The following is a 72,089-nucleotide window of genomic DNA, read 5'->3' on the forward strand; positions in this document are numbered from 1 at the left end:
CTTCATCAAGTGTAATAACCTTCACATTATAAGGATCTTTAAAAAAGAGGGAGAAAATGGGGCAGAAAAGTTGTTTGAAGAAATAATAGTTTTAAACTTTCTGATCTGGGGAAAGAAAGAGATATCCAGATCCAGGAGGCACAGAGTTCTCTCCCCACCCCCAAACTCAACCCAAGAATGTCTACACCAATACACATAGTAATTAGAAAGGCAAAACGTAGTGATAGAATTTTAAAAGCAAGAAAAGAAAAGAAGACAGTTATATATAAAGGAAACCCCCTAAGACTATCAGCAGATTTTTCAGCAGAAACATTGCAGGTCTGAAGAGAGTGGCATGATATATTTAAAGTGCTGAAAGGAAAAAAATAATCTGCAGCCAAGAATACTCTATCTAGCAAGGTTGTCATTCAAAATAGAAGGAAAGAGAGTTTCCCAGACAAACAAAAGCTGAAGGAGTTCATGACCACTAAACCAGCCCTACAAGAAATGTTAAAGGGGATTCTTTGAGTGGGAAGGAAAGACCATAAGTAAGAGTTTAAAAAAAAGGGGATGCCTGGGTGACTCAGTTAGTTAAGCGGCTGCCTTCGGCTCAGGTCATGATCCCAGTGTCGTGGGATCGAGTCCCACATCAGACTCCTTGCTCAGCAGGGAACCTGCTTCTCCCTCTGCCTCTGCCTGCCTCTTGGCCTACTTGTGATCTCTCTCTCTCTCTGACAAATAAATAAATAAAATCTTTAAAAAAAAAAAGAAGAGTTTTTTTAAAAAAAGGTAAGAAGCACAAAAGCAATAAAAATAAGTATATGTATAAAAATCAGTCAAGAACTTCACAAATAAAAAGATGTAAAGTATGACACCATATACCAAAAGCACAGGTAGGGGAGCAAGGAGTGAAGAATGTACTCAAACTTAAGCAACCATCAACATAGACTACTATATGCAGAAGATGTTATATATAAACATAATGGTAACCACAAATAAAAAAACGTAATAATATCCAAAAAAAAATAAAAAGAAAGGAATTTAAGTATATCACTAAAGAAATCCAACTTATGGTAAGAGAAGAGGGCAAAGGAAGAAAGGAACAGAGAAAGTCCACAAAAACAAAAATAACAAAATGACAATAAATATGTACCTGTCAATAATTACTTTGAATGTAAATGAATTAAATACTCTAATAAAAAGACATAGGGTGACAGAGTGGGTAAAACAAAAACAAACAAACAAAAAAACCAAGACCTATCTATATGTTGTTTACCAGAGATTCATTTCAGATCTAAAGTTACATGCAGATTAAAAGTAAGAGGATGAGGGAACATTTATCATGAAGGATGTGAAAAGAAAGCCAGGGTAGCAATACTTCTATCAGGACAAAATAGACTTTAAAACAAAAACTGTTAACAAGAGACAAAGAGGGACTCTATATAATAATAAGGGACACAATCCAAAAAGAAGACATAATAATTGTAAATATCTATGCATCCAGCATGGGAGCACCCAAATACATGACACAGTTAATAACAAATATAAAGGAACAAATCAACAGTAATAAAGGAGACTTTAACACCCCACTTACATTAGTGGACAGATCATCTAAACAAAAAACCAACAAGGAAACCATGGCTTTAAATGACATACTGGACCAGATGGATTTAATAAATATATTCAAAATATTCCATCCTAAAACAGAATACACATTCTTTTCAAGTGTACCTAAAACAGAATACACATTCTTTTCAAGTGTACGTGGAACATTTTCCAGAAGCAATCAATAATAAGGCAAAAAACAAGTCTCAACAAACTCAAAAAGATTGAAGTTATGCCATGCATCTTTTCTGACCACAATGCAATGAAACTAGAAATGAACCACAAGGAAAAATACGGGAAGAGCACAAATACATGGAAGCAATACAACATGCTACAAAACAATGAATGGGTCAAGCAAGAAATCAAAGAGATCAAAACATACACGGAGACAAATTAAAATGAAAATACAACAGTCTAGAATCTTTTGGATACAGCAAGAATGGTTGTAACAGGGAGGTTTATACAAATACAGCCCTACCTGGAGAAGCAAGACAAATCTCCAATTAACAGCTTAAAGTTACACCTAAAGGAGCTAGAAAAAGAACAAACAAAACCCCAAACCAGCAGAAGGAAGGAAACAATAAAGATTAGAGTAGAAACAAATGATATAGAAACATTTTCCTAGGTATGTCTCCTGAGGCAAGGGAAATAAAAGCAAACATAAACATAAAGTATTAGGACTACATCAAAATAAAAGTCTTCTGCACAGGGAAGGAAACAATCAATGAAACTGAAAGGCAGCCTACTGAATGGGAGAAGATATTTGTATATGACTTATCTGATAAAGTGTTAGTATCTAAAATGTATAAAGAACTCATATGCCTCAACACCTACAAAAGAAATAACCCAATTTAAAAAAGGGTAGAAGATTTGAACAGACATTTCTCTGAAGACATACAGATGGCCAACAGATATATGAAAAGATGCTCAACATCACTCATCCTCAGGGAAATGCAAATCAAAACTACAGTGAGATATCACTTCACACCTATCAGAATGGTTAAAATCAAAACATAAGAGATAAGTGTTGTGGAGAAAGAGGAATCTTTTCTCTGTTGATGGGAATGTAAATTGGTGCAGCCACTGTGGAACCATAAACAGTTTCCTTAAAAAATTAAAAATAGCACTATTCTTGATCCAGTAATCACAATACTGGGTACTAATCCAAGAATACAAAAATACTAATTTGAAGAGATATAGGCACCCTCTGTTTTTAGCAGCGTAAGTTATGATAGCCAATTTATGGAAGCGACATAAATAAACATAAATGACATCCATCTATCAATGAATGGATAAAGAAGATGTGGTATGTATATATACAATGTAATATTATTCAGCCATAAGAAAGAATGAAATCTTGCTGTTTGTAATGACATGGATGGACCTGGAAGGTGTGATGCTAAGCGAAATAAGCCAGTGAGAGAAAGACAGATACCATATAATTTCACTCATATTGGAATTAAGAAACCAAACAAATGAACAAAGGCAGAAAAAAAGAAAACAAAAAACAAACTCTTTAGTTACCAGAGGTGAGGTGGATATAGGGAATGGGGGAGAGGGGAAGAGGGTTGAGAGTACATTTATCTTGATGAGCACTGACTAATGTATGGAATTGCTGAATTGCTATATTATACCCCTGAAACTAATATTACACTGTATGTTAACACTGGAATTAAAATAAAATTAAATTTAAAAAGAAATATGTTTCTCTGTTTAATAGCTGTTTAACCTATTGGTAATGCTACTTCTATCTCATTTTCTTTATTTGCTTGATCTATCACATTCTGAGAGAGGTGTGTTAAACCTGAATTTCTAGATCCTTAATTAATTAATTTCCATGGTTCTGTCTCTTAAATACATACATATGTGCTATCTTTTATATTTTATAACTATATTTTATATTACTGATTTTTTCTATATAATATATAGTATCCTTTAGACTTTATGGTATTCATTGTCTTAAACTCTGCTTTTTATATTAAAATAACACAACTTTCGGGGGGACTGATATTGTTCCTTACGATTTATTGTATTTGCTTAAATATTAGGAATTTCTCTATCTAATTTTTTTTTACATATCAAGCTGCCTTTTCTGTTTCATTTAAAGATTTTGCTGTATTCTAATGTACTATTTGATGATTTTTAAAATGTATATGCTTATGTTATGACAACCCCAATTAAAGTTGAGAACATTTCTTTCATCCCCAAAAGTTCTCTCCTACTCCTTTGTAATCACCCATTTCCCAGCCTATCTCCACCACTACACTGCCCTCAGCAAACACTAGTATGACTGAAACCACTATAGATTGGTTTTGTGTATTCTAGAACTTCAGATAAATGAAATCCTCTTTTCCATGCTCTTGTACTGTTTCTTTCTGCTCAGTGTAGTAGTTTTCAGATCTAGCCTATGGGCTTGTATTGTCCATTCTTTGTATGTGTTCTATAGGAGAAAATTGTTGCCCCATGAAGATACATTTAAAAATTTTTAGGGGGCACTGGGTGACTCAGTTGGGTAAGCATCTGCTTTCAGCTCAGGTCATGATCCCAGGGTCTTGGGATTGAGCCCTGAGTTGGGCTTCCTGCTTAGTGGGGGTCCTCCCTCTCCCTCTGTGCTCTCTCTCTCAAGTAAATAAAAATAAATAAATGAATAAATGTTTTTAAATAGCCAGAATTTAATCAGTCTAGTATACTAAATAAAGTAGGTGACAAGCTGGTCAAATACTTATTTGGAGGACAGCATATTTTGGGTCAATTATTTTCTAAATGGAACATGATATAGAAAGAGAACACGGATTTTATAACAAACAGACCTGATTTCTGATCCTAGTTCAAGTGCATAATCTGAATGGCACAAGGCAGCTTGCTTAACCTCTGTTATCCGGGATAATAATACATACTGGCAAGGATATTATTAGTTAAATGAAGTAGTATTTGGAAAGAACTTGACCCATAGTTGGTATTAAAATGGTTTTATATTAAACTAATAAAATTACTTTAAAATAATACTAATGGTTATGTTTGTTAAATTTTTTAAAAAGATGTTTCATTAGTTTTAAGATGCATGACCTCTAAAACTAGATAGTAAAAATATTTCCAAATAATAAGCTTTGAGAAATTGATTGGGATTAGCATATCAATTTCCTATGCATGAGTATATATGTCTAACATACGGAAACTCAGTTTATTCTAAAAAGTTAGTAGATATACTTATCTTGATAAACACTGAGAAACATATAGAATTGTTGAATCATCACATTGCCTACCTGAAAGTAACATAATCCTGTATGTTAATTATACCTAAAAAATAAAATAATTAGATATTTTAAAACTATTTTCCATGCATTTGATTTGCTTAGCAAACTGTCTCCCCAGATTTGCACTGGTAATTCTCAGCCTTGTCTTTGTCCAAATGATTACTGATGAGGGCATAGTAAATCATCAAGCTCTTACTGCTTTACTAAATTGGACTATCCACATGGAGCCAGCTTTTCATTTATTGTAGAAAGTGATGGTTCTTCCTTGGCAAAACGGTTATTTAAAAAAAAAAAAAATATATATGAGATCTCTGTTGGAAAGCACAAGATTTCTACGTGGTGCCAAAAATCCTGATTGCTTTTTGTCCGTTTCCGTACACTTACTCCCATCCCTTCAGGCCCCTACCTCTGTCATTTGTCTGGTTGCTTTGGTATAAATACCAAATACTCATAGTGATAATTACAGTAGCTGACGTTTGTTGACCTCCTCCTATATGCCAGCCATTATTCAAAGAACACTTTCCATGTATCACTTCATTCACCCTATGGGGTAGGGACTCCTAGTACCCCTAGTTTCCAGAAGAAATGACTGTGTCAGAGGAAGATGCGATAATTTATCCAAAATCAGACAGTTTGCATCAGAGTCTACCTTTATAATAACAACATTTCTTGGGAGTTTACTGCATGCTAGACATTAAGTGCATGCCATATGTTTACTCCTATCACCCAACATGCCTGGGACACGAGTTTCATCATTTACCAAATGGTGGGACTGCAGCAGGGAGGGGTTGAACAACTTACCCACATTACATGCTAGGAAGTGAGGGAACTGCCCTCAGGTTGTCTGGAGAACCTGTGCTCTATTGGCCTTCAATCTTATCACTCAACCAGACAAAAATATTCACCAGACACTTAGTGTGTGCACAGTGTTCTGGGTACCAGAGAGGAATGGTAGCTATGTTTTCTTTATTTGATGAAGTTACTGACTTGTCGGAGAAGTACAATGAAGACAGATGAAACCATTAGGGGAAAAGGAAAGGGGGTGCTGACCTCTTGGTTATAGAAACTAGAAGAAAGGGTTTAGAGAAAGAGGTGAATGTAGATTGGATGATTCTGTGACATCTCCGTGAACTAGGTGTGGCTGAGGCTGGACCTTTAAGTATTATGAGTGATGAGGAGGAAGGAGGAGAGAGAACATTCCGGAATGTGGAATAACCTATGAACTCTCCATAAACAATCTGTTTCTCATTTCAGGGTTAAAGCTCATTTATCTTGGCATTTTTCCTCATTAGGGAAAAAAATCAGCCTTTCAATATCTTGCTCTATAGTCCTTTCTAATAAGATGAAATGAATGCTGTACAGTTTTTCAAAAATCTTCCAATTCTTCATTCCATCAGAGTGAAAATGTTTCATGTCCTATGACATTAACTAGAAAAGCTAATTTCCTTTCCCTTTAATTTTGGCAATACTTTCCTTTACATAAATAATGACAGGAAGAATAAAAATTCCTTATGACACTTCAAATGTAAATTTGATTAAAATGACATCTCTTTATGCACACAGTACATTTATGTGTTTTGGATCAAAGACCTTTTTTTGGCAGAATGGAAGAGAATTAGCAGGTTGCTTTAATGGAGAGTCATCTGTTTTTAAAAGCTTATAATAGAAGATGGTTTTTCCTTTAATAATGCTTAACCGGAAGACTGATTAATAATATATTCACTGAGCATGTCCTAAACTGAACTAATGATCTTACTCCTCAAACCTGTTCCTTCTCCTCTGCACCCTACCTCAGGTAGTCCCATCTCCAGTTTCTACCGCCTGAAGGTGAATCTCTTCTCCTCCCTTATCATCCACACGCAGCAACCCCTTGGGTCAGGTAATTTTCTCAGATCGTGTCACATATCTCTGATAGGCCTACAGGGCCTGACAGATCAAATAAAACAGGTCAAAGAGGATGTGGCCAGGTGGAGAGGGCACTGTCTACTGTCTAAAGAGAGCCTGTGCTTCTTCCTGCAGGACAGTGTTATGATAAGGGAACGTGGCTCAGGACTGCAGATGTAGGATTTCTAAAAGAGAAGTTGGAAATTTCGATTTTATGTGAAGTGTCTGGATTGTAAGATCTTGGCGATGAATTCAGGCAAAACAAAATTACATTGCATAATTCAAACAAAACATTTATGACAAGATTGGATTCGCAAGCTGCCAGTTTGTGATGTTTTTGCCTAATACTATCCTTGTTCTCCATTCTCACTGTTCCCATTTCAATTTAGGTCTGTCCCATCTTTTGTCTAAAATACTACAACAGCTTCCTAACTGTTCTCCTTGTCTTGTGTCCTATTCCCACTAAATCATCCTTCATCCTGGCTCCGGAGTAGAAATTTTAAAATACACAGTTGATCGTATCACTCTACTGTTAAAGGAAAAGAGAGCAAAACAAAGCCCGTTTGATGATTGCTAGCGCCCCTTGGATTAATTCTAGACTTTCTGGCCTGTCTGGACTTTCTGGGCCCAACATTATATGGACCCTTCCAACCTTCTTGTGTTCTGTCCTTGTGGTTTTTCCCAGCCATGGCCTTGGTTCCAGCACACTGGGCCACTCATAATTCTCAAAAGTACATGTAAATTGCTTTTGTATATTGCACATGTTGGTCCCTTGGCAGAGAATATTCCTCTCAGGTCCTGCTTATCCTGCTCGACTCAATTTTCTCTGTGAAGCACAGTTCAGGGTATAGTGTTTGTTCAAAAAAAAAAAAAATGAGTGAGTGACCAGACAGTAATGTCTCCAGACCGGCTCCATATCAACTATCACCACTCTAGTAAAAATTAGTCTTTTCATTTTTGTTCATACTGTTAGTTTAACACCTGTCACTCTCGTTTCGAGGTACAGTGTGCATGTCTATTTCTTGTATTGAATTGTGGCTTTTCTCTATTCACAGATAGAAGCACAGACCTGACATATGATAATCAGCAAAGAAATACTGAAGAGTACTGAGGTCTGGTTTATGTTCTAAGAGTTCACTAGTATCTCTGTGAAGAATGGACTATAGGAGAGAAAGGTGGAAAGAGAAAGACTGAGTACAAGGATGTTGTGATGAGACTTGGGGCTAACTTGGGCAAAAGTGGTAGGATTGAAGAGGGCAAAGAGTGATCAGAATCAAACTATCTGTTAGAAGTGAAGCTAACTGAACTCGTTGATGAAGTGGAAATAGGATGTGGAAAGCAAGGCAGGGGGGATCCTGGCTTTGGGCCTGAGCAACGAGGTGGATGATGGTTCATTTATCAATATGGAGAAGACTTGGGGGCAGTGAATTAGGGGAGAAGGATGAGACTGATCGCTCTGTTTGGTCCATGTTAAGTATACAGTGAAAATCAGACAACCAGAGTTGTCAAGTAGTAGTTAGATATATGAATCTAGAGCTTAAAAGATTTGTTGAGCCAGAAACAGGATTTTGAGAATCAGCAGTTTAGAAGTACTATTGAAAGGCATGGACAGGTAAGAATGCCCAGGGAGAATTATAGAGAGAAGGTGGTAGAAGAGAGACCCAAGTAGCATTCCCAGGTTGACTTATGAGAAAGGAGGAAAGCCAGTAGTCACAATCTTATGGGCTATAACACAAAATATTTTGGGTAGGATGGACTGATGAACTATATCCAATACTGTCTAGAGGCTAAGGAATGATAAACTGATGTTGATTTTGGCATGTTATAATTTATTTATGACTTTGATAAATGCATTTCTACTGAAAGAATAAAACCCCAAGTGGACTGGGTTAAGGAAAGACCAAGAGATGAGGACGCTGGGCTCTGCTTAGAAAAAAAATAATTATTTTTTTGAAATATATTTAAGTTTAAACACATTCAGATACTCTGACCCATCTACTGTCAAAACATCTCACTATTCGCAAAACTCTGTGTATAGGAATTTGTCGTTATTTCTTTCATTTACTCAATATTTTACTTCCCCTACAAAACTTGTCTATTGGTAGACCCAGCCTTGTAGAGCATACATCTTAGCTCATTTCCAAAAGGACTGACAACAAAAGCTTAAGACATAAACTTAATTTTGAAACTTTCTGAATTATTTTGTCCCTAATAATACACGAGGAATTGCTGATACATAAACTTCAGAATGACAGTTTTATGAAATACCTTACATAGTAAAACTTAAGCAATGAATATTTTTGTCACTCTGGTGTTTTTTTCCCAGTTTATCTTTATTCTGGTTTCTCTGTTCTTTTCTTGGCGGCATTGTTTATATCATAAGATACAGACACGGCATAACCTTTGACCCTCCAACCAGATAGTTTCCATTTTGATCTGCCAATCAAACTCAAGGGTCTGCCCTGAAAGTTGAGACGATCGATCATAGTTTGGACACTTGGGCAGTGTCAACTAATTTTAGTCTCCAAGGCTGGGATGGTGTGAGTGGTGACTGGCAAGCACTTGTTCAGGGCCCAGCAAGGGTTACAACTGTCCTTATGGTTAGCAACTGCACAAATAGGAACGGGCTGAGTTTGTGAACCTAGTTTCAACAAATTATTTGAAGTATGAGGCTATCTCCTATCTGTATTTATTATTCCAGCTCTTGGCATAACGAGGATGAAAAACTCTGTTTACTTTAAGCTTTTCCCATTAAAGGATCAGTGATGCTTTTACTTCCCCACTCTGTGTGTACATAACCAATCCTATGCCTTGTCCAAGACACTACCCAAACAGAACCCCCAAACAACCCTCCACCCCCCGCAACATGAGGTCTGTACAAAGAGCAAGTCTCCTTGGCTTTCCTCTTTCTCCTCCACTAAATTTGAGGGGAAGGGATAGGGAAGGAATGAGTGAAACCCTATCTTGAAATTGGAATAAATACATTAAAAAACAAATATAGGAAGTGAAAGTTTTAGAGCCTTGGCAAGTCTTTCCCCTCTCTTGTGAAATGCTTCTTTTGTGAAGGAGCCCACCCAGGGCTTTAGACAATACAATGGGAATGTGTGTCCAGGAATCTTTGAGAAGGTTTTGATTGGGAATGAGAAAGCCTATTTGCTGCCTTTTCGTTGCCTTATATATTGGACACTGGCACAGAGGATGATATGCAAAGAGATCTATTCAGGTTTTATTGCCTTTTTTTGTTTGGCATGCTCCCGCCTGACTGCTATTGACTTGAGAAATGTCGACATGTCAAGATTTTATTGGGTCCGTAGCTGCCAGGAAAGCAGCTTCCCAGTTTTTCAGACTTTGTGCCTACATTCTCAGTAGTTTAGTCCTAACCCACAATTTTTTTCGGGGTCTCTAAGTGAGTGGGTGTCGCTGTCGCTGATGACCGTGATGTCCCTTTCTCAGTCTATTCTCATCTGAGACTGGCTGACTTTCATACCTGACTGAAGCAATAAATAAATAAACTCAAGGTATTAAGAACACAAAAGAAGATTTTTTTTTTTTAAGATTTTATTTATTCATTTGAGAGAGAGAAGGAGAGGGGTTGTGGGGTGGGGAGAGACAAAGGGAGAGGAAGAAGCAGGCTCCCCTCCGAGCATAGAACCTGATCCGGGGCTTGATCCCAGGACCCTGGGATCATGACCTGAGCCAAAACCAAGAGTCACACACTTATTCTGACCTGCCCAGGTACCCCTCCTTCCAGTCTTGATGTGGTCCTTTGATCCTTTGTCTTGGAGGGAGCTTTCAGCTAATTTTCAGGTCTTTTTCAGAGGGAACTCTTCCATATATTTAGCTATAGATTTGTGTGCCCATGGGAGGAGGTGAGTTTAGGATGGTCCTGGGCTATCATCTGGAACTATCTCCTGAAGGCATTTCTCTACTTTCTTTCAGTGACTAGAGTTTCTTTTCATGAAGTCTGATGCTATTCCACGTCCCCTCTTTTGTATGTAAACTGATTTTTGTTTGCGTATTTTTGTCTCTGTTTAGTTTTGCTTTTTTTTTTTTTTTTAAAGATTTTATTTATTTATTTGACAGAGAGAGCGAGAGAGGGAATACAGACAGGGTGAGTGGGAAAGGGAGAAGCAGGCTTCCTGCTGATCAGGGAGCCCAATGCGGGGCTGGATCCTAGGACCTTCGGATCATGACCTGAGCTGAAGGCAGAAGCTTAATGACTAAGCCACCCAGGCACCTAGCTTTGTTTTGTTTTGTTTCTTTGGTACTTTTTTAGTGTCTTCCCCCAATGCCTAGATGATGCAGTATTTCATGGAGATATGCTTGAATACAGTTCTTTCTCATAATTGTCCAGGACACTTGGAGATCCTTTTAAATCTAGAGATCGCATTCTCTATTTTGGAGCAGTTTTCTTAAAATTTTTTTTGAATATTTACTTTTCTCTAGTTTTGGTGTGTTTGTCCTTTCTGGAACTCCTATTCCTTACACATTGACCACCTTGTAAATAAAATGTCTAATTTTCATATCTTTTGCTCCCTGTTTTCCATCTCTTTGTCTTTTTGTCTAATTTGGGGATATTTCCTCAATTTTACTTTTCATCTTTTCGGTTGAAATCTTTATTTTAATGTGTTTCACATTTCAATGAGTTTATTCTTGTCTGAATGGCCCTCATTACTTTTCAATAACATTCTATTGTTTCATGGCTACATTAGTTTATCTTATTGACAAATATTACTATTTTACAGTGATCTCAGCTCTGTCCATTGTTCTGTTTCCTCCAGTTCTGTTTACTTTTGTTTGCTTAGATCTCTGTCTTCCAAGGAAGAGGCTTCTCCGGAGAGTAAATTTCCACCATTCTGGACTAGGGAAAGGACTTGGAGAGGTCTCAATGCAGATTTTGAACCAATTATCCTGTTTTCATTTCTGTCTCTGACCTTAGCTTCTGTAGAAATGTTGCACCTCCAATTCCTGGGCTTGTCCCAGTTCAGTGGCATGAACTACTTATGTCTTCATGGCTTCCTCTCCTGCAAGCATGTAGGTTTCTGAGTTCTTTACACTGTGAAATCCATTTTCACTCTTCTTTCAGATTTCCTTCTTCAATTCTTGTGGATGTCTTTGTTTGCTTTCATTTTTTCTGATATTTTTTTTCTTTCTCTGATATCTTCCCTGAGGATTATAAGTTATCTGTGTTTCATCTATTTATTGTTTTACTATCATTTTATTAGAATTTCAGAAGGGAATAAAGGTAAACATATGTTCAGTCTATTATGTTTAACCTAAAGACTCTAGTATTTTTCAAAAGACATTTTAAAAAAATCCAGGACATTTATTAGATGCCTACTATATGCAAAACTCTTGTTGGGAGCTGCTACTTAAATTTTTAACACTTACAATATATTTCAGTCTTCAATAAAACAAATCCCCCAAGTATTTCTGCTAAGCAATAAATACATTGGATAAATGACTTTTGGGGGCATGTTTGGATACATTGAATGAATATTGAATGTTTGGAAAGAAAAAATTAAACAGTATTAAGTTACAAAATGTTCATAAATCAGATTGCTTTTCTTCCAACGGAGAGCTTTTTCCTTTTAAGTTTCATGCTTGTAACTGTACGTGTGTGTGTCCCTGTGCAAGCGTGTGAATGCGTATGTGTGAGGGTATGGGTATTTCTATATGAGAGTGTGTATGTAAGTCTGTGAGCATATGTGTATGATGTGTATGTATTTGTGTGACTGTGTGTACGTATATATCCTGTGTGTGTGTTTATGGCACAAATAGAAAACTTTGCCGGTGATACTAACAACAAGGTCCCTGTAAACGCTCCATGCTCCTGTTTCTCTGCTTATAAACCTGGAATGACTATTTGTCTTGTAGATATTGAAATGCATCATCGTATAAAACACTTGGAAATAGCTCTGTTAGACATAAAGTAAACTGTTGCCTATAAAAGTGGGATTAATGAAACATTAGAAGCGAAGGTGTTTTCACTCGTGAGGTTTATGTTCCCACTCAGGCAGGATTATTGGGTCTGGATTTGTTCTTGCTCCGGGACTTACACTGCTTTTCCATCTGAGAAGCTGGTCGCCAGTTAAAGAATTATGCTGATGAGCTCCCGCAGGGTTGCCTTTGTTCTTTGCCCAGAGGGCGGCAAAAGGAAAGCAGCTCATCCTTTATCCTTCCTACTAGGGAGAGCATTATAAAAATTAAATAGAAGCAGATAAATAAACTCCCATTACAACTTTCCTGGGCAACATCAGGAGCGTTCACAGAACTAACCAGCTATCTGGTCTGCGTTCAGAGATAAAAATAAAAGACTTCTTTCAACCTGATATCCTAAGGTTTTAGATAGCAAATATGGCATCCTTCAGTCTGGAGTAAAGAAACACTTACTTCATTCAGCAGTTAAGCGAGCTGTTATCTGGCCCTCATTATATCTGTGATTTACAAGGACTGTGCAGTCCAGTGTTGCCCACGTCATCGACCACCAATATAAAATGCAGCAAATGGGATTTTTATCTTTCAGCACGCCTTGGAGTTGCTGCACAAGATACACTTCTCGGTCTGCATATAATCAATCTAACGTAAACCATTATCTCTGCACAAAAGACTAAGCTGAAAGTTCCTATGCTCAGGATCATGCTTAAACGCGCCTGACGTTCACAGCTCCCTGGATTCCTCACACAGCCCTGGGCCACGCTATGTGCCTCGTGGAGACAGAGCCGCTCTGAATGTGAGAACAAAAAGGACACTATCTCATGAGGAGTTTGTTGACAGGCTGGGGAGTGAACATTTCACCAAAAATCAAAGGGTGATTTGTTCCCAAGCTTTCAAATTAACTGGTAAATGCTGGCATATCAGGAGTGGGATTACTCTCAAAGTTCAAGCCCAAGGTCATTACTTTTTGTTTCTTGCAATTAAAAAGATATACATGTATATACATGTGTATAGTATACATGTAAAGATAATGTATATAGAGATCTCTCTCTATATATATATATAGAGAGAGAGATATAGATTATCATTATTTAGAGATTCTGAAAGATAGTTGAATTCAAGTGTCTTAGAAAAAATAGTAAGCGTGGTATGTTTTCAGTAACAACCAGAATAGTGGTAACTTACAATACCATTTTGGCTTTGTATATCTTTACATATTATTTTGCTTTTTGTAGTTCTTCTCAAAAAACTGTCCTTGGGGTGAATGTTCAATACATATTCTCACCTTTAATTCTAAGTGCTCTTTTGTCCTTTGAATCACTGAGCTCATTTTCCCCTGAGGTAAGGAGCTTTGATAATTACACCAACAACGTCCATTGGGTCTGAAGCTCCTAGCCTTCACCAGCACTCACTTTGTAATGAGTGAATAAACATGTTCATTTCAACAGTCAAGGGCATGTGAGGACTGTGGTTCCAGAAGGTGTCTGGGAAGCCAGGCCACATATTAGATGCCTCCTCAGGCAGTTAACTTGCCCATAAACTGCTGGGACAGGACCTGTAGTGTCACAAATCCACCCTCATAAACACAAGAGAATCCAGAAAGGTGTGCATGTGGATAAAACTTGAAAAATGAAATTATTGAGTGTTTCTGGGAACTCAGTATGTGCCTTGTTTTGAGAAAAACTGACACACATGATTTTTAAGTCAACTTAATACATGTAAAATGGAAAGGAAGAGATTATTACCATAGTTTCTCTGTTTCATATATAGCATCTGGGTTAATGTTGATGCTATAAGCATTAGGAAAAGGATTGCTTTAAAGAAGGAAAAGGGAGTAGATGAAATATATCAAGTTCTTACAGATATCTGGAATGTTACGCCAAAGAATTCAACATAATTGAGATAATCAAATTGTCGAAGTAAAACACTTAACACCTGTAAAGACATACTTTTCATTTTTCTAATGATCTGAAGAAAGTAATTTTTCAAATAACCTTTGGCAATTCTGTGTCAATCCTATTGTCTCTGGGGCATGACAACAAGAAGAGACTCCATAGCCTGGACAAGTACTCTTTGGCATTTGTTTTCCATAGTCTGGAGTCTTCACTGACCATTCTGAGTTAGTAAAAATGCCACAATATTTATTCCCAAATAGCTAAACTGGTTCTGGCCAGCTTCTATTTTGGGAAATTGTGCATTGCCAACATAAAGAGTTTCCCACATCATTTCTGGTATAAAGCTATTCTTCATTTCCTGCCCTGTGGCGGAACTGTGCTTTCGCTTTCTCTTTCTTCCTTCCTTCCTTCCTTCCTTCCTTCCTTCCTTCCTTCCTTCCTTCCTAAACCCATAAAACAGGCTATCTTACAGTGAGGAAGAGGAGGTAATTATTTCATTATTTAGATGCCATTTTTTTCAGACAGTAAACTGCCAAATCCATTTGAGTGTTTTCCAAGAACCAACATTCTTAAACTTACCTTTTAGCTGTCTCGGAGATATTCCAGAGACGTCATTTATTGGTTATAATAAAACTCATGGCTTTGGCACAATTCTTTTCCTATAAAAATAAAGGTATGTGGTAAAGGAAGACATACAGGAATAGCAAATATGTAGATCAAAAGCACACAGAAACGTCTCTTTCCCTTTCCCTCCCATTACAGGCATCAGGATTGCCAGCATTTGCTAGGAAACCATCATGGCAGGGATGCCTAATATAGGACCAAACTGACTGCAGCTCAGCTTGGTTATTGAAGTCCTGGTGCATATTGTATAGATAGAGAGAATGAACAATAATTTCTGCTCCAGCTCCAATGTAGACCAGCCACTGTGTATCTGTGCACTCCTCCGACTGCAAAAGCACAGTGGGCAGACTAATGGGAAGCAAGCAGGGAACATCAAACGGAGGCAAAAGGCAAGCAGCTTTTATCCTGGGTTCAGTACTTGCAAACCTGTCTGCAGTGCTTAATCTGTTCTCAGTATTTCTGAGGGCCCAGCAAGACAACAAACAAAGGTCCATACGCCACCATATGTTCCACTTTCCTATTTTCAGGAATAAGGGCCGATCAAGAGAAGGACAGCAACAGTTTGCTGAGTGAATAAGCAATCACACAATAGCTAAAGGGAAGTTGAGGCAGGGGTAAGGCATTCTAGTCAATAGCAACATGAGGTTATGAGAAGACTGGCTTTCAAGTTGCAGAAGGTTTAAAATGGGAAGATTAGAGAGAGAGGCTTTCTTTCCAAAACAAAAAGAAATAAAATGTGGATCCTTACTCAACCTCACACACTGGGGATTCTCAGCCACTCCTCATACCCCAAGGCTTAGTTGGATCTTCCTGCAGGTTCAGGGGTTTTAGGTGTTCATTTCACTACAGTTAAATTCCCAAAATGGAGAGCCTCATAAGTTCTGAAAGGCTTCTAGTGGAGTGTTGTGTGGATGGCAGGTAACGCAACTCCTATTAGTAATTGCTGACCATGGTCACGAAAGGTCTCACTTTGACAGAGGACTTTCACAAGGCATTTCTAATTCAGCAAATATTAACAAGGGGGACAATGACTATTGAGTTTCAAAAAGTGTATTGTATTTGTACCAAGTTGGTCATTTTCAAGAGAAAAATTATTTTTTTCTTTTCGTTATTGTTCAATTTTATATTTGTCCTTGTGTGTTATGATTTCCCTAGGCTGGGTTCCTTTGATCGCTCTCCTCATTGCCCAACAATATGTGTTAACATAAAATTATGCATTGAAAAAATAATTTTCACCACAGATCCACCAGGCAATACCATAAGCAAGAAAACATTAGTGTTCACATGGCAACGAAGAACCATTCTGCTTTCAAATATATATTTTTGGACTTACCAAATAATCCTTTTTCCTTTCTTTTATAAAGACCTTAAAAAAGTAACTAGAATAAAGCTAAGGCCTGTTGCGAACATTGAGAATATCCATGCTTCCCAGGAGTTTTTTCGGTGTCTTTTGGGAAGTAATTGCTGTACACAAATGCGTAAAACTTTGGGTCACAAGCAGGATTTTATTACACAAGGAGAGAAAAGTGTCGTTATTTAATTTTTCCAAGATTGCCCAATGGCGTCTTGTTACAGGGCATCTGGTTATTTCTGTCATTGCATTCCACATTTCTGATGGATGACTTAACACATGTCTACTTTGAACATTTCAGACTTGAAAAAGTAAACTCTACAGTGAGTAACCCACCACCTCCTCATTCATCACTGGAGTAGGCAGTTGTGTTTCCCAGTATCATCTCCTTCAGAGTACTGCCAGACTCTGGAATAGAGTGTGGAACTGGAGGGAGAGGAAAAAAAGACCAGATAACAAAGATCCTGTATAAGGTGTCAGTTGACAATTCACCTTAAATAATCTTGTTACTTTAATACGTCACACTCAACGTGGACAAATTTAGAGGAGGAATGTGATGAGAAGAAGAAGTGGAAGAAGGAGGAGGAGGAGGAGGAGGGGAAGAAGGGGAAGGGGAGAAGAAGAAGAAGAGGGGGAAGAAGGAGGAGGAGGAACAGGAAATACTGGCTCTGACTTGGATTTAAAAATTGCAATACCGTACATGATTTATTTTGGTGTGGACTGATACATGTTCTTAATTTGGGACCAAGAGTAAATAGAGAAAAATCATGAGAGTCACATATACTCATCTAGGATGTGAAGGTAAGTGGGGAATTAGGGAATGATGATTAAAGAGTAGGAAGAGAAAACAACTTTGGGGAAATAAGGAAAATATTAGAAAGGAAAAATATGTCTTGAATTCTTTACCAATATTAATGATAGGTAGTATTTTTTGAGGGTCAAGTATAAATGCTTTTCAGGTAATATTTTATTTAATCCTCACAACTCTTGAATTATTATCTCTCTTTTAGAAATAAGAAGCCCCAGGGAGATTGGGTGACTCACTTGGACCACCACAGTTAGCAAGTGATGGGGATGGGGGAGCACTCACATGGTTGAGTGATGGTGGCTCCACCCTCAACCACCACATGACCCCACCATCTTCATGCTCCTTAGAAGAAAGTCGATTTTCTTGAGTAAAATGCTCTACTAAAAAATGCTCTTAAGTGCGATTGTTTACGCCACACATGGGATAAATCCCAAAGTTGCTCTTCTAGAGCTGGACCTAATGTCTTGATCAGGACAAAGAATATCTTCTGCATAGACAACCAGTCTCCTCTGCTCTTCAGTCCTGGCAAGAGGATGTGATGGTCATTGTTTGCAATCTTCAGAGCTTTCGAAAGAAATGTTTGTGTCACCTCCAAAGGACAGAGGCCACTTGTCATGGGGAAAAGATAGAAGATTTCGTGTGATGCAGATTTTTTTCCATAAAACAAAAACAAAAACAACAACAAACAGTACTTTAACAATCTTGAAGTCACAGATTTAAAACTTTTCTTTTTAGATTTAAAACTTTTTATATAAAAAGGGAAATTGAGTTTTCTTCTCTTTGTAGTAACCCCTCCCACCTCTCCTTGCTTGAATCATAATATAGCTGGGTATTTTCCATGGAGTGAATCAAAAACTATTAAGGACTATTTTGTCTTGATCCATTTTATCCTCGTCCTGAGGGATTTTTGCAGTTGGTGAGTGCGGAAACTATATACATACACTCACAAACCCACATTCGACCTTTCTCTATATTTTATAAAAGTCTCAGGACAATCTTGTCAAGAAAATTAATGTATTAAACTCCCACCTCTCATCTTTCACTGTGCCTCTTCTCCATTTCCATTCATATTTTAAAGGTAAGGAAGTGAAGCAATAAAATAAACTCCCAAGAATCTCCCATTGACTTTGAAATGGGGCAGATCTAAGTTTAAATCTTGGCTCTGCCCCTCCTCACTCTGAGATCATGGGAAACTTTCTGAACATTAGTTTTCTTACTGGCTACATCTGGGCTGTTGTGAAGAGTAGTTAAGAAAACGTATAGAAATAAATAGGAAATGTATAGAATATGTATAGAATGTGTATAGAAATGTATAGAAAAACCTTTACATGTGTATCCTCTCACAGAGAAGGTGCTTAATGAATGATGGTCCGTTATTATAAGGAAGTTAGGGACCAAATTGCATTTAGACCTCAACACTTCCCCATATGCAGGCTCCAGCTAAATCCCACAAGGCTTGGTTTCCTAAACAAAGCGAAATCTTAAGGGAAATGGGTTAATGACAAGTCTTCAACAGTGCTGCCGCGTTAAAATTTCTTTCTTCCTACATCTTTTTCCATTTTATCCTTGACCAGCACCACATCCCAAGTGATGAGTAGGTAACACATGATCTTTGAAAAAGCAGGCTTTCCCTTTCTTTGGAGGAGCTGAGAAAAAGCCGGTGTTTTCAGAAAGGGTAATTAATATTGAGACACAGCCTCTGCTTCAATCACCTGCCTATCAATCAACTTTTGCGAGGCCAGAGTTCAATTAATTGATGACACCCTGGAGACACCCAAAGCAGTTAACAAGTCTCTAGAACTTTGTGAATAAACAAGCTGCAAGATCCGATCTCCCATAAATTCTCATTGTGGGGTTCTGTCTCCTAATTTATCCTCTATGCCAAATACCCTTCTTTTAATAAATACTTGGCAAGAAGAACCCATAGAAGCTAAGTACTGAAAGGTCACAGCATATCAAAATGAAACACGAGGAAATAGTACTTTTTAATTTATGACCATCGGCAGATAACATTTTGTTTTAAATCCTAGAACACAATTCATTTTTAAGAGAAAGCCTGTCTTATTGGGGAAGTTGCCTGAAGTAGCCCCCTTCTCACGGCCATGCATTGCAGCAAGTTGGCAACTTAGGGTTTATGTCCCCCGATGTGATTTGCTGGAAAGTTGTGCCACAATGAGCCATGGCTCTCCATGACAGCCTCAGGTGGAGAGAAGTTATCCAGAGGATAAGAGAGATGCTGGGTAGATAAACCAGGAGGCCATTAGACCACAACGACCCTAATATGTTAGTAGTCTATGTAAGCAAACTGAAACCTAAGCCAGTCAGTGGCCAGAATCTGGGGAAAATGAAACTTTAAAACAACCAATCACAAAGCACCAACGAGGCTTTCCCAAATAAGACAACTGCTCAAGCTATACTGAGTCAAATGCCTATGCTTTCTTTCTGGAATCTTCTCTATAAAAATCTTGCCCCAAGGTCCTGTAGGAGGAGCACTCCTCACCATTCCTTGTTTAGCACTGCCCAATTAGAATGGATGGTTTGTGCAAACTCTTCAAAATTGATACGTGTCTTAGTTTATCTTTCAGTAGATCATTTATGCCACTTGGTAAGGGGAGGAAAGCTGGGTAAACCAGTACTCTTCTCTGGCCTTTGACTCAGAGGCTGAATGTAAAGCACCTTGGCTGGGACCCTCTTTTCATTAGTCTTTCTGGGAACCTCCAGGGTGTCTAGAGGTTATGCTCTTTTTAGGGAAGAAAGGACAAAAATTGTAGTTGTACCTGATGGAGACATTGAAGGTGATGATTATGGAGGAAGAGGACTTATTATCTAGGGACAAATTCTGATTTGCTTCTTTCTTTTCCATCATATAGTTGATCTTCAAACAATGCAGAAGTTAGGGGTGCTGACCCCCATGAAGTCAAAAATCCACGTGTAACTTCTAACCCCCAAAAGACTTAACTACCAATAGCCTACTATTGACTAGAAGCCTTACTGATAATGTAAACTGTTGATTAACACTTACTTTGCATGTTATATATATTATACACTGTATTATTACAATTAAGTAAGCTAGAGAAAAGTCATTAAGAAAATCATAAGTAAGGGACGCCTGGGTGGCTCAGTTGGTTAAGCAGCTGCCTTCTGCTCAGGTCATGATCCCAGAGTACTGGGATCGAGTCCCACATCGGGCTCCTTGCTCGGCAGGGGGCCTGCTTCTCTCTCTGTCTCTGCCTGCCACTCTGTCTGCCTGTGCTCACTCTCACTCGCTCTCTCTCTGACAAATAAATAAATAAAATCTTAAAAAAAAAAAAAAAAGAAAATCATAAGAAAGAGAAAATTCACTTACAGTACTGTCCTGTATTTATAAAAAGAAATCTGCATGGAAGTGGCACCACATGGTTCAAACCCATGCTGTTCAAGGGTCAGCTCTACTGACCGGCATTTCCAGGTGGTAGCTTCCATGAGACCCCCCACAGTCACCACATACGCTGGATGGGATCAACTCCATTTCTGTCTCTGGGGGAAAACTGGGGAGCTTTTCTGTTCATCCCTTTCCTTTTTGCAACCTGCAGCATAGCTTTCAACCTACTGCTTTTCCAGTCTCATAAATATTTTGTTTATTAGCCCATGTGATGTTTGCCTGTCTGACCTTCACCTATGATGTAAGTCTCTTGAGGTTAAGGTTAATGTCTTTTCTATTCTGGATTTAACCAAGCGTTCATAGCCATAAATAGGGGCGTACTATCAGTTTGTCTTGCGGTCCTTTTAGGGTTTCCTTCTAGGTAGCATATTTTACTCTCCAACTTGTATTTCAATTCTGTGCCTGGTTTTAGGAGAGAATACTTTCCATAGAGTGATCTGGTCTGTCATCAGTTTTTGGAGGCACACTGTTATGTAAACAAAATCAATTTTTCTAATCCCCAATAAAGTAAACTCAAGCACAAAAAAGTTCAATGTGCTTCAGCTTACACCGAAATACATAAATATTTCTGTGTCTCATAAGAAACAACACTAGGCATATTGTAAGCCATTTGGATTTGACATCACTCATTTTAGTGTTAGTGTTTCATTTAGAGGCAGATTCCGGAAAAAAAATAGAACCATGACAAGACACCTTTTATAAATCAAAGCCATTAAGTCACAAAACTATGGCGTTCTGAAATCCAGAAAGAGGTCAATGGGGAGGAGCCATACACTGACTTTAATAACATAAAGAGGGCATCTCAGGCTTCCAGCCCATGTTCCTCTCCTGGGTGCTCCCTGAAAAGTGCTTCAAGGTGAGACACATTAATTTCATTTGTCATCTTTAGAATATGCATTTTGTGAGTTAGACCAAAAAAAATTTCTTCCATTTTTCTTCATTAGAAATAGTGAAAATGTTTAATATAACCAGACTCATCTCACATAACAACTACCAGTTAACCTTTTACTAAAACAGTTTTTAAAAGGTCATGCCACTTTTTATTTTTCAGTCAATTTTTTTTTCTCAATATAACAACTCTTTCACTCCAAAGCCCACTAAATAAATGTTGTTAGAAGAAGTCATGTATTGACATAATTTCAGGCAAAGACTCATTCACTGATTTGCTTGACAACAGCAGGTTCTAATAAGAGGATCTATCACATGGAACAAATTTGAATTGTATGCCCTGAGTGGATGAACCCAAAATATTTTGCTTTGTGAAGATCCTTCAAATGAGAGAGACAGAAAGGTAGTATCTTCTAGGATTCTTCCATCCATGGTGCATGTGAGCTATTTCCATGTTTTTCAAAGCCTTCATGTGCTCAGTATTTATTTTGTTCTAAAGATGTATTTCTGCTCTATAACTTCTTTTAGTGCAGTGTGGTAGTTTTTTGCAATAATGGCATCCAACTTGTTAGAACTTCTTTTACCCACAACTTTAGGTAGTCTCCTTCATTTGCATACCATCTGTGCCTTGGGCCTTTTTGGCTACTCTTTGGAATCCTGAGACCATCTTGTAAAGAAAAAAACTCAGGCTAGCTTCTGGAGAATGAAAGATCCATTGGGCAGAGATGAGCCATCCTAGTAGAGAAGTTCTAGGCCAATGGTCCCCCAAATGTGGTCCCCAGACCAATAACAAGGCATTACCTGAGAACCTGTTCTAAATGTGAATTCTGCAACTTTACCCCAGTCCCACTTAATTGGAAACTCTGAATGGGAGGCTCAGTGGTCTGTGTTTTAATGTGCTATCTAGGTTATCCTAGTACATGCTCAAGTTTGAGAACCATCCTCTAGACCAACAAGCCCGCCAACTGCCAAACACATGAATGAGGCTGTGCTAGACCGGGGTCAGCAAGGAACACTGCCTCAACCATTTGATCACTTGTTGTATGTAGCTGCTTTTACACCACAGCAGTGAACTGAGTAGTTGTGACAGGGAGAACAGCTTGCAAAGTCTACAAATTCACATCTGGCTCTATATAGATGAAGTTTGCCCACCATTGTTCTAGACCAACAAGTTCCGGCTGAGTCACTAGTTAACAACAGGGATCAGCCAAGCTAGTGTGGACCAAAAACACAGCCCAGTTAACCCACAGAGTCATGAGAAATAATAAGTGTTATTTTAAGTCCTTGAAGTTTGGAGTGTTTTTGTCTGCATTAAAATGTGTAAGATACCAATGAGTGCAAAAAAACATCGCCTCTGAAAGGTGAGAGCTGACTCTCACCACCTTGCAGAAAATGACAGTCTTGCATTTAGTCTCCAGCCTTCCCACCTACAATCAAGCTTTCTCTTTTTTCTTTGGCGAGTACAATAAATCTTCATTACATTACTTTTATGATCAAACAGTACTTATTTGCTTATAAATTATTGTTATTTATAGAAACATTTCATCATTAATTTGATATATTTTATTATCTGCAAAAATCCTTTGGTATCTTGCACTGGAATGGAGCATATCATTTTTCCCCTTAAAATTAATGGAAATATTTTTTTATAATTTAATTACTTTTCACTTAGCAGGGTCTGCAGAAATGAATAAAAAAATTAAAAATGTAAAATCTAGAAAGAAATATGTTAGTGGTTGTATTTGTGCAATGGGATCTTCTACATTTTTATTTTATGTATGTTTGTACTTTTCTTTATTTTCCCATTTAAAAAATAATGAATACATGTCATTTTAAAACTAGGACCACCCCCTGTCCTAAACAACAGATATTACTCTGTTACAGATATATATATTTTTTTTACTTAGATTGAGTTGTGTCGTGTGTTCCAAAATATTTCATATACAATTCTATATGAGTAATTCCGTTGGGTTTTACCTTTGCTGCTTTGTTATTGAGCATGGGACAAAGCCTAATTTGAGACTTAAGATAGGTAATCTCAAGTTAATTTCACCAGAAAGGACTGCCTCTTTGATTTGGTGAATGAGACCCCACCCTAGGGAGAAATTGAAAAGAAAACATATTCTTTGGTTGGTAGTGTTCTTGAGCTTCTATGAAAATGGAAAAGGAAGAGATGGGTTTTAATGAGGATAGGAGTGTCATAGCAAAGTATATGTGGTGGGGGAGGGAAAGGCAGGTCCAAGAGCATTGCTGATGTAGGAGTGAAAATTTGCCTTTTCTGTTATCCTTTTAAACCTAGATTAGATCACTGTCCACCTAGTACTGTTTAGATGAAGGGCCCGCCAGAGGCTGAGGGATGGACAAAATAACCTATACAGACTTCCGACCTTGCAGTTTTGTGAAAGTAAACCAGGAGTATGAGCTTTCACAAGTAAATTTTCTCCGTTTGTTTCAACTTCAATGTACTGACTCCGGATTATTCGGGGAAGTGTATGAGAATCTGGCTGTGGGTGGATTCCTCCTCATGGGCAGATTCCTGCAGAGTATTTATTTAACAGACAGTTTCTATGTGCAAGAATAGTTTGCTGATTGCATCAGCCAGCCTGGCTCAAATGGAGTCATGAACCTAATCAGATGGCACCTGCTTGTTTCAGAAGTCCAAGGCGGACCTCGTAAATTCAGGCAGCAGAAGATGCGGTGTATGATGTTTAATGCTGGAAATACAGGAAAACACATTCGCCAACACATTTGAAAGGTGTGGAAGTGAAAAAGATTTTTTCAGATAAATTATATTTGCAAATAAATTAGAAAAAATTGAAGCAATTTGTTCAGAGACCTTTAAGATAAAGCCAGCTTTCTGCTTTGGTAAGGTTATAAGATTTTTATGAGGCAGAAGATCTCATCAGTTTGCTAGTACTCCAGATGGGGATCCTTGGGCCTGATTCAGAGAGAAATGCCTGGAAAGGGTCCAAATTCCAAGCTGGGGAAATAGCAGGAATTGCTTTCTCCTGACTATGTTCAGTGTTTTTAGTATAAATCACTTATCAGCCAGAGGTCCTTGTAACTTATGTACTAAGGTATTTTTTTGCGTGTGGAAAAAAAATATCAGGGGATCAGGGGCAAACGGACTCACGTCTTTCATAAAGCTCTGGTATTCAAAGCTCTTTTGGACACAATTACCAATGATTGGCACCACCCAAGATGAGGTGAACAAGCAAGTCTATTAGAGCTAATGGTCTTACCTCTTCAGAGCTGAGGTGACAGCTGCCACTCACATACAAAATGTCATATTGCTACAATATCCCCTGAGTTATCACTGTGTAGGAAAACAAATTCTAAGCTGGAAAGTTTTGGCTTGATTAACAGTATTATTTTGGGGCTTCATATTAATGTGAAATTACCTGGAACTATTCCCAAAACACCCTGGATACCCTCCTTCTCCTTTTGGAACTGATGTTTCTCAGGATTTCTTTTTGGCAGCCACTTACCCAGAGCTCTTTGCGCCAGCAAGGGAAGCCAGTCTCTTGGATTTTCTGATCTACAAATAGGGCTTCTCTCTGAAACTATTTCAACTCTTCCTAAGAATTTAGGCCCATCAGTACAGTGTCTGGTGATGAACTTTATAAATCTCATCAAACATAATAGAAGAGTGAGTAAATCAGTGTTAGCAGGTATGTGGAGACTCAGCCAGATGCCTCTTGGAAACCAGTGGCTGTGGTTATGTGTCTGTAACTGAAGGTAGCATCAGATCTCAAGAGTGGCTAAGAAGGAAGGCAGAAGGCAGGTGGGCATCTGATCCCAGGTTTGGCGTCCAGGAAGTGCCTCCATGGTGGTGCTGCACTGCTCTGAAGGTCTCAGCTCATCAGTTCTGGCATCCTGGCAGGTGTTAGTCCACTCAGGCAAAAACAGTCCCCACTGCCAAACCTCAAAGAGCTGTCTCTTTTGCATTGCATGCTGAAGAATTTACTGTAGTAGACTTCATAGGAACACTGTTCTGTGAGCTGTAAAGAATATTAGGCATTATTTCAGATGAAGGAGAAAACAGAGGCTCTAAGAAATTGGAAGTTCATGAAAATAATAGAGCTAGTTCTATAAGTAATCCCAATTCCAGTGCTCTTTGTAGAGGATGTATACAGCCTTCATCATGGGTGCGAAGTAGAAATATGTCCTGGGTAGACATGAGATCTTAGCATCATAGAAACTATTATGTGACTACTATGTGCAAAGCACATTGTTAACAGAAAGTTGCAAGAAGCAGTCTGAAGTCTCAGGGGATTGTTTGCTGCAGTTCTTCAAAAACTGCTGGTGGAATTTTGACCGAGATGGCACTGAAAGTATAGATTGCTCTGGGCAATATAGACATTTTAACATGTTTATTCTTCTGATCCATGAGCATGGCATGCTCTTCCATCTTTTTGTATCTTCTTCAGTTTCTTTCATGAGCGTTCTGTAGTTCCTTGAGTACAGATCCTTTACCTCTTTGGTTAGGTTTATTCCCAGGTATCTTACGGTTCTTGGTGCTATGGTAAATGGAATTGATTCTCTGATTTCCCTTCCTATAGTTTCAATTGTTAGTGTATAATAAGAAAGCAACTGATTTCTGTACATTGATTTTGTATCCTGCCACATTACTGAATGGCTGTATGAGTTCTTGGGGGTGGAGTCTTTTGGGTTTTCCATATAAAGTATTATGCCATCTGTGAAGAGAGAGAGTTTGACTTCTTCTTTGCCAATTTGAATACCTTTTATTTCTTTTTGTTGTCCGATAGCTGTTGCTAGGACTTCTAGTACTATGTTGAACAATAGTGGTGAGAGTAGACATCCTTGTCGTGTTCCTGATCTCAAAGGGAAGGCTGTGAGCTTTTCCCCATTGAGGTTGATATTTGCTGTGGGTTTTTCATAGATATATTTTATGGAGTTGAGGAAAGTCTTGAACAGAAGATGGAATTGGACAAGCCTGGAGAATCGGTGACCTCTTATATGTGAGGACATGTTACTCTCAAGTAGAGAGAGCGTGCTTTGACCTTGAGTCTCAAAGGCACCCTTAAGAGCCTTATGGTTTTTGCTTTTTGTTTTAGTCTTGACTTTAATTTAAAAAAAAAAAATGCCTTCTGTACACTATGACGACTGACAGAGTGATTATGGATCCATTTATCTGTAACTCGTTGGGTTTGCCAATTTACATTCAAGTGGCTTTAGAATAGGAAAGCAGAACAAAGGAGCTATATAGGAGTCAAATCATATAAAATCTGTCATAAGAATATTCAAGTTTATTGGCTTGTGCAGTTAATTTCCTCCATTTTTAATGACTTAGTAATTCTTTGGATGCACTGTGTTTTCTATTTTTATTCCTAGTGATGTACTGTACTATAGTGGACTATAAATCTCATCTAGACTCAGTCAAGGGTGGTTCTATATGAATGAATTGGTTACTTGTTACAAAATTAAAATGGCTATTTTATAGAAAGAGGAGCCATTTACGATACTCCTCTCTGCCAGGGCTGCCAACTGTGGCTGAGTAGACTGTACACTGGGCAAGAGCACAGGCATCTCTGGAGAGGCACAATACTGCAATCCTATCTGCCACTCATAATTTGAAGTGGCTCTATCGACCCCTAATTAGCAAACACATCATGATAAACCACAGAGCGGTCTTCCCAGACTATCCGTTTATTCTTATCTGCTTTAACCTATATGAGTTATACAGAATGACTGGGACAAGACAAAGTGTTACTCTGTACAAGTGGATGAGTTAGGATTTGGCCAGGGAAGTAAGACAACTCTGCATGACATAGAATAGGGGGTTTATTTCAAAGTTTAGATGTTACGCAAAGATGACAGCTGGGGAAGAATTCTCTAGAAGATACACTGCCATATCTGATGTGGCCCTGAAGTCTCTGAAGGCCACTGGGGCCAGCTGTTGGAATAAAGAGCTAGATATGAAATGAAGAAGAATAAAGACAAACTGGAACATGTGGGGACAAACTGGAAGCTACCAATGCATATTGGAACCGCATCTGTCTCTCACTATGTCCAGCCTCTACTCCTGGAAGACTTGAAGAAGCAGCCAGTGTTTTTGCCATGAGCTTCATTTGCAGCAGGCCAAGAACCTGGAGAAACTGGAGGAGGGGATCCAGTGGGAGGAGCTGTGGGCCTGGCTGCTGTTTCATGACAAAGTTAGTTAGCAAGCCCATGGGTGACTAGGTGACAACAGGTGTGAACTATCAAAACTGGTGCCCTATACCCACCTCTGGACTGTAACACCTGCCTTATTTTCGTCTTCTAAACTCATGCAAAACTTCTCTTGAGCTCTTCTTAATCAGGAGCCATAAAAGAGGGAAATTTTGAGAAACACATTTCCAGCTCAGCTAAGTTGACCCATTACAAAACTGCAACAGATCTGGAAATTCTTGTAGAGACAGTGAGTCACGTTATATGTTTTGGTAGAGAAGTTAAGACTAGGTGATACACATAAAAACATATAAATGTGCTATTCTCTCTAAATGAGTCAGTCACAGTGAAAGAATAATTGATTTGAGTAGACATAGTTAATGTTTTTTTTTATTTTTAAAGGTGTCATTCCACTCACCTCCAAATGGAGCCAAAGCTTCTATTCCTTCCATTCATAATTCTGTCTTAAAATGAGATCATGAAAGAGAGCTCAGCAATTCATCTTGGCCACAACTTTGTCACCTGCACTGAGCTGGATTACATTCCATTCATTTGTTGAGCAAACATTTTTCCACATTCTGAGATGATTGAAATATAGTCCCATCATCCCTGACATATGAATTAATCAGTACAGTACTGTTGGAGATCTGCTCAGGCTGAAATGCAGCACCAAGTATAATAGAAGTGTCTGAGAGAGCTTCTCTGGACAGATGAATCTGAACTTAAATCAAGCATTGATTGAGAAACAGTATGTTTATTTCGAGAGGACCCTAACAGGCAAGTCAGTGTGGCTACAATGTGTGTGAACTTGAAATTCCCACTAATTTCAGGCTCCTCCTACTGACTTCAGAATTATACCCAAAAAGGGAGAAACATTCATCAATTCCACTGGAAAAAGCAAAGAAAATAAAGAACATTTGTGTTTTCCTTATAGTCACTAACCAGTACAAAGGAAGGGAAGTTGCTATTTACCTATTAGGAATTCAGAGTGGATGTTTTGAATCAGATCATTCCTGAAAGTGATAATCAGAAAAATTCATAATGATTGTGATAAAAATATAATACAGGTAAGACCAGCTGACCATTTTAAACCAAGACTCACATATTATTGCCTAATTGGGGGACCATCTCAGATCTAGAGTCTGGCACCTGGCTTTGCAATTTAAAGGTTTAGATTTCATTATTTCTGTGGTAGTGATCAGGCTCCAAGGAATTGATTTAGGTCCCAAAGACACAGAAGACTGATTCATAAAGCTAATAAGTTATAAATCTAAAGATTTCTTAATAATCTTCAAATGAGAGTAAATGGAGTTGGGTTTCTTTAGAGACATTTGTGTCAAAATAGATGAAATACACTTCTTTTCTCTAAGAATATTTGTTTTTGTCTAAAAAGTTTGATGGGTCCTCCTCCTCCCACCTCCCAATTTCCCTTCTCAGTTGGGAATCCCAGAAGAGAATTATGTTGTATGGGGCCTCTTGATTCTGTTTGAGGGTGGTAGGAGGGTTCTGTTCTGCTTGTGGGCTCAAGTACCTGGCAATAAATTGGATATGAAGCCTTTTTTATTGGATGATTCAGAATGTGGAGAAAGTAGTCGGAGTTTGAAGAGAGTGGGTAGGTTTTTAAATAGGCATTAGGAGGGAGAATGAGCTGGCCGGGAATAGTGGTGGGAGGATGGCTGAGGAGAGCCAGTGGTCATGAACTTGTCCATCCTCCTTAAGAACTACTTCATCTGTCCACAGTTGTCTAGAGAAGGCTGGTGCTTGGACTCATCCAGGGTTGGGCTTTGCCGGGCAAGCAGATGGGGTGGGGGGAAGGCTGGTTGAGTGCCCCAGTCCCCATCCCAGATAAAAATTTATCTGCCCTGTTCTGAAGTGTTAATTATCAGCATCTCAACAAACCTTCAATGTAAAAATGAGGCTTTTTTTTTTTTTTTTTTTTTTTTTTTTTACCCCTAACCCCTGGACAAACCTTAAGTGTCCTTTCCTAAAGGACAAAATAATGGAAACTAAAAGCAAAGATTTCCTGCTGAACTTTAAGACTACTTGTTTCCAAGATAGTTGGATTGTGGAGGAAAATGTTTATATGCAATGCTGTGTAGTAGTTCTAGACACTTTGTGACTTACACTTTTTTAAAAAATCTGAAGATTTGGGGGCACCTGGGTGGCTCAGTGGGTTAAAGCCTCTGCCTTTGGCTCAGGTCCTGATCCCAGAGTCCTGGGATTGAGCCCCTTGTTGGGCTCTCTGTTCAGCAGGGAGCCTGCTTCCCTTCCTCTCTCTCTGTCTGCCTCTCTGCCTACTAGTGATCTCTGTCTGTCAAATAAATAAATAAATAATCTTAAAAAAATATTTGAAGATTTTATATCCATGTAAAAATTTACAAAAATCTACAAATCATTTCAGTGATAAAGTCCAAATTAAGAACTCATTAGACACTTTAATGATATCTGTTAGTATTTTTGCCCTCTTATATTATTGCCCTTTCAACAGCATGTTGATTTTATTTTGGGGAATAGCTCCTTTACCCTTTCGGGGCCTCTTGGTGGAGAATCAATACAAGGTACTTAGTCTTCTAACCAAGATGGAGTCACATGGTCCAAGCTAAACCGATCAGATTTTTTCTTTCTGGATGCTCCATTACTAGCTAATTTACAAAGATGACAGACGAAGAGGTTGGTAGATGAAATGGCTGGAAAGCATTCATTTCTGACAATCAGTAAAGGAAATGTATCCATATATGAGATGGTTAAGTATTTCCTTTTGACTAAATGCCAGAGCCATCTGTACTAGCTCTAGTTCTTATCCTATTTCTGAGCCTTATCATATGGACTTTTAAAACTCTTGTGGGGTGCCTGGCTGATTCAGTGAGTTAAACATCTACCTTCAGCTCAGGTCCTGGTCTCACGATCCTGGGATGGGGATCCCACTGCTGTGGTCAGGCTTCCTGCTCAGTGGGAAGTCTCTCTCTCCCTTTCTTTGCCCCTCTCCCAGTCCTTCTCCCCTCTCCCTCCTGCTCAAGCTTGCTCTCTCTCCGTTTCTCTCTCTCTCTCAAATAAATAAATAAAATCTTTAAAAAAAATAAATAAAACTCTTTTGTCAACTACCCACTATCTCTCCAGAAAACACTATTTTTTGTTAGTCAAATTTGTTTATTATTGCTTACCAATTAAAAATCCTGAGTGTAAGCCTAGTTCAAAATTCTATACCTCAGCAATGTAGCTTTGACAGGACAGGATTATGATGTTCAATATTCCCTAGAGGAATTATTTCTGATTTAGTTGTGACATGTAGCAAGAGACTCTGAATTATAGGAAACAAACACATTTGCTGGGGGCGGGTATGAAAGGATGGGGTAACTGGGTGATGGACATTAAGGAAGGCATGTGATGTAATGAGCACTGGGTATTATTTAAGACTGATGAATTACAGACCTATACCCCTGAAACAACACATTATATGTTAATTTATGAATTTAAAGATTTTTAAAATTTATTTACTTGACAGAGAGAGAGATCACAAGTAAGCAGAGAGGCAGGCAGAGAGGAGGGTGGCATGCAGGCTCCCTGCTGAGCAGAGAGCCCAATGCTGGGCTCAATCCCAGGACCCTGAGATCATGACCTAAGCCAAAGGCAGTGGCTTAACCCGCTGAACCATCCAGGTGCCCCTAATACATGAATTTAAATAAAAAGGGGGAAAAAAAGAGCCATCTACTAAGTCTCAATCTGTGTATTCCTCTTGCAAAAGTGCAGGCACATTCCTTGGTGTTCTAGCCCCCAAACAACAGTTTTCCCAATTTTATTTTATATTTTAACCTGATATAAATATTTAAGGATTCAAATGTGAGTAAGATTTGTCAAGGATTCTGATAAGGTTCCAACCGTGGAAAAGCTGGATGGGAGGACTTTTTTTCTATAAGCAGAGGATAAACTTTCGATACATCACCACCAGCCAATGATAACTAAATGATGAATTGTTAATCTTTCTTGTGTTAGAGTCTTTAAACTAGATTAAAGGTCCAGTTTATTAAACTTACTGGCTCTGAGTTGTCATGGTACACAAGCCTGGAAAGTCAAGAAGGTAAAGTTGGTGAAAACATAGAAAAGACTTCTTTTAATTTCATTAGTTGTCTTCCATGAAGCTTCCTGGCTTAACAGTTACTAAAGGATCATTAGAAGGTTGAAATGAGGTATGACTATTTCATGAATGAACAACATCTCTTGGGTTACCAGAATATCAAGTCTCTTGGGAAGACAAAAAGAGACTAGAAACATAAGTAAACAAGATCCTGAGCACATCCATACTTATAAAATATCATCAAATTAATTCGATCTTAGTAATTAACCTATCAGGTATAGCTCCTACAGGACAGACTCAAAGTTAGTCTACTTTACATTAAAAAATGACTGCCCTTTATCTTTCCCAAATTACAAAGCCAAACATTGGGTGGATTACCCACTAAGGGCTATGCCACATAAACCACAGACCTGGTCACCCAATCTGTATGACTGTGAAGAACAAGCAGACATTTGATCTTTTAAGTTTCATGAATGATCCAGTTGAATATGTGTCTTTTATCAGGAACCACCTTGATCTTTTTCCTTTTATAAGCATATGGGACATAAATAATAAAACTAGTTCAAAAGACCCTACTTTTCAGCTCTTCTGTTCCTAGATTTGGTTAAAAATCCTCTTATATGTGCATTTCCTCTTTGCAATTTCCAAATCTGTTCATGACCCTGCAAAGATTTTTGTGTTGGTTACTTTCTGAGGATATGAAGGAGAGTAGCTAAATATCATCAGGAAATTCAGTCTTACCAAAAGATGGGTAACTTCTGAGAAATCCAGTCTATCATGCTATTTTCTTATATGTTCCTATCATGGAAAGTAACACCTTCTGATCTGTTCCTAATATGTAATGAATGTTTCAATGACATTTTTGTTGAGGATGGGAGAGGAGAAAGTTTGAAAAAAAAAATGCCTGTTATATAATTCCTGAAATAAGAGAATTAGTTTTAAGTAGTAAGAATTATGAATCAGAAGCAATCATTCCTTTCCTTATTTGACAAACAATTATTGAGTGCCTGCCCTGTACCAAGCAGTCCCTTTAGCAGAGGAACTCAACAAGTAAGAAGTAAATGGGCAATTAAAATGCAGTATGGGAAGTTGTGCTAGGGGAAAGGATCCTAAAGGCACTCAGAGAAGGGACAGGACTCAGGTGCTCATAGCTAGGACATGGAAGATTCAATCAAGTAGGGGCCCTCTTAATTCAACCTAAGGGAAAATGAAGGGAGCACATATTACAAAGCTGCAAAGATGAGGCTCAAGGGGAATGTCTAGAGAGGGAGCAAAGAATGGCCATTAAAGTAAAAAAAAAAAAAAAGCAGTGAAAGCAAAGAGGACAAATAGCAGTTCTCAGGTTCACTATGAAGGATAATCTGGGAAATTGCATTGAAAAGGCAGCTTTTTGGGTCCCTCTTCTAAATATTCTCATATAATAGATCTGGAGCAAAGTCAGAGAAGCTGCATTTTCTTAATTTAATAAGTTTTTAAAAAGGATTTACTTATTTGCAAGAGAGAGATACTGGGGGAAGAGACAGAGGGACAGGGAGAGAGAGAATCTCAAGCAGACTCCCTGCTGAGCACAGAGCCGGATGGCGGGGCTCCATCTCCAGACCCTGAGGTCATGACTTGAGCCAAAATGAAGAGTCTGACTCTCATCTGACTGCGCCATCCAGGTGCCCCCAGGAAAACTGCATTTTTAAGAAATATCCCAAATGATTCCAATTCCTGTGATGGCTTCTGACTTCACTTTGAAAAACACTTTGTGTTGTCTGAAGTTCTCTCAGATTGGTCTTGTCCAGCTCACTATCTGGATCTTCCCATGATCATATTTATGCGTCTTCCCTAGCATGGAAATGGATGGGCATTTCACAAATTTCTTCTAAAAAGATGCTTTCATTAAAAAAGAAATCTTCCAGTAAACATAATCTCCTCCAGTCCCATCCATGTTGATGCAGAAGTTGGGTATTCCTTCTTTCTGATGGCTGGGTAATATCCCATTGTATATATGGACCATATCTTCTTTATCCATTCATCTGTTGAAATGCATCTTGGCTCCTTCCACGTTTTGGCAATTGAGGACATTGCTGCTGTGAACACTAGGGTACATATGGCCCTTCTTACACTTCATCTGTACCTTTGAGGTAAATACCCAGTGGAGCAATTCCTGGGTCATAGGGTAGCTCTATTTTTAACTTGTTGAGGAAACTCCACTCTGTTTTCCAAAGTGGCTGCACCAGCTTGCATTCCCACCAACAGTGTAAGAGGGTTACCCTTTCTCTACAACCTCTCCAACATTTGTTGTTTCTTGCCTTGTTGATTTTTACCCTTTGTAAAACTGAAGTTGTTAGCATGTATGAATACGACCTTTTTGAAAGGGTAGAAAGAAATCCACTTGCCCAGTTCATGACCACCACCCCTCCCCCCCCCAAAAAAAATCTTCCAACATTTTGAAGACATGATGCGTTGATGGCTGAGGCTGCCGGCCCTGTCCTTGGAGAACAGGCTGCACCCACCAGTCTCAGTGGAGCCCAGATGTGCACGGCTCTCTGGGCAACACGGATGCATCAGCAGGACAGAAAGTGTGACTTTTGTTTGAGAGAGTCTATTCCTTAGCCCACATGTCCTCATCGCCAAGTACCTTCTGTGACCCCTGCGAAGCATGTGAAAATCTCTCTGTAAGCAAAGTGGGCCAGTGTCCTGGTTTTGATTGAAAATAGGACTAATGGAAGGCATCTTGTGAAGCAGTAGCTCCCCTCAGCAAAGCTAGACCTTAAAGTATGATTTATAGTAATGTCACTCTCTTCTGTAGTTTACAGACCTCTTTCGCTGAACAGCGAGTTAAACATGTCTTATTAACACTGGCAATTTTAGCACTTCCTTCCTCGTGTCGTCATAGCAACTTCTCTAAGGTTTCTTGTAGGGAATAAGCAGAAGATATTGACAGACTGCAGAATCTTGCTGCAGGCTTTCCCAGGACTGCCCACTAATTACTCTGGTTGAGTAAACTTGGTGAAGCTGAAGATTCAAACCCATTTTCAAACATTCTGCTTTTAAAATGTGTTTTGAATGAATCAGATCTGTATTCCAAGAGACTTTATTTGAAAAAAATTATGAGCCATTATAAACACACACACATATGTATGAGAATTATATAATAAACCCTTTTAGCCCCATTACGCAAATTCAGGAGTATCAACATTTTTCCACTTGTTTCTTTTGACTGTTTTTTTTTTTTTTTTTGCTAAAGAATTTTAAAACAAATTCCACATCCAGTGTTGTTTCTTCCTTTCTTATGATGAGTATACTTCAAAAATGGGCATTTTCCTACCTAACTACAGTGTTATTATCACCTTTAGTAACAATAATTTGATGCTGTCTAGTTCCTGATCCACAATTAAATTTCATGAAATGTCTCAAAATGCCTTTTTCCAAGTGCATGGTTTAAATCAAGATCATAATGAGATTCACAAATTAACAGCTTCATTTTAGAAAATGATTCTAGAATTGGGTTTATGAAAGTAGCCAATGGAATATAAGGTTTTATTTCTCTGGAACAAGCATAGATTTATTTATTTATTTATTTATTTATTTATTTATTGTCACCCACTTCCTCTTTCCTCCACAAATTTTGGGACCAAGAAAGGCAATTTATTTTTCTCATGTCATCTTGCATTTCATGTCCATAAGGCTTAATTTTAAAGACAGGGTCAGTATAAAGTTAAACTAAGCCACCTTCACAGAGACCTTCTGATCCTTACTTGCCCTTTTTGTGATGACAGTGGAGGGACTCAGGCTGGAATTGGTTCTGTGCTTTGCATCCTTTGAGGAAGCTTAGCAGCGATTCCCCATACCTTCTCCTTGAACTACATTTCTGCAAGGTAGGGCAATTACTGATGTTCTCTCTGTTAGGCTATGCTCTAGAAAACTCAAAGCCTGCCATCCAATTTAGATTCTCTAGTTATGGCCAATGTCAGAGTGATACAGACAACATCTGGGGGTCCGTTATCCCTGATTCAAATAGTAACTCTGTCTTCACCAATTAGACTAGCAAATTACTCAGTGTCTTTGGGCTTCAATATCCACATCTGTAAAATGGGTATAGCGATGCCTATAGGAGAGGTTAATTCAGGGGAATCACATGAGATAACCCACTTCATAGCATGACCCACTTCAATGAAGACTGAACACTTCGATGCTACTTCCTTCTTCTTCTCCCCTTCCCTCATAAACTGCTAAAAAAATAGAAAGTCTTTGGCAACATATTACAAAACATGTTTTGTGAGCTGTAACCTAGTCTAGAGTACTTTCCTTGGAGGCATTTCTCTTCACTAGTTCCTTCCCCTGGTAAAGTTACCCTAACTTGGCAAAACTGACATGTAAATGGGACGGCTGTTCCTGGTTTGAGGAGATAATAAATGGAGACGTGTGGATGGTTTAGAGACAATTTACATGCTGGTTTAGCAGACAAGCCTCCAGAGGCCTCTTTATATCCACACTGGCCAACTGCAGCTTAATCTGACAAGGATAATGTGCAGAATGTAAATATTACCATTTGTTCCATGTCATCTCAGATCAGACACTAATTTGCAAATGTAATTTATCATGTCTAAAGAAAACCAAAATGACAGCTCTTACCAGTATTTGGTATTTTTGTATTAACAATAGTTCATTTATGATTGTTATTGTTTCAGGCAGAAAATATGTCTCAATATGTTCTGCTGACAATGTGGGCTTTTATATCACAGACCTCTTCCAGCCTTTTCCATCCTCTCCCTCGTTGCCTGCGATTACCCAGACCGGTCTTTTGATCGTGTGCTCCTCTTCGCCATGCTTTTCACGTCCCTGAAGGAAATATTCTGAGAATACTCCGAGTTCTGGGATCTATTTTGGAAATAGAGTGGGTGGTTGATGTGAAGACTGAGAGCAACATTTTGCTCCAAAGTGTATTTTGTCTGTTTTCACGTGGGGATTCCATCCCAAAGGAGATTCCGAAAGCAGCAGAATTAGTGCCCAAAGCCACATAACAGATGAATTTGGGCTGGCCAGTTTGTGACTCTCGACCTCAAGGACTCTCCACCAGTGGGTTGATCAAGAAGCCACAATATCCAAATCGTGTAGTTCTTATGGACGGCAGAATATGAAATCTGTCCCCCAAGCAAAGCCATCTCTTGGTACAAAAGAAGAGGGTTTGCTTTGCTTTTTATATCACACAAGTTCCCATTAGTTGACAATTTGTTCTTCCTTCTTCCCCCTCTTCCAGAATTCTCGAGGATTGGCAGAAGATTCTAGTTTGGCAAGCTGATGAGCCCTTTTATCTTTGTACCACCATTCATTGTCCAGCAAGCTGTAGAAAGATCAATACGTCCTTGCGTGACTGCTGGCTGAGTTAGTTGGATGCCAGGAAAGAGGGAGGGCAGCAAATTGCCACTGACCCTGGTATTCTGCATTTTAGAGAGGAGGCCTGCCAATCCCTGTAAAACATTCATGACATCTCAGAGGAACGACAGGATCTTTCTGCCTCACTTCTCACATGAAAAAATAGGGAGATTCGAGTATCCCCAGATGGGAGGAATAGGATTTTGTTGATCTTTCCCTGAAAACAATGTTCTGCTGCTGTAGAATTGACACCGGGTCCTGTGCTTCTCCCGAAGGCGAATGGCACCAGAGATAAGAATAGAAAAAGTCTGGGAGGGGCCGGGGGGCCCACAGATAACACTTCTGACATCTTGATTGGAAAAGCTCATACAGCGGCTTTGATTCAGTACAGCTAAATTTCTAAAGATTTCCTTGACCTTTACTTAAACTGTTTCTCAGACAGACTATTTTTGTTATCCCCTGATGAGCTAGAAGGAGCTTATAAATTAATCACAGTGTGAATAAATCATTAAAAAGTGCAAGATAACTGATGAAGTGTTCTGAGCTGAGAATTATCACCTGGTTGATGGCAACAATGGAGACACTGTTCGAGGGGCCAGAAGCTGGATTTTGTATATTTTGTGCTTGTTCTTTAACTGCTGTGGGCTGTGGCTGCTTTAGGCGTGCACTTGGAAGACTCGCTGGTATTAGCACAACTCAAGTGCAGCTTCTGGGAGTCCCTGCACGAAAAGGCTTAGCTTTGGAGTGGGCTCAGTTTTTGGTTGTTTGGGGGGGTTTTTATGGTTGTTTTTTGTTTTTTGTTTTCCTGAATGTGAATGTTCATGGAGGCTTTTCTCAAGGCCTTGCAGTGGTTTTTTGAAATGAAGTAGACATCACCACCACCATTGCCACCAGTGAACAAATACCAAAAAACCTTTACCTAACTCCACGGGGCAGAAGTCCCAGGTGGTAAGATGTAGATTACAATGAAATAGAGAAAAATTTACTATCTTACATTTATCTCAAACATAACTGAGATTCAGTCTCTGTTAGCCTTAGATGGGGAGCTTAGTATAACGGATATAATCCCAAATCCACTCAAGAGTATTTGGGATTTGTGCAATTGATTATGTATTCAACTTCACTTTACTATTAAAAGAAGTATGTTACCTAGTCTTCCTGACTCGCAGTTATTGTTAGACGTATATTACTTTCCGTTATGTAACAATAAAACAAAACTCAGACCTCCAGACTGTGAATTTTGCCATCCTCCATCATTTTACAAGATTCCAATTATTTTGCATTTCAGACCCTGCTGCCATAGCTTCGTAATTCCCACAACAACTCAATAGAGAGTGTCTGTGCCTCAGTTTCTTTATCTGTAAAATGGACATAAAAATTTGATCTACCTGATAATATTGAGCTTTAACTGAGCATTGGTATAGCACAGCATGGTAAGCACTGTCTATGTAAGTGATTTTTAGTATTATTTATTCTTTACCCAGCACTATTGCCAGGTTGGGGGGTGGGATGCCGATATTAAAAATCATAAGTGCAGATCAAGACCTGGAACCAGGTGACTATCATAAGATGAAGAGCAACGCGTGGGAGTGGGAAGTCATCTGGAGTTGGTGTATTTAGGAAAGGCCCCGGGAGGAAAGATGCAAGCCTATCTGAGGGATAGGCTGGGTTGAAAGGGCAAGAACGGGGACACTTCTGACCTGGTAGCACAGGATCAAAGGCTTTTGTCAAGGCTGAAAGTGGCATTCTTAGGGTCAGAGTGCAGCCTTCAATGAGTGGAGAGCGCACTGGGGGTGGGAGTGTGGGTCAGGCTGGGAAGTTCCGGGAGAGAAGACTCTTTGGATAGGCATGTTGTGAGACTTTGTGTGCCAGATTGAGGAATTTTGGATTTAAGCCTAAAGGTGGTGAAGAGCTATTTGAAAATTTTGAGCAAAGACCGTAACCAGATAATAGCAGTCCTTAAGGAAAGCTATGGTGTGGAATGATATTCTAGAAAAAATTGCAAAGATGGACACATAAGTCAGGGCACAAAGGGATCAAGGTTTAGATTTTAGAAATAATGTTTTGGTGTTAATAATGACCTAATTTCATGGTAGCCTGGCTGGCTTGGTCTGTAGAGCATGTGACTCTTCTTTTCTTTTCTTTTTTTTTAAGATTTTATTTATTTATTTATTTGTTTGTTTATTTTATTTCTTTATTTTAGAGAGAGAGAGAGCATGCATGAGAAAGCACAAGGAGGGGAGAGAGAATCTCAAGCAGATTCCTCTCTGAGCACAGCATCCAAAGCGGGGCTCCATCTCATGATCCTGAAATCATGACCTAAGCTGAAATCAAGAGTCAGATGCTTAACCAACTGAGCCACCCAGGTGCCCCAGCAGAGCATGTGACTCTTGATCTTCAGGTCATGAGTTCAAGCCCCATGGTGGACATAGAGCTTAGTCAAAAAAAAAAAAAAAATAGAAAAAGAGGAAGAAGAAGAAGAAGAAGAAGAAGAATTAAAACTAGTAACCTATTTTCTAAAAATTCCTTAGGCAGATGTCTTTGAGGCCACCTTGTAAGTTAGATAAATTATCACTCACATCTTAAAGGTAGAGAGAGTTGAAATGACAAATCCATTCTTGAGAATTGTTTATTAAGTATTTATCAAGTGCTTGCCATGTTTCAGGTGCCAGTGATGAAATAGAATCAAGAATACTTACAAACTCCAAGAAAAGTTAGGGTGACTGTAGACAGTGGGTATTGGGGAAATGCTTATAGACAGAGTGAATAAAAGAATGAATGGATATACCAGTGCTTGGGAGCAATACCATACTAAAAATACCAAAGCATGCCTTTAGGCTTCTAATTTAATAAGAAAGCACTCTCTGTTGATTCTAGCCAGTTCAAACCAGCATAGGTCCAGTATACCTGAATAAGTACTTGGAGAGTATATTCGTTTTCTATTGTTATCTGAACACATTACCACAAACTTTGTGGTTCAAAAGAACACCCATGTATTATTATCTCATAGTTTCATAGATCAGAAGTCTGATGATATAGATCTCATAGTGCTAAAACTAGGTGGTACCAGGACCATATTCCTTTCTGGAAGCTCCAGGGAAGAATCGGTTTCCTTGCTCATTCAGGTCATTGGCAGAGTTGAATTCCTGTGATTGTAGGACTGGGGATCTATAACCAGCAGGTCAGCTGAGGTCCATGCTCAGTTTCTAGAGGTCGGGCATTCCCTGACTTGTAACCCCTTTCCTTCTTCTTCAAAGATGGTGTGGTGGGTTGAATCCTCCTCACACTTAGAATCTACTCTGCCTCTTCCTGCTTCACATCTCATTGACTGAATCTCTGGCTGATAATTCAGGATAATCTCCTTATTTTAAGGTTATTTGGTGAGTAACCTTAATCACATCTGCTAAGTCCCTTTTGACTATCACTTGATATATTCACAGGTTTGGGGGATTAGGGTTGGGACATATTTGGGGGGCCGTTATTCTTACTTCCGCAGAGTAGAATAAAACATAACATTTAATAGTTAAGATTAGGAGTTAGATACTTCTTTCATTAAGAATTGCTAAAGGAATGTTTCCTGACCTTATCTCTTTATCCCCTCTGTATACTATATCATATTTGAGGGAGAAAAAAAGACAGAAGCACATATTGTCAAAAATACTACTTTATTTAAATATTGAGGTTTTATGGGCCAGGCAGAATGCCCTTTGTGTGTAAGGAGATTTTCAAGTTCAAGTGATACATTTGTTCATATAGATAATATCTTCTGCTAAATTCATGGAATTATACTGGCTACTGTGGGAATATACAAAAAAAGTCTTTACTCTCAAGTTGATGATGTGGTAGATGTGATTAATTGTGCAAATAAATTACTACAGCATAAAGATATGCCTCCTACTATGTGTTACTGAAAATAGAAAATAAAGAATGGAGAAATCTGGGGTGCCTGGGTAGCTCAGTGGGTTAAAGCCTCTGCTTTCGGCTCAGGTCATGGTCTCAGGGTCCTGGGATCAAGCCCTGCATCGGGCTCTTTGCTCAGCAGGGAGCCTGCTTCCTCCTCTCTCTCTGCCTGCCTCTCTGCCTACTTGTGATCTCTGTCTGTCAAATAAATAAATAAAATCTTAAAAAAAAAAAGAATGGAGAAATCTTTCATCTGAGAAATGAGGGATTAACTCTTGGCATTTGGTCATTGAGGAATAGGTTAGATTACAAGAGCAGAGAAGGAAAGAGGGGTTTTGTTGGCATAAATTTGGCTAAGTAAAGTTCAGACCTGGGGGTCTATTGTGTGTTTTTAAGTACTTAGAATTCTTTTGGACTGACAAAAGGGTAGGTAAAATGGCTTACTGGTATAAAAAATAAAGTGCTGAGCAGATTGGGAAAAAATACTACAGAGGGTCACATTTGTCATAAATGAAACTTTGGGCTTTTTTGCTATAGAGAATGGGGAGGCACCAAATGCATCTGAACAGAGGAAGGACAAGGCATCAGGAAGAGAACTGTGTCCCTAGCCAGTACAATGGAGGGGAATAAGAGCCAGGCAGTGGGGAGAGCTGCCAGGAAGCACTTAGAATAGGACAGGAGGGTGTCAACAAATGATGCCGTAGCTAGAGTGGAGACAATATGAATTTATAGAAAGACAAAAGGAGAGGGTCATGTAGGACCTAGAACAAAAAGCCATGTGGCAGCCATTAGCGGTGAACCATAGTGAGGGAAAGGTTAAGTCCCGGAGAGTTCTAAGGTTTTAGAGCCAGTGGGCGGGAGGCTCTAGGAAAATAGATGTGCCATGAACAGAAAGACAAAAGTCAAGAAGGAAAGGAGTTCGGTGGGGAGGCAAAGATGGTGAGATTGTTTTTGACCTCTTAAGCCTGAGAAGCTGGAAGGACATTCAAGTGGAGGTGCTCAGTGTAAGGGAGAGTCCCAGCAGAGAAGAGTTGAGAGCCCAGGAGCAGAATGTCTATAGTGATGGGGCGAGAACGAATTGATGATCAAAGATGGAGGAGATTCCTCTTGAGCACAATAGCATGGATGGATTTCAGAAACAAATCATAATCTAAGAGGCTAGGAAGGCTCCAATGAGAAAAGCAGACATTGTGGGCTATTTACTGCCTCCATTCTATATTTATGTTTCCCCTTGTCCACAGGCACCTTTGGAAAGGAGAGAGTCAAAGTGTAAGACCAATTTGTTGAGGGCAATTGGAAGGGGAGGTGAACCATGAGAGACTATGGACTCTGAAAAATAATCTGAGGGTTTTGAAGGGGCAGGGGGTGGGAGGTTGGGGGAACCAGGTGGTGGGTATTAGAGAGAGCATGGATTGCATGGAGCACTGGGTGTGGTGCAAAAAACAATGAATACGGTTATGCTGAAAAATAAAAAAAATTAAAAAATTAAAATGATTTTTTGTTGTTTTTACTGGGAAAGCATTCTAAGACCAGAACAGGACTTAACAAGAGGGAAAAAAACCTATATGGAATACTGACAATGTTATGGCAAAGTGTTTAAAGCCTAGTGAGATGAGATGGGAGATTTTAACTTCTTAATTTTATTGACCTTTCAAAAAAATCATCTGAAACATCCAAAAAGCATAAGTGCATGTTTTGCCCCAGACTAGAAATTCCAGCAGTAGGAACCCTGTGCATGGGAATCTCCAGTGTATAGCCTATGGTGGAATAACTTGAATTGTCCCTAACGTTTCTCATAAGGGCAAAATGCCCAGCCCTGGATGTTAACTGACAAGGCTGTGGATTTGCCCATAGCATCACAGCCTCGAGGACAGGGAGAGCATTTTCCTAATTACTACAGGGAGACCAGAGGGACCGGCTGAGTGAGTGGGCTTCAGGCGGTTCACTGGTACTGGGCAGCTGAGCACTCTACTGGAATTAGTGAGTGCAAAAGGAATGTGCTGGGAGCCCCCATCTACTGTTTATCTGGGAGGGCCCCACAGATAGGGAGCTTGACAGTGAAATTCTAACCCTGAAAACTAATGAGATGCCAGTGTTTCCCTGCCTCGCTGGGACTGCTGGGGTATCTCGTCTTACTTCATAGGGGAGTGACTGGTATTTGAGCACTGATAACAGCAATCTCGGTGTTAGGGCTGAATCAGGGAGGACATTCCAGAAAAGCAAATGGCTGAGAAAATAGCCTGCATGAGGACAGAGGTTCAGGACCTCGTGCCAGCTGCCATTGAGCAGGCAGGGGAACGAGGCACCAAGCAGGGACAGCAGGAACCTTTCCTGGAGGAAGACCAAATGCTCAAAATCTTATGTTAAATAGGATCGGGGAAAAGAAGAAGGAAATTTGTCTGGTCTCTGGCCCACCATCACACTAAACTTTACCGAGGGATTTTTCATGTCACTGGTGGGCTGCTGGAGCAGAGAACCTGGGCTACGGAAATCCTGTCTGAATAAGTTCGCCTCTTGACCAAAAGAAAAAATTATATATTGCCCTAAGCTTTCTATGAACACTGTCTGTATTCTTTGTTGACTTCTCACATGTGGCTGTGTTTCTCTAGTATGCAAAAAAAGATTCTCTGTAGAAAACTCCACACTGACCGATTCTTAATTAGACCAACATAATGAATTTTAAAAGCTGCTTACGTGTTCCCCTCAGGCTAGATTGAACCGAAATCTGTGTGGGAGGGAACACCAAGACAGAAGACCGTGTGGGTTGTATTGAAAAACAGCAAGTACAATATTTGGTGAATGAGTTTCTAAATTCTACCTCCGTGGGTCATCGTTGGAAGAATTTTAAAGAAGTGATATACACTCATTAGACCAGCATCAAGGGACGCAGTAACACTGTGCACACAGAGACTAGAGGTTGGGTAAGACATGGTGCCTGCACTCAGTGGGTTTTGAGTTGAGCAGGTGGGACCACATCCCACATCTGAGCCGTGTCTCAGAGCCTGAACAGATTTTTAACTTTGTGTCATCATAAATATCTTAATGATGGAAAATCAGCTTTAGCAATGTTACATATGTTACATACAATGTTACATATGTTACAAATGTTACATATGTTAAATATATTACATAAATGTTACCAGGCTTTCATATTTATTATCTTTATGAGGAATATTAACACTTCTGATGACAACCCACTGTTCTTAGACAAAATATACAACTGGTTTGGGATTCCCCAAAGGCTGCACATCTCCTGCTTTTAAAGGTCTCCCCTGCTAGACCCAAGAAGAGAGAGAGGGGAGGGAGGGAGAGGGAGAAAGAAACTCAGGTGGACTCCATACTGAGCATGGAGCTCAACACGGGGCTTGATCTCACAACCCTGGGATCAGACCCAAGCCCAAGTGGGGTTGGACGTTTAACCTACTCAGTCACCCAAGAGCCCCAGGTTTGCTGTGTTCCAGTTCTTGTGACTTGGGCATTGAGTCATAACTGCTTTGCTTAATCATTTTCCAGAATTTTTCACCTTCTTTTGCTTTTGGGCTGAAAGTGCCTGAATTTCACTGTCAGAGGGCTTGGCAAATGTCAAACACCCATGTGTTACGTAAGCAGTGGCTGGGTTCATGGTGCTTCATTCTCCAAACAATCTCACAGAGGCAGAAGGCATTGTTTTTAATATGCTAGACCACTTAAGTTCAGAGGCAATGCTATTTTCCTGGGAGATTTATAATAAAGACAAAGAAGTGGAGTCGAATTCCTTCTTTATAGCCAAGCAGTTACATTTTTATTATACCAGTCAATTTTCTCATATGTCAATCTTGTTCAAATCCATAGTTTGTGCTGAATTTCTTGAAGTCTGCACCCATTTCTCAGAGAGGCTTGGTGAACATTCCTTTGTTTGCTCTAAAGCTCAAACCCAAAGCCAGACATGGTTTACTCAGCTGTCAGGCTCAGCACCTTGCTAGTTCTTTATGTCTCCCCATGTCACTGTACATCCTCCTCCAACATAGATATTTCTTAGCAATTAGTCCTCTTCTAGAACTAGATTTGATTAGAAATGCTTGTACTCAAAGAAACACTAACGATGGAGCTTTGGTCTCCCAGAAGTGGAAAGGATGTTAAAGATGCCTTGGTCTGTACACACAATATTCCCTGTATCAAATGTATTTATAATATTTTCTTCTTAAAAATATGCAAAGCAGATATTACATGTATTTACCTGCCTTACCAAAGAAAATGAGAATTTTATTTAAGTGAGAAAAAAAAGATAGGAATATTCAAATTGTGAAGAGGGGAAAACACATTTTGATTATGGATTGGTGGACCACTGAATTACTTTTTAAGAAACTATGGTAATAGTTGCTATTGTGTATTAAGCATTTACCCTCTGCAAAATATCATGCTAAGGACTTTGTGAGCATGTCATTTCTGGATTCTATGTGTTTTATGTCATTTAATTCTGACAATGATCAAGAACTAGGTAGCATTATATTTTCATTCTAGAGATGAGGACATTGGAAATGGAGAGAAGACATGACCAAGTAAATAGGAGAGATGCCTTTGAACCAAGACCCATCCAGCTCTGGAGCCTGCCCTCTCACACCTTAGTCTGGCAGTTTTAGAAGCAAATTGCTTAGAAGCCATAGAGCAATATGTGTGAATAATTAAGGATATGTGCTTTTTGGTCAAAATGAGTTTAAAAACTTACTCGTGGGTAGGTAACCTTATTATTAAAGACATTGTCAGACCATTTCTTTCCTTTGCAACTGGGGAAGTGTTTGAGAAATAAACATTTCTTTTTATCCCACAATTGGAGGCTTTTCTTATAGTTTCAAAAAGTGTAAATTCCTGTTTCTCTGAGCTGGAGAAAAGAATAGTCTTTGGCAGGTTGAGAGCCAGATGACTAGGAGAAAAAACTGTAGGATGTTATGGCTGCTAGGCTTTAGGTGACCCCACAGAGCTGTGATAATAGCAGAAGATCCCCTGGTAAGCTTCCTGCTCCATGTACTGTGAAGGCAACCTCAGTCTCCTTCCCCTCTAGGTCCACTGTTTTGCCTGGGAGCATAGCTGGAGCTCCTTCCAGAAGTGCAGTACTGGAGTATCCCATTCTCTTTGATTCTAGCTTCCATAGGAGGCTCTTACTTTGTTTGAAATAAACACATTTCTGAAGCGTTGACTATTATTTCATCTTATTGATTCACATTTAAAAAGTAGTGTGTTGATGCACTGTTCCCATCTGTCTTCTTAACATTTTAAATCATAAAATTGCAAGAATTTAATATCCATGAATATTAAGGTATTTAAATTAATTCAAGACATTAAAGCCAGGGAATGCTATGGTGATAGCTTTTATGTGACCATTTGTGAGATGAATAACCTCTAATATTTTTAAAGCTGATTGTTTACTGTTTTCTTAAAACAGAATGCATCTGTATTAGACCACCAGGCAATCTATTAACTAATAAATATTCATATACCAATTGTAAAGTTGGACACTTACTCATCCTTCTCAGTGCTCAGTTTCCTCATGGTAAGGAAGTAGGACACTTAAGTCACCAGATTGTTGAGAGGGTTGGTATACGATAATGTGGTCAATACTGGCCAGTGATTGGAGCTTGATAAGTGGTGGTTCTTAATAGCAATCAGTTAAAACCCAGAAAGTTCTGCCCGAGAGTACACAGCTCTTTGATTTTGTTCTCAATTCCAGCACCTACTATCTCTGTGACCCCTGCTACCTCATCTCTAAAATGGGAGTGACAATTTGCTTGTCTACAATTTAAAGGACTGGACCAAAATATCTTCCTATATTTGTTGTAAGTCTCGTATTAACCAGCAAGATTAACCAAAAAGATTTCATTCAAATAGCTTAATTTAGAAACTAGTACAAACCAGTTGCTTGACTAAATCCAATACTTGTTTCTAATCAGTCTGTACTGTCCTGTAGTTCTCACCACCATTAGAGACAAACGGGATGGGCTGGTTTCACACATGCTTATAGACAGGGATAATCCTCTTCTGTTTTTTGTCAGTGGTGTTTTTCCAAGGCCTTCGTTCCTTTCAAATTCATCATATTTCTTTCTCTCCTACCTTTTCAGTCTTCTTTTTCACCAAGAAGGCTAACTTAAAAAATGAGTTCAGCATCTCAGCAGATTGTGGAGCTGTGATTAATTCCATGCCCTTGCTCATTTATTAGAAGCCCCGATTTCTCTCTCGTCATCTTTTTCCTCCTGATAGATTTGCCCTCCTAATACTCTTTAACCCTTTGGGCTTACCTTATCTCCTTTGGCTCTTTCTTTTCTCTTATCTCTATCCTGTTAGCCTTAACTGATGTAATTTGTTTTCCTTGGGTGTCCTCCTCTTCTGTAAAGACGTGAACACTCACTCTGAATATTTCTCACCTCTTGCATTAGTCTTCGTCACGCGTTTCATGAAAGTTCATAGCCAAGTCCAGGCTTTTCTCATAGTTCTGGATTTTCATTCCTCTTTGCAGAGTGTCATATTATACTCAACAAAACAGACTCCAGTGAATTTGTTTTAGATGCTGTTTCTCATTTTCTGATATGAAATTGGTCTTGATATAAGATTTTGCCTGAACAGTTCTGAGCAATATTCTGACCTGTGGCTTGGACTGTACCCTATTGAGCTGGCTGGAATTGGGACCTATTGTGTGCGTAGTTTCTGGTCTACCTTCAGTCTGGTTTTGGGCAAGTCGCTATGTCTCTGTAGTCTTCAGTGAAGTGCCAGATTGGATATGTCATGATTTTCCAGATCCAGAGTCCTAAACATCCTTGAAGACAACAGTTGGATTCTAAGTGCAAGTCTGAACTTTATTTGTAAGACTGCATAGGTAATCTTGTTTCCTTGCTTCGGGTTAGAAATTATTTCAAGTCATTGTGGAGTGGAGATCTTGGATCAGAAGCTCCGACTATATATATATATATATATATATATATATATATATATATATGTGTGTGTGTGTGTGTGTCTCAGATGAAAAACACTGACAAATACAGGTAATTATATTTAACATATCCAGTTAAGTTGAAATTTTTTTTTCCAAACCCATGGCCCATGGTGAGATGAGGGGGAGGAGATAAATGGAATGTTGGCTGCAGGAACATTTGGGAACCGCTGGGATGGATGGTCCCAGAGGTCTCTGCTAGTTCTTTGGTTTCATGAGTACATGGCTCATTTGGGGCAGGCTGGAATTTATCTGAGGAGGAAGCTGTCAACTCTAAGAATCTTGACTCTGTAGTTGAGTGGTGGGATGGAAGGCAGGAGGTTTTGCTCTAAGAAAGGGTCAATTGTCATCCTCTCCTTTCACAACAGGCTTGACCTCATATAGGCTAGTGCAATCCCTGGGAATTTATTTAATACTCTAGAGTTAAATGTGAAGCAAATGTTGGTTCAAGCACATTTTTGACCTTGTCTTTTCTTTTGGTTTTCAAGCTACCAGGAAAACAACCCACAGAGAAAGTTTTCTCTCTGTAGGTTCTATTGATTGGGGTGACAAGAATTTGATAAGTTACAAGGTAACCACATGAGTTACAAGCCTGGAATTCAGTGCCATGTGGTTTCTCAGGAAATCTCAAAATTATTTGGTAAAAACCTTTGACTCATCCATGGAACAAGATGTCACAGATCTTACAAAACTGCACGTATGAATCTTCTCATCTTGGAGTCTGAAAAAAAGATGGAGTGAGGATATTCCCCACCTTTTTAATTGTTAAGAAACTGGAATAAATGATCATATAACAATTAACTGGTGACCTATTTATAACATATATTTGCAACATAAAGTCAAGGTTCTAAATAATAACTATATGAAATAGAAAGTTGAATTAACATGAAAATGATAGAATGTTCTATGACATAATTTCCAAACATATCCCTGGTAATTAAAGAAAGTATATGTCAATGGTATAATGAGTAGAAACAGAAGTTAAAGGTAAAAAGGAAGGTATTCATTTAAATACCTATTGTCATAACATAGAGGTTAGGACTAAGGAAGGTTAGTAGTAAGGAAGGCCCTGTAGAGAGAATGGCTGGGTACAAATCCTAGCTTCACTACTTACTCATTGTATGACTTTGGACAAGTTACCAATTCTGCTGTGCTTCAGTTTTCTCATATGGTAAAATGGGGAATATATTAGCAATAGTGCCCACTTCATAGATTTGTTAGATTAAAATATACATACATAAAAATCACTTAGAATAGGACCTGGCACATAGTACACACTCAAGAAATATAGCTTGGTAAGTCTACGTACATTTTTGAACAATCAGAGAAACTACAGATCAGTGGAGAAATAAAATGTTTTGGGGAATAATTTTTTAAAATTAACTATTTCTGTGGGTAACACCAGCCTCCCCCAAGCAGTCATATTTGAAAATTATTGATTGAACAACCAATATTTTGTGAAATAGGCCAACACATATGAGTTAATCTAGAGAGAGATTTTATTATTGAACCAAATTTGTGTGGAATCATTTAGCTCTTGCGACAAGATCAACATATGAAAACCAACATATGACACACATTATGAAATACCAATAATCAGAGTAAAACCAAAACTTAATGCTATGAACCAAAAACACACCAATCTGAGAATGTATATAGATATCCATGTTTTCATGTGCAGATATACTTTTCCTACAACGACTTTGTAGGCTGTGAATAAAACTGTGTTTTGTTTATTTGTTTTTTTTTTTTAAGTTTTCTTTGTTTAAGTAATCTCTACACCCAATGTGGGGCTCGAACCCATAACCCTAAGATCAAGAGTTGCATGCTCTTCCACTGAGCCAGGAAGGTGCCCTGAATATAATTGTTTTAACTGGAGGCACACTGTGATGATGACCATCTTCCTAGCTAATCATATAAATGGACTTTCTGGTTACTATGGCTTAGTGCCTGGAGTTACAATTTGCCCTGCATGTTTCCATGGCTGTTTTGGACCCCTAAAAACAGTGTGCTTCAAATCATAATGATCTCCATTTAAGGTTTATATCTGACAAACAGGTAATAGTCGTCCATTCCTTCATTCAATATGGGAACACTGGCTATGCATTAGGCATATGGGAATATGGTAATATATTTGTAAATAGGAAAGACATTCCCTGCCCTTATGGGTCTTATAGTTAAAGGGGAAGACAGACATATCAAAATTTTATAAGCAATAAGATAATTATAATGCAGACATACGTTGTGATGGAAAAGTCCAGGTGTTATGATGTTTCTGTTCATAGAGGTGGGAAAAGACTTGACGAAGTGACTACGTTGAGCCCTGAGGGAGAATGAGAAGTTAGTGAGGTGAAGGGTGCAGAGCAGGGACAGGACAGAGGAGAGAAAAGCACTTGAGGAACGAAAACAGCATACATGAAGGTGCTGACGTGAGAAGGACCACAGACCCATTCTGGCTGGCATGTAGCCAGTTGTGAGAGTACTCAAAGTGGGGCCTTGAGGGCTATGTTAAGAATTGTAAATGGTTCGAGGGGTGCCTGCGTGGCTCAGTCTGTTAAGCGTCAGACTCTTGATTTCACCTCAGGTCAAGACCTCAGGGTTGTGAGACCGAGCCCCCAGTTGGGCTCCACTCTGGACAAGAAGCCTAGTTAAGAGTCTCTCTCTCCCTTTCCCCCTCCTTCTCTTCTTCTTCCTCTCTGTCCCACCTCTCTCTAAGAAAAAGGATGATATATATATATATATATATATATATATATATATATATATATATAAAGAATTTTAAATGGTTCTAGAAGCAATGTCAGCTATGATGAGTTCTAAGTTGTGCTGGTCATTATCAGGTTAATGATTTCTAGAGGTTGCCTTGGCTGTTGAAGACAAATTAGAGGCCATGGGAAGAAATGAAGTAGGGAGGAGCACCTGGATGACTCAGTGGGTTAAAACCTCTGCTTTCTGTTCAGGTCATGATCCCAGGGTCTTGGGACCAAGCCTCACATCAGGCTCTCTGCTCAGCAGGGAGCCTGCTTCCTTCTCTCTCTCTCTGCCTGCCTCTCTGCCTACTTGTGATCTCGTTGTCAAATAAATAAATAAAATTTTTAAAAAAATAAATGAAGTAGGGAGAAGAGTAAAGAGGCTATCTCTACAGACCAAGAACAAGACTTTGGGGAGTGACTGGATATAAATAGCAAGGGAGGTGTGAGGTGTACTCAGCTTTCTTTGCAAGAGTCTGAGTGGGTGGTGTTGCCACTTATGGAGATGGTTGGAAGGCTTGGAGGGTTCCATGTACACTTGCTGGCCAGAAGCCCACGTGGAGCTGCAGGGTGGACAGATGTCCACAGAGGCTGATGACTGGCCACATAGTATGAAGTCTGAAATGTCCACTTGGAGTCATTACTTAGAAAGTACTAAAGGCCTTGACCAGAGAAGTTTTACTGGAAATGGTGGTTTGACAAAATTGACAAGGGATGGTAATTGAAGTTAATTATGACTTTATTGTTTGCGGAAGGATTTGGGATGAGACCCAATTTTTAAAGAGTAAGAAAGGAAAACTCAATTCTCCTTTCTATAGTTGCCCATTTTTGAAGACAGGAGTCAATGCTCATGTTTCTTATCTCTTCTTTGTGACACCTTTTCATCCCAACCACTTCATTTTGCTGGTAACTCTGAACTTTAAAGGTGAGGCCTACAGTGATTTAAACTGTATTCTAATGTTTTATTTCCTGTTACATTGCTATATAATTGCTGCCTTGCTGCTTATGTGGAAGTTATGCCTTCCAGATTTGAGGGCCAGGTTATTGGCTTCCGTCTCTTTACTGGGGTTTCAAGCTCAAATACAGGGCCAGGCACGTACATAAGTGGTTTAAGTAAGCACAGTCAGGGAAGTCGTGGGAACCGTGAGGCTAGCTAGCACTTTCATGGCCATCTAAAGGGTCAGCCGATTCTCAGTCTAGGCCGTCTGCCCACACCACGCTGGGACGAAGGCCTCCCTCTTATTGCCAGATCTCTCCATTTAAAAAAGAGCCAGAGACTCGCATTTTCGCATGACCTCTCCTGATTTTTAAGATCGTTGCAACTAAATATATATTTTTTAAACCCTCACAGCCGGAAAAAGAAACAAAAAGAAGGAAAAGCCTCGTCTGCTGGAGTGATTTGGCCTAGGGGCAGTCCGTTGGCTCACCCTCTTTGTTATTTTCGTACAGCATCTCATTTATTGCTCTAAAGAGAGGTTACTCACCCGTGCAGTCATCCCACACTCTGCCAGTGGGGAACGGTCAGCGCCCCGTCTCTTAAAATGTTCGAAGTTTTTGATAACTGTGTAAAACAAACCTCATCACATTCCTCCATAATCAGGAATTTTTACTCTGTTGAAAACACCTCGGGGATGATGAAACCTAAATGCCCTCGCAATCCACCGCTCTTGGGACTAACTGTCAAAAGGAGGCCCACCTGACTGCTCCTGCTCAGCAACACTCAGCAGTCTGGGTCTCAGCCCGGCCTCCCGGAGTCCCCGGTCCAGGGAACAGGACCCCCTTTCTGCACCCCCCCACCCCCCATGCCCCCACCGGGCCACACTAGGTGTTGAGGCATTTTCTTCCAAAAGCCCGTAAAACAAATACTGTTTTTGGGGGGTTTTTTTGGCCTTTTTCCATAATGTCTTCAGACTGAAAAAGAAATTGCACAGCGCAATTCTTGCTTTAGGCCAATTTGGAAAAATTACTTTCACCTCTTCTCCTCCTGTCCTCCTCTCCGTGCCCCACGCCTCTGCAACAGGTTCTGGTTTTGGTTCCCTTCACGTTAGGAAAGCGCCGATAAAACTGTGTATCTTACAATCCACCAGCACTTGACGGGTACTCCAGAGGGTCACCGAGTAAATAGGTGTTTGATTAAATGGGTGTCTGAAAACCTTGGAAGCCTTTGAAAGATAGTGTCAGAGGGCTGGCCTTGGGCTTCCAGGGAAGCTGTTGTAACAGGCGGTGTCGCTTCCCCTTTCATCAGCTTACGTTAATGGCGTGATAGCATTTCTCGAAGTTCATTTAGGGGAATGACTGGAGCGAGGTTTTGAACCAAATCAAGGATGTTTTTCCTCCCTTTCTGAAGGTGATGTCTTTAAACTGGCTAATTAGAGAGCAGAGCAACAAAGAGATGCCTGAGTCATTGTCTCCAAAGCTAGTAAAACTAAACTCTGAAGAAAAAAATATTTTTTTGGAAATCCTCACAACTTAGTCACTCTGTTAAAACACAATTGACATAACCTCTTTTCCTTTCAGGCCTCTCCTGAAACAACAGTTAAAGGCATGAGTCAAGCTGAAGGCTCATTCTCCCCGGTTTGTTGGGCATAATGGGGTAATTGCCCAGACTGTCATTAAACTGTTTCCATTTTGATGATTGATTCTAAAAGTCTTGAGGTGGCTCCAGAACTTCTTTGGACAAGTCTTTGAATCCTCTGTCCATCCAAAGCACAATTTCGGCAACAACAGTGATTTATTTTTAAAAAGGGAAAAGACGATTTTCCTATTGAACAAAAAAATCTCAGCCTGGAATCAAAAGACCTGGGCTGGAAATCTGGCCCTACTCTTTTTTAGCTGGGTATTCTTGGGCTCCTTATCTAGCCTTTTTGAGTCTGTTTTCTTACTTATGTAATGACTCATACAATTTCTGACACAGGATTGCTGAGAGAATTAAATGAGGCAATCACTGTGAAAGTACCTCGTCTAGGGCTTGGCCCAAATCATCAGGTGTTCAATAAATGCATATTCACTGATTCGTTCATTTATATGCCAAAAAACAGTATTTCTCAGGGTACCTTGGCACTCTTCAATCTTGAGGAGTAACATCAGCTATAAGAAGAAATGAAGATGATTCTCCGTACTTGGATTTCTCCCACTTGAATACATTTCCATCAGTCTTGTAAGGCATGTCCTTCCGCGAGATTCATCCTCCCTTCCTCAAGGTTCCATGCTTCTGCCTTCCATTTGCTCTAAGTATTTATTTATTTATTTTTTCCCATCTTAAGACCACTGATAAATGTCAAATTAGTTTTTATATTCCCTGGAGATGTATTCTCTTCTAGCACGTACTCTCATTTTTAGGGAAGTCTTTGCATCAGATTGCCGTTTGGAGGGTCTTCCACTCCTCTGACCAAGTCTGTCTTAGGAATGAGCTGTGCCGTCGTCCGTGGAACCTGGCCGGGTGGGCAGCTGTCCAAGCCATACTCAAAGAAGCTGGTTTATTTTCTCTGAGAGATTTTCAGGGATGCTGGGGACACACTCTTCTAGAGTGTACTCAAATGTTTCATTTTCCTGCGTGGCACAAATTATTTCTTTCGTAAGTTAGATGGTTGTTCTAAACCTCTCCTAGTTGCTGAGTATTCAATTTAACTCCTATTGTTTGATCACATTTAGTTGAATTTAAATACACTGGATTCCTAGACTTACTTTTCTACTGATATTTTCTATCTCAATCTATTCTTATTTGGTGCTTTGTGTTTCACTCTCTGATTGAAAGTCACCCTTCTGTGTACCTGTTTTCTTCTCTGTTCCCATGCTCCTATCTAAGGGGAGACGTGGGCCAGGGTGCCTCTGTTACCATCTGAAGTAGTAACAGTACAGGGTGCTTCATTGCCTCTTGTCGTCATTCTGCAAGACTTGTTTTGCTTGCGTTGAACTCAGAAATCATATTTCAAGGTGGCGATCGTGAGCTTTAGAGTTGCTTATGGGCTTTTTGTTAGTTTTTTAACCTTCAAAATCTCCTCTTAATTTTATTTTCATTATTTTCAAAATTCCTGGAGACTTTCACCCATGGATCTCAATTCTATATAACTTTTGATGGTGGAAAAAGATCTAGAAAATGAATACAAAACAGGGACTATTTTAAAAGTTAGGTTTTTTTTTTGTTGTTGTTGTTGTTTTGTTTTGTTTTTTTAAGTAGAGGAAAAGAAGGAATATCTCTGCTTTAATTTCAGGACTCATTTCCATCCAGGGAATCTCTACTGTATGATGACATGTTAAAGACACATCACAGATAAATCCAAGCACCACTCATGGAGGAAGAGGAGAAAGAATTGAACTACATGTTTTCACCTCTCTCTCTCTATCCTGTTAAAAGAACCTATCTATAATTTCTACAGTATTTAGGAGATAATTTTCTTTATTTTTACTTTCAGAACATGACAGAAGTAATACAGTGCTAAAAACGAAACAAAACAAAATATTTTGCTATCAATAACTATGTAACCTTTTGGTAACCACAGAAGTGTATGAACATTTCTTGAGAACCAGTTACGTACAAGGCACTGAACGGTGGAGAACACAAAGATAAAGGGAGCCCTGTCTTCAAGGGACTTATAGTGTTTGGGGGCAGATATAAATATATAAATAATATAGAAAACTCCTTTCCAAAGCAATTGGTTACACACACATGGGTAACACACACCATCTGAATTCTATGAAGGTTGCAGTGGAGGGATATAAGGGTGTTGCCCCTGGTTGGAGAGGTTATTCTAAGCTTCTTTTATGTTTTCTTTAATTTGACACAGAGATAGAGAGTACAAGTAGGCATAGCACCAGGCAGAGGAAGAGGGAGCAGGTAGCCTGAGCTGAGCAGGTAGCCTGTTTTGTGGCTCCATCCCAGGACCCCGGGATCATGTTCTGAGCCGAAGGCAGTCGCCCAACCGACTGAACCTCCCAGACACCCCAGGTCTCAAGTCTATTCTGAGGGCAAAGAGATCTGAAGATGGGCAAGACTTGGATGGGCAGAGATAAATAGATATTCCAGATGAGTCAATAGAATTGTCTGGGTAGAAATGAATAACTGAATAAAGAACAAAATGAATACTTTTTAAGAGCTAAGAAAATGAATTTTATATAAATGCTGTGAGAGAGTTTAGTGTTGCTGCTATAATATAAAATTTAAAATTTCCATGGAATTTTTACTTAACCATGATGAAAAGAGTTCATACTACAAAATGCACAAATACAAACAAAGGTCAGATGATGCAATCCAGACGATCAATCCAGGCTTCAACTGCTTGTGGTCTTTGGACAAGAAGAAGTGTTCAGAGTCCATGTACAAACCTCTGAAATTCAGCCAAATTCTTCTGAAAATCCTTGCTATCTCTAGTTTCTGGGGTTGAAGGAATTTTTGATTCTGGACATTTTAATCACAAGATAATTTTGCTCCTATCCATGGCCTCTACTGGGTAAAAGCTGACAAATCCTGAGGGAGATATATCTGGTGAGAGAGGATCAGTGTCATCCTTGACAGTTTTCTTTTAAGCTGAGAGTACTCCTCTGCCAAGATAGCCAGGCAACAATTCCATGGAATAATGCCCAGTGCCTACAAACTGATTGGCATTGGAAGGGCTAACATTCATTGGAATCATCACAACCATTCATTGAAGGCTGCCTAAGTGCTGGGCACTGTGCTAGCACCTTGCATGCACTGTTGCATTTGCTCTTCCTGAGGATGCTAGAAAGCTGCAGCCATGTTCATTTTACATATTAAAAAACAAAGGGTGAAAAAGGTTAAGAAAACTGTGCAGGATCTAAACAGATTCACATTCAGATCGAAACCCTCAAAGCCTGTGTTCTCTCCATTTGGGATTGGAATGATGCAAAATAGTTCATTAATTTAGAGAGATATTCACGCCCACGAGAGGAAGGTCTTGTTGTTGAGCAAACAAACAAATCAACCGATAAATTAAAGACACAGCCCTTTCATTTTCTTTCTGTAGTGCTTCCTAAAATTCTTTAGTCAGGAGTCTCTTTGAGTGAGGTATGTAGAGTTCTTGCCTACTACTAACAAAACGTACTTGGTGTCTGCTGAGGCTAGGAATTCCCGTGCTATGTTAAGTAACAGTGCTGAGAATGGACATCCCTGTCTTGTTCCTGACCTTGGGGAAAGCTCTGTTTCTCCCCACTGACGGTATTAGCTGTGGGTCTTTCATATATGGACTTTATGACGTTGAGGTATGTTTCCTCCACCCCTACTGTGTTGAGAGTTTTTATCATGAACGAATGCTGTACTTTGTCAACTGCTTTTTCTGCATTTATTGAGAGGATCATGTGGTTCTTATCCTTTCTTTTATTATGATGTATCACATTGATTGATTAGTGGATGTTGAACCAACCTTGCAACCCAGGAATAAATCCCAGTTGATTGTGATGAATGATTCTTTCAGTGTACTCTTGGATCCGATTTGCTAGATTCTTGTTGAGAGCTTTTGCATCCACGTTCATCAGAGATATTGGTCTGTAACTCCCCTTTTTAGTGGAATTTTTTGTTTTGGAGTCAAGGTAATGGACCTTATAAAATGAGTTTGGAAGTTTTCCTTCCATTTCTACCTTTTGGAATAGCTTGAGAAGAATAGGTATTAACTCTTCTTTAAATGTTTGATAGAACTCCCCCTGGGAAGCCCTCTGGCCCTGGACTTTTGTTTGTTGGGAGATTTTTGATTATGGATTCAATTTCTTTACTGGTTATTGGTCTGCTCAAGGGTTCTATTTTTTTCTGTTTCAGTTTTGGTAATTTATATGTTTTTAAGAATTAATTTCTTCCAGATAAAGAAGATGTGATAATATACATATCACACACACACACACACACACACACACACATTGAAATATTACTCAGCCAGAAAAAAGAATGAAATATTGCCCTTTGAGGCAATATGGATTAACTTGAGAGTATTATATTGAGCAAAATAAGTAGTCAGAGAAAGACAAATGCCTTATGATTTCACACTTATGTGGAACTTAAGAAACAAAACAAATGTGTGTGAGTGGGGGGAGAGAAGGGCAAACCATAAAATACTCTTAACTATAGAGAGCAAACTGAGGGTTGCCAGAAGGGATGTGAGCAGGGGATGGGCTAAATGAGTGATAGGGATTAAGGAGGGCACTTGTGGTGAGCACTGGATGTTGTATGTAAGTAATGAGTCACTTAATTCTACTGGTATTACACTGCATATTATCTAACTAAAATTTAAATAAAAACTTGAAGCTACAAAAAAAAAGATTTAAAAAACATACTTAAGAAATGATATCACAGGGCAAGATGGGAGACCTTGCCTTTGGGGATGAGTTAGCTTGCTTTCTCTGCTAGTGTTTGCAAGTAGCACCTGAGAAAACTAACCATACCTCCCTCCAGAGGTCTGCCAAATTCCCCGGGCAGGTTAGCAGATTGGCTGTTTTATTTGCAAACATTTTAATTCAAGGAGATTTATTTTCTAAACCTTTTCAATAACTATCCCAGAAGTCTAAGATAAGGGAGAAGAAAAGGAGGGATAAGGGGAGGAAGAAGATGAGGGGGAAGAAAACAAAGTCAGTTGCTTGGGGTCATTTGAGGATTTTTGAAATTCCTTGGTTTTGTTGATGCATATTTTCCATGCATATTTTCCAGTCATAATGTCTCAGTTGTTAAGAAAGACATTTGCAATAAAATGTTAATTTTCCTTTACATTTCTCAACCCAAAACTTGTCTCCAGGGATATAAAAAACAGTGTCCTACTTATATCATCATCAGTCATGTCACATTCTGTTTATTAAATGATCTCTTAATAGATTTATTAAATTTAAGCATAAGATGTTAAATGTAATTCATCAAACTGATGAATCCTAGTTTTCAGCTCAATGCATTGATGATAGTGTATAGGAGACAAATAAAGACAATGCTGGATTCTAAGGCTTTTACTTGGGCAGGAGCCTTAAACTTGTCTGCAGTAACAATTCTTCTCTTCAGATGACACATAGTCATATATAGCTGTTGATGTTTCCTTACATTTTAAACAATAAAGTCATGCTTATGTCATTGATGTAGACCAATACCATGTCTGAGTATTTGGCTTCGGATGCAATGCTTTTGATGCATTTGTGGGGAAAAGTAAACATTGCGTCTGTCACTCTGCTCTTCCCAGGATGACAGCTCAATGCCCAGAAAATGCCCTGCGTTCATTTCTGTATTTGAACTTGTCATTACAGAAGTCACATTGCCACATGTAGGGCTTCAACCCTTCCTACTTTAATCAAATATTGAAATAAAACATATTTGCATTCAGAGTTCTCTAAATTAATAAAAATATTCGTGTTTAAAAAACAGTAACTAAGTAAAGACTGGTAGGTCATTATTAAATTCAATAGAAAATTACCCAACTGGCTGAGAGAATTAGAGAAAAAGTACTACCTCTTCTAAGCCCTGTAGAAATAGCACTTGACTATCCAAAGACCAGAACTGAGGTATTCCATACTAAATATATTCTTCTAAAAAAGAATTGAGAAAAATAAGATATGCTTCCACGTCAATAATTATTTCACATTTACATGTGCATTTAACGGGTGTGCTAGCGTTTTGGCCAAGATCAGGAAATTTTGGGTTACAAGTAAAGCATATGTTGGATGAACAAACTAAAACCACCGAAAGGTATTTCCATGGACTTGAAAAATATTTTTGAGGGGAACATTAAAAAATATAGCTCATTTGGACCAGATCCTTTTGATTTTTAGTTTCCTTTTTTTTCCAAGTCATGGAATAAATTCTTTGATGGAACATACCAGGTTTTCACAGGCTAATGAAAAAGCCACATATACTTTTTTCTTTTCTTTTCTTTTCTTTTAAATTTGAGGCAAAACTCCTGGTTATGTTGTTCAAAGAAGACAAGAGCCTTGCAATTAGGTTCATTAATGTAAGTTAGGGTCTGGTTTCCTTTACTCGTGGCTTCTAGAGGAAGATCGAACTCTATCCTCTTCTAGTAAAAATATCAGTTTATAATGAAAACATAACTCTTTGATGTATTTCTTTGTAGGATTTGCTTTCAGAAACTTTTGATGCCTTGCTCTATCTTCTCCTATTAGTGCTTTTATCTAACCCCCAAAGCTCACCCTCCAAAGCAGACACTCTGAAGTCCCACTGGGCTCCCATCAGTCCAGTAGAGAGGGCTGACATGACATATTAGTCTTAAATCCAAAACATATGTTTGGAAAATGACTAGTTTCCTGGCAATAATTAAGAATGCTACTTGGCAGATTGGCAGCCACATAAAACAATCGTTAGTAAATCCTATATTTATTATGTTCCCATTTTATGGAAATGAAACCCATATTACAAATATGTATAGGAAACTGAACCCCAAATGATCACAGGTAAAATCAATTATGATGAAGATGAAAAGAACATCGATAGTTTCTTCTAATTCACTTTGCTTATCCCAAAAAGGTCTCTGCCAAAAGGAGCCACATCAAAACATTTAAAATTTTCTTCCTATTAACTTTTAAAACCATCTTGGATAAATTCCCTCATCAGTACTCATTTGTCAGTGTGGCTCACCAAAGAGTTCTGATTGAGATAAGATCTGTGGTCATGGGGGATTTTTCCTTCATAAATGTTGGGGAGAGAATTCCAGACCTGTAAAAAGCCACTTCAGGTTTTTTATGAATATGTGCTTATGTTATATTGTATTGTATTGTATTATCTATATATTATACACACACATACACATACCTATTTAGGTATACTTTGCTCTAAGAACACACATGTCTAGCTATGTTTTTTAATTAAAGTACTGAAGTAATTCTGAACTAGATGGAAAACATCCACTGCCTCCGACATCCCACATGTAATGTTGTGTTCTCCTTTGGGACCATTGGACCTCCTTATAATCTGGCAAGTGAAGAGTTAATGGCTCAGGACTCTGCTCCATTCTCCTTTCTGTTCAGTAGGTTCCTGTGTTGTACTGGTTGTTACATATCTTGAAAACCACTTCTGCACTCAAGAATTGCCTCATATGCGTGACCTCGTCACACAAGAAGTAAGGAGACCCTCTCATCTGGACAGCAACACAGTCTTGGTGATGTGGAAACCACATGGTCAAGAAGGCTATGAAACCAGCCAAGCGACAGCAAGTGGTCAGACACACCCACATTACTTAGTTATTAGTGAAAACCCTACACAATGTCTTGATGTTTATCCCCCAAAGATATCGATAAACGCAGACTGTATCTAAAAGCAGCAGAAAGCTTCCACCTCAGAAGCTATTGGAAAAGTGACGAAGACCATGAGGTGTATGTGGCATGCTTTCCCATGATGCATCTTTCATCTATTAAGGTGAAAAAAGCAAAAGTTTCCATTCTCCATTTGACTGGTTTCATGTGAAATAAGCCAGTCCATCTAAGCAATAACATTTACTTTGTTTTTTAAGTTGCTGACTCTATGAAAGAAAATTCTCTTTGTTGCAAAGTTCAAATTCCAAATAAAACTGAGATGGGGAATTCAAAAGAGTCTCTAGAGAAAATGTTTTAAAATTAGAATCATCTTAGAAATATGCTAGGCACTAAATATGACATGAATTTTTTTCCTTTAATCTTTAGCTTGTATTTTTATCTTCTCACTTGGTAATATTTTCAATTTAACTTTAGAGCACTTTTAGCCTTTTAAATAGTAGCTTGTACATTGGTAAATAGTACTAGTTTTACTCTTTCATTCTACATATATTTATTGATTCTGCTTAGGATTTTTACTTGACTTTGGTCAAGTAAAGGATATCCTTGCAACTCTAGACATAAGAGCACTTTAATAAGAAATCAATAATTAAATTTAACAACCATATATTGTGCTTAGTATTTTGTCACATCATAAGTATTCATTAATTCAATTGAGTTAAAGTGGTTTGCCATTTACTAATGTTTTCTAAGAAACACTGTGTGAGTTCCTTTTTCCCCTATTGTGAGTTCTTTTTTTTTTTTTTTAAAGATTTTTTTTTTATTTGTGAGAGATAAAAAGAGAGAGCGAGTGAGCATGAGTTGGGGGAGGAGCAGAAGGCAAGCAGACTCCTCGCTAAGCATGGATTCTGTTGGGGAATTTATTCCCAGGCCCCTGAGATCCTGACCTGGGCCAAAATCAAGAGTTGGTCGCTCAACAAATTAAGCCACCCAGGAGCCCCACTCGTTTGTGAGTTCTAATCACGATTTGGAGGTTCCAAGGGAAGTTCATTGATAATTATATTGATTGCAGTAAATGATGGTGGTGGCATAATCTTGTGGTTAAACACAGAAACTCTGAAGGTAAAAGACAAACAAGTTAGGTATACTCCTGACTTTGCCACTTAATAATGCTAGGATCATGTGCAAACTATTTTAACCTTTCTATGCCTCGGTTTCCTTAGTTGTAAAATGGGAAATTAAAGGATTAACTAGAATGATGCATGTGTCTGACCCAAATAAATAAATGGTAGTAGTGCTAATAGTGGTACATTATTATCATGAACTATGAAGACAGCCTTCTGAGAGAATAGGAAGTTTCTTATTAGATCAGATAGCAACTGAGTCTCATATCCATAATACCATCTCAACACTGGAAAATGTTCATCAGCTCAGAAGAAATATTAATTTTGACTCTCTCTTTTAATCATCACCTCATCACTCTGTTGGTGAAGGAGGGATTCTTGTCCTGGGGTTATGGGGACGGTCAAATGCACAATGCCTGACACCGGACAGATGAGATCCAAGCAGTTTGTTAGACACAAAGTCTCAAACCTCAGGGCGAGAGGACATCACATGTTGTGAGGGGTCACATGAGGGATGTACTCAGGTACAGAGGGATAAACCAAGGGCTGCAGACGTTTCAAGAGGGTGAAGGATCTTGTTTCCATAGGAGGAAGTGATTGGCTTGTTTGAATAATCCCTCAAACTGGCAGTAGTGAGGCCCACTACTCAGAATAGGCAGGCACTGTGCCTGGTCCCCCAGGTAAGGAGGGTCATATAGCTGGGCGATCTCATCCATAGGAACAGAGTGCGGAGGTGAATTTGCCATTAGGCCTGAGGATTGCACCAGATATCAGGGCAACACATAATGCTGGGCTTTAAAATAGGCTTCATATTACATGTCTTCTCCATGCTGTCTTTATTAAAAAAAAAAAAAAAAAAAAGTCTGACAGATCATTTAATTGACTAAGGACTGCTAGGTACGGGAGTTTTAAGATCTGCTGAGATCATTCCTCCAGGTATTGCTCCATCTCACTCGTGGGATATCATCCGTGGCTACAACAACACACTTCAGAGTGAAATGGGCACTTTGGCCATTCTCCAGATATTTTGGGATAGGGTGAGATAGCTGGGTGAGAGAATCCAGGTCCACAGATACACAAATACTTTAATTCTGTGCTGATTAATTCATATGACCCATCTACCAGGGTAATTATATGGTGACATGACCAATATTGATACCACTTTGTGGTTTAGAGACTGGGCTGCCAAATAATAGTGCTCTCCTTTATCTACCCATGATTCTACTTCATGTGGTTGCCCAACCAGCTATTTCTAGATGGCAGAAGAACAAACAGCTAATTGTTTTCTCCATTTTGGTATCTCATTGCTCTAAAATATGCTTTCCCATAGGGAATAGGCTCTGCTTCAGTGAGTCAAAGGTTAGGTTTCCTCATTATACTATTATTTAGGGAGACATCCAAGAATAACCATGCTTTTTCTTGTGACCAGCACAGCATCAAAGTCACTTCTTTTATCAAATATTTCCATTTTTAAAGGTTGAAATGTTTTGAATGGCCAAGATGTCATTAGATATTCATTTTTCTTGTGTCAGTATTGTTTCTCTTGGGTATATGAATATGGGGACATTTTGATTTTTGTCCCAGAACTCTTGAAAACACAGTGTTTAAATCTTAAGTACAGAAATTAAATTCTCCAACCCCCAGCAGTTGGCCTTGAAGCCTCTGTCAAGGGATGGACCCAGAGCAGCTTGAGGGGTCTGGGCAAGTGTTTATAGTCAGCACCCCATAATTGAAAAGTCTAGAGGTTATTCTCTTTCTGTTTGTTTTTTCTTTTTTTAAATTCCTCACGACATAAGGCCTTTAGTGTTTTACATTTTCATTAGTATCTCCATCACTGATTTTGTAGAAGACATGAGAGAAGAAAGAATTTTGAACTATTAATTTCACTATCTTAGCAGCTCTGGTAAAATATAAAAAGAGAAAATGTAAAATAAATAATGGCATTGGATTATTGTGGAACTCACTTATACCTTCTTACCCTCTCCATATCAAAAACATTTGATAGAACTGGATTTATGAAATGGCATCATTTACAGAACATACATGTGGCATAGAGGAAGAGGAAAGAATGTACATAGCAATTTATTCAATTGGTTTATATTAACTGATACTAAAATAAATCAGAAATTAGGTTTTACCATCTATTATATACACAACATCAAAACATAGGTGATCAGCTCTGTAGTTATGTATCATTTCACCTAACTTCAAAAATTTTAGAGTTTTCTGACCAGTTATACAACCTAATTAATTTCTTTGAATCTCAATTATATTCCAAATGACAGTCTGTAAGATACTATGAATTAATGAATAAGCAACCCAAAAAACGTGTCTTAAGAACTTAAATATTAAGAGCTAAACTGAATAAATTTTCAAATTCTAGAATATAGAATGTAATCCTTGCTTCAATCATGAATTAACTTTAATTAATTAAAGAAGAGAAATAATTGGAGTATTTACAACAGAAAGGATTTAATGTCGAACTTGATTACCTAGGTGATGGAGAATCTGATCATTTAAACAGGGGTGGTGAGGTAATCAAATTTTAGCAATTGCAAGATGTCATTACCATTTATAGGCTGAAGACCTTCAGGAAGGAAGGGGTATTAATGATGCTGATAGCAGAGCTGGCATTTGCAGAGTTGCCATCAGATGCTGTAAAAAAGGAGGATTCTGAATTTTTCCTTCTGTTGTCCAGTCTGTGGCTATGCTTCTCATTGGCCAAAACATTTTGGAAACCACTTCATATGACTTTAGGAATATGTCTTGCAGGGACCAGTAGTGTAATTACCCTACTCCATCTCCCTTCACCTCCCAATCCTACAATCTAGAGCAGAGAAGGAGAAGCATAGCAAATGGCTGTGGTGGCCTAAGAGCGTAGGGCTATCGTTGGCACAATTCCCATATTTTTCTATAGATTCTAAGCAATCAAGAATGCTTTCACCAACATGTAAAAGTGCCTAATTATGAGCTCATTGTTATGAAAAATATATGGAGCCAGCTATGTAAATCCTTCTAGAAATACTTGGGAAATATTTTGCAAACTCAGTTGTCTTAAAGAAGTTATTATGACCAAGTCATGTCATATGCTGGGAACTTGATACAAGTTATTATACCTTATTATTATTATACCTTATAATAATGTTATATTATATTATGTTAGTGGTTTGGAAAGGAGGATATTATGTAAATGCTATGAAGCTTTTTGTTTTATAGAGCTCAACTACTTTAATAAAAATAATAAGTATAATGGCTTTTCTTTATTAAACATGTATGTGTGCTGACCATGATCCAATGCTTCTGAATTGTTGGAAATTCACTGTCGTTTCTCTCTAAAACCTACAGTTTTACTTTACAGATGATCTATATACCATCTTTCTATTTATTGATAGTTTAGTTTATTGAGATCCTTTGAAGTCCTTTTTATTGGACCTCAACTGCTAGGAACATTTCTTTAGGTCCGGCATTTGATGTCCTTTTACTTAGCTTCTTCTCTTAACTGTAGAAGGATATTGTTGTGATGCGGGAAGTCCAAGCAGGTAATTTAAAATAAAAGCTTGTTTGGAACTCATGACATATTTAGGATTTCAGGATATGCAAATGTGCTAATCTACAGTATTCTTTCCACCACTTAGAACATACCAGATTGCCACACATACACAGAAATGCTGTACCATGAGACAGAGTTAGCAGATGCCACAACCAGAAGAATCATAACTCCAAAGATTGGTTGGTTCATTTAAAATGTAAGATGAAATCAGGATTCATAAATATCTATGTGTTAAAAGTTTTGTTTAACTTAAATATACATTCATTAGCCAATCTCCACATGGAGATTGGCTCTCCAAATGGAGAGTTAGGCCTTTGGGTTAAGCTGAATAGAGTTCTCATGGTTTTACTCCTAGATACTTTACAATAATACTTTATCTAGATTCCCATTCTCCCAGTCAAAGCTCTTATTTATAGCTGATTGAAACCTAAAGACAATTACAAATTCTTTGAGGTCAGAAGCATTTTAGATTTTTTAATAAGTTTTCCGTTTCTTTAATAGTTACTTGCACTTATCTAATTTTTGCAATTTCCTTTTATCAGATCTTTCAAAGATTTAAATTAGTTTTCAGAAAATAAACAACTTTCTCTTCTCATCCATGTTTCATTAATTTACTGATATTTAGTTTACTTGTATACATGATGAGATATTAGGGATAACAGGTTTAGTAGTGAACACAATAGACTCATGGTGAGCATACAAATTAATTGGTGGGAAGGAACATGCAAGAGCACACTAGAGGTTATATAGCATTGGCCATAAATATTCAGTGAGCTCTGTGGTTTAAATAAGTGGGGCTTAAAAAATGAATGGAGACACAGTTAAGTTAGTGAGTTCCCTAAAAAGGCTTAATGAAGGTTAATAAATAAATAAAGCTTCTATGTAGACATACAAGAAGACAGAAACCATTAAGGCAAGAATGAATGTTATAAAAAATAAATATTATGAAAAATGTTACTGAAATATAAGCTTTAGTATTTAAAATCAAAACTCATTATAGTTCAAGGCATTAGAAATTAGTGTATTCAAGGTATTAAAGATTAGACACAACTATAGAGAGAACTTATGACCTGAGAAATAGACAAGAGAAATTATTCAGATTGTATGCAGAGTAAAAGAGATGGAAAATATGAAAGAGGAGATAAAAGATTTGAGGATAGAATAATAAGGTCCAAACATACACCTATTTAAGGTTTCTAAAAAGAGAAAATTATAAAAATAAGGAGAGAGAATATTTGAAGGAATGAAAGAGTGGAGGTTTGCCAAAGTGAGAGAAGACATGAGTCTTCAAGACAATGTGTTATGCTGAGTCTTGAGCCAGGCAAATACAAATGAATTTATATCTATAATAATAAATAATAAATTTTAATGAATATGGAACACAAAGAGAATAGTCTTAAAAACTGCCAGTGATAAAAATTAATTACATTCAAGGGAATATTCCCGACTAAGAGCTATCTTCTCATGAAAAACAGTAGATGCTAGAGCCCAGTGGAATAATGTCTGAATAATGTGGAGGGAAAAAAAAGAGTCAGCCTACCTGGTAAACCATTATTTAGGCAAAGGATGACAAAGGTAACTTTAGACAGATTAAAAAGACTATTTATAGGACTATGCTAAGGTAATTAGTAAAATATATACTTTTCTAAGAAGATAATTTTTTAGCCCCCTCTCCTGCCCCCTAAAAATGTGGAAAGGGAGAAGCAACAATGAGCAATGAACCTGGAAAGTATATGGGTAAATTTAAGTAAGCATTGAGTATTACTAGTAAGAAGAGTAACAAAAAATAATGACCGGGATTCAGTGGGCAGAATAATGCCACGTCCCCTCTTCTCACAATGCCCTAAACCCAGGAACCTATAAATATATTCTCTTACATAGTATAAGGGAATCTGCTGGTATAATTAAAATCAAGATCCTTGCAATGGGGAGATTGCCTTAGATTATTTATGTGGGCCTGACCTAATAACATGAATCATTAAAAGTTGAGATCTTTGCCGAGGTGCCATGAAAGAAATAGATGCATCGGTGGTAGAAGAGTCACAGAGAGACGCAATGTGAGAAGGTCATAACCTGCCACAGATGCCATAGATGAAGGAGGATGGAAGACAGAAGCCAAGGAATATGGTGGCCTCTAGAAGCTAGAAAAGATAAGGAAACAGATTCTCTCCTAGAACCTCAAGAAGGGAATTAAGCCCTGCTAATCCCTTTATTTTAGCCTAGTGAGACTTGTGTTGAGTTTCTGATTTATAGAACGAAAAGATAATAAAATTGCATTGTTTGAAGCTGCTAAGTTTGTGATAATTGGTTACAGAAGCAATAGAAAATGAATATGGGGGTAAAAAAGTAGAACTAAAGGCAACAACAAGAAGAAACAGAGGCAGGGAATAGAAGAATTCAAATATTCTAAATATCTTAAAATATTTGTGAAGATTATCAAAATAATGAATAATATTAGGTTTTGTTGAGTGAAGTGGGCAAGTTAAAAATTTAAGTAAATACCTGATTAGGTACTCAGATTGGTCTTCCCATAGGGGGAAAACCTAAAACTTCTATGTGAAATAATTAAATGTTGTTTTCTTAAAAGTATCAGAAAGCTGAAAATATAATCAAGATTCATGAGGCCAAAAATCGAATACCAGAGATAAGGGGAGTCTTGAACCAGCTTTGCTTTGAGATGATCCCTCAAACCTCAGGGACTTGCACTTTTATTTTCATTAATTTATATGATGTTGTTTAAAAGACATAGCCCAGGTCTTCTCAAGGAGGGAGCCTACTAGGAGATACTCTGCTCTTAAGTCTTGGACTTTAAAAGGCTCCCTTCATGGTGAAATGGTGAACAAAAAAATAAATCTCTCTACCCTGCCACATTCAGGGAAAGTTGCCTCATTCCTGTATAAAGCAAGGAGGGGGGGAATAAAATTCACCTGGAATTTGTATTAATAACATGCTCCTCAAATGAATTTTTAGCCCATATTCATATCACCTGGGTGATTAAAACAACAACCTTCAATCTGTAAATTTAAAGTCGTCCCACACATTCAAGTAATAGTGACTGATGGAACAATGTAGAAGCAAAACTAAATCTTACCTGCCAGACTGAATCTTAGTCCTAGATTGCAAAGATTGCCACAAATAATTCTGTAAAGAAAATGAGTAGCTCCTGGTCAAAAATAACTAAGCAGACAGTTAGGTGAGGCATCATGGGTACACACAGGCAGAAGAGACAGGCGATAGAAAGAGAGCTGCAAAGACTTTAGACATTGGTATTTTCGGCTACAAATTATAAATAGCAAATCTTGAAATGAGGGAATAGGAGACTACCAAAACTAACTAGGCAACTTTGAATAAATTACAGCAGAGTGAGGCCTGAAGGGCAACCAGAGGGGTCTCACTCCCAGGGTTCTGTAACAAAGACATGGAGAGTAGTACACATTCACTAGCTTGCGCCAGAGCTTTGTCAACTGCTATAAATCACAGTAAAATCCACAGGGAGTGTGGTTATCTTGACGTTCCATAGAACTTCACACCGGTCACCATTATTGATGACATCACAGTAACTGGATATTCTAAGCAACAGGAACCATAAAGCATCTCATAACATATCTAACAAAGGATGTTCAAGACCTTTATTGAGAAAATAATAAAACATTATTGTAAGACTTAAAGAAATAAATAGAGCAGTATTCCAGGAAGAATCTATATTACAAATACATCAACCTTTTCACATTTTATCAATAAATTAATGTAATTCCTATCAAAATTCCAGAAGGGATTTTTTGGAAACCAAAAAGTTTACCTTAAAATTTATATGGAAAAATAAAGGACACAGAATATCCAATAAAAATCGAGAAAAAAAAAAGAGTCAGGAATTACACTACCAGGAAATAATTGAAACAGTGTGGTATTGATATACAGGAAGACAAGTAGGCCAATAGGCTGAAAGAGAACTCAGAAACAGACCCATCCATTTATAGTAACTCATTTTGTGATGGATCTGGCATTACAGAGGAATAAAATAAGATGGACTATTTAATAAATTTTATAGGGACAACTGGCTTTTGACAAAGGAAAATGTAAGTTGGTTCTTGAATTCACAGCATACCTAAAAATTAATCTAGATGGATAAAAGATATATATGTGGAAAGCAAAACTTGAACATCTTTAGAGAAACAACACATAAGAGTATCTTTATGACAGTGGATAGGAAGAAATTACTTAAATAAGACACAAAAATTAGAAGCAAGAATAGAAGAGACTAGTTTAAATGACTACATTAAAATAAAGATTCTAGGGGCTCCTGGGTGGCTCAGTGGGTTAAGCCGCTGCCTTCGGCTCAGGTCATGATCTCAGGGTCCTGGGATCGAGTCCCACATCGGGTTCTCTGCTCAGCAGGGAGCCTGCTTCCCCCTCTCTCTCTCTGCCTGCCTCTCTGCCTCCTTGTGATCTGCCTGTCAAATAAATAAATAAATAAAATCTTAAAAAAAAATAAAGATTCTATATCACAAAAAACCACAATAAATGGAAAGATAAGTAATAGATTGGGAAAATATAAGAACATAAAAGCAAAATATTAATGTCAAGAATATATAAAAATTCTTCATAATCAAATTTGGAAGTTGGAAATTGGTCAGATATATATTTCCAATGGAAATTGTTCAAATATATATTTCAGGACAATTCACACACACAAAAATACAAATGGCTAATAATATCAGAATAGATAGTCAACCTCAGAAATAATCAGGAAAATGCTAAATAAAATAAGGCATCACTTCATATTACCAGACTGGCAAAAATGTAAAAGTCTGAGTACAAGAGGTGAGGGGATAGAGAAATAGAAAATCTCTGGGATGTGTATATTGGCATAACTGTGGAGAATAATTTGTTGATGTCCATAAAGAATATGGTGTACGCACTCTACAGCCCAACCATTTTTCTCCAGGCTGTATATCCTAGACAACTCCCTTCCTGCGTAAGGAGACACATTCAAGCCCCTTAAAGTGTACGTTAACAAGTATGACTGTTCTTATGGACCCTTGAGGAATATTAATATAGAAGATTACCATCTTCATCATCATGATTATCATCCTAAATCTGGGCTTTATTTACAGAAATTCCCATAGCACTGAGTATGGTGAGACAAATATAACCTTTATCTAGGAGGACATGAAAACTGGCAAGTGCACACACATACGCGTGCACACGCACATGTACAAACACATATGATCTATAAAAGCATTTGACAAACTCATAAACTATTTATGTAATGAACTCCTAATTATCAGTGGTGTTGGGATACAGACCTGGTACCATCCTGAGGGCGATTATTATAAGACTCAGACCTTACTTTAGCCAATAATTTCAACCTTCTTTCCTGTCAATTTTTCTGAACCTTTTATTTATTGAAAACTCTATTGAGGTTATTACCCTGGTCAGTCTGTGGTGAAAGACTGGAAAAACCAACAAAGAGCTGAAAAATTTGAGGTCATCATTTTCTTTGTTTAAGTACTTAGCCACTTTCTGGTGAAGGAGTAAGGAGGGAGCTATTGTTCACACAATGTGGTCAGTTCCTAATTCTCTAGTGAAGAAAAACAACACTAAGTCTTATTTACTTTGCCGTGTCTATCAGGTTTCTCTTTTTGCAGATCTTCTGAGTGAAGAATTGAGATTTTTAGTAATATTACTGAATTGGGAAGGAAGGTGAACGAGCTGAACAATGATTATGAGGTCATGTTTATTAACTATCAACCTACATGGTCCTTTCCAAAAGCTCTGCAGAGCGGTTTGTAGTCTTGGTAACATTGGATCAGAAAAGTTTCCCAAAAGCTCCAAACTTAAATACTGGACACACGTGTGGGGAATCCGTGAACTACAGCTCTGCAAATGAGCATAACCACCAGTAGAAATATGCAGAGATTAAATCAATGATTCTCTTCAGCATACAATTTCAGGTCTCCAAAGAGCTTCCATTCATCCTAGATTCTCCCAACACTGTATTAGCTAATTGCTGGGACTGTATTATTAAAGGTTCATTTTTATGGTGGAAGAGCTCCTTTGCGGACAAAATGTTAAAACTCTCCAGGAAGTGAATGCATTAAGCATCAGTCCTTTAAATCATAATGGGAATGAAACTACAGGGCCACCTCTACCTTTCATTTACAAATAATCAATTTTAAGGTCTTTAAAACTAGGTATCATATGTATTCAATAATTTCATTATTTGGAAGAGATCTGGGAGAAAATTCTTGTTAGGTTTTTATTTTGTATATCCAGACCTCAGGTAATATTTCCATGTTTGAATCTGGCCTCCATACCGAAATACTAAATAAGAAATGAAAGTGTATATTTATGTGCTTTGTCCCTGGTTTGTGT

This window comes from Mustela lutreola, chromosome 6, assembly GCF_030435805.1.
Source record: "Mustela lutreola isolate mMusLut2 chromosome 6, mMusLut2.pri, whole genome shotgun sequence".
Lineage (NCBI taxonomy): Eukaryota > Metazoa > Chordata > Mammalia > Carnivora > Mustelidae > Mustela > Mustela lutreola.